At 40.6% G+C, this 72,089-nt stretch overlaps 3 protein-coding genes and 1 long non-coding RNA gene across 4 annotated transcripts; all 4 read right to left on the bottom strand.

The window, feature by feature from the left end:
- Window positions 1-22,330: 22,330 nt before the first annotated feature.
- Window positions 22,331-24,700, bottom strand: LOC116329011 (programmed cell death 1 ligand 1-like). Its single transcript, XM_031750915.2, has 3 exons — window positions 24,500-24,700; window positions 23,251-23,577; window positions 22,331-23,012 (listed from the first exon to the last, which is right to left on the bottom strand). The coding sequence occupies exons 1-3, from the start codon at window positions 24,567-24,569 to the stop codon at window positions 22,885-22,887; spliced, it is 525 nt and encodes a 174-aa protein (XP_031606775.2). The 5' UTR covers window positions 24,570-24,700; the 3' UTR covers window positions 22,331-22,884.
- Window positions 24,701-40,968: 16,268 nt separating this feature from the next.
- LOC120437641 lies at window positions 40,969-44,402 on the bottom strand. The gene is made up of 4 exons (XR_005611313.1): window positions 44,343-44,402; window positions 43,238-43,339; window positions 41,258-41,412; window positions 40,969-41,110 (listed from the first exon to the last, which is right to left on the bottom strand). It is a non-coding gene; the product is annotated as an uncharacterized LOC120437641 (long non-coding RNA).
- Window positions 44,403-52,389: 7,987 nt separating this feature from the next.
- Window positions 52,390-54,168, bottom strand: LOC120434121 (sodium channel subunit beta-3-like). Its single transcript, XM_039601648.1, has 3 exons — window positions 54,159-54,168; window positions 53,111-53,464; window positions 52,390-52,839 (listed from the first exon to the last, which is right to left on the bottom strand). The coding sequence occupies exons 1-3, from the start codon at window positions 54,166-54,168 to the stop codon at window positions 52,625-52,627; spliced, it is 579 nt and encodes a 192-aa protein (XP_039457582.1). The 3' UTR covers window positions 52,390-52,624.
- Window positions 54,169-59,160: 4,992 nt separating this feature from the next.
- Window positions 59,161-63,234, bottom strand: LOC120437065. The gene is made up of 3 exons (XM_039607788.1): window positions 63,083-63,234; window positions 61,861-62,214; window positions 59,161-61,760 (listed from the first exon to the last, which is right to left on the bottom strand). The coding sequence occupies exons 1-3, from the start codon at window positions 63,132-63,134 to the stop codon at window positions 61,519-61,521; spliced, it is 648 nt and encodes a 215-aa protein (XP_039463722.1). The 5' UTR covers window positions 63,135-63,234; the 3' UTR covers window positions 59,161-61,518.
- Window positions 63,235-72,089: the final 8,855 nt, after the last annotated feature.

The raw sequence follows: 72,089 nt of genomic DNA, 5'->3' as shown, positions 1-72,089 counted from the left end.
AACAGCAGCTGTATTCCAGAGGTTGGACTGGTGGACCACTTCAGTGATTAGATGACATTTGGCTCTGCCAAAAACAAAACAAGACACACACACACACACACACACACACACACACACACACACACACACACACACACACACACAGGAGGAGAATATGAGCACAAAGCCAAGCTTCGTTCTTCAGTTTATAAACAGCAAAGAATGAGGACATGTCAGTGAATGCATCACAGTTAAAATAATTTAACGTTCTGCTTTTGATCATGTAACGTATTTAACTTTTTTACATATTTTCTGGTGGTGTTTCAGATCACACAGCATCTGCATAGACATGCAGTGTTATTTTCATACATTTTAACCACAAGATAAAAATTAACTAATTAACATTCAATTAAATTGCACCATTTTAAGACAGTTTACAGTCACCAGAATATTTACTCACTGCAAAAACTCAAAATCTTACCAAGTATATTTGTCTCATTTCTAGTCAAAAATATCTCTTTACACTTAAAATAAGACACATTAGGCTAAATAGTAACATGTGGCATCAGCTCGAGGGTCGTCAGGTCCTGCGCGGACCAACTGTGTGGTGTGATGGAGCACCTCTTCAACCTGAGCCTGAGACTGGGGAGAGTCCCACAGCTCTGGAAAACCTCCTGTGTTGTTCCAGTGCCAAAGACTTCACGCCCCAAGGACCTCAACAGCTACAGGCCGGTGGCTCTGACATCCCACCTGATGAAGACCCTGGAGCGGCTGGTCCTGGCTCAGCTTCGGCGCCTTGTGAGCTCATCACTGGACCCACTTCAGTTTGCCTACCAGCCTGGCATTGGAGCGGATGATGCCGTCATTCACCTCCTACATCGTTCCCTCACTCACCTGGAGACTGCTGGGAGCACTGTGAGAATCATGTTCTTTGATTTCTCCAGTGCCTTCAACACTATTCTTCCCTCAGTTCTGAAAGACAAGCTGGAGAACTCAGGAGTGGACCATCACCTCACTACCTGGATTTTGGACTACCTCACCGACCGACCACAGTATGTGAGGACTCAGGGCTGTGTGTCGGACAGGGTCGTCTGCAGTACGGGGGCCCCACAGGGAACGGTTCTGGCTCCGTTCCTCTTCACCATCTACACTGCAGACTTCTCCCACAACTCCACCCAGTGCTTCCTGCAGAAGTTCTCTGATGACTCTGCAATAGTCGGCCTCATCACTGATGGGGACGACAAGGAGTACAGAGGACTGACTCAAGACTTTGTGGACTGGTGCCAGCTGAACTACCTCCAGATCAATGCCAGTAAAACCAAGGAGCTGGTGGTAGACTTCCGCAGGCACAAACATCCTCCACTGCAACCACTGAACATCCAAGGCATGGACATCGAGGCTGTGGACAGCTACAGGTACCTTGGTGTTCATCTGAACAACAAACTGGACTGGACTCATAACTCAGACGCCCTCTACAGGAAAGGGCAGAGCAGACTGTACCTGCTGCGGAGACTCAGGTCGTCAGGTCCTGAAGACCTTCTATGACTCTGTGGTGGCCTCAGCCATCTTCTATGGTGTGGTCTGCTGGGGTGGCAGCATCTCTGCTGGGGACAGGAAGAGACTGAACAGGCTGATCCGCAGGGCCAGCTCTGTTCTAGGCTGCCCTCTGGACCCAGTGGAGGTGGTGAGTGACAGGAGAATGGTGGCTAAGCTGTCATCCCTGTTGGACAACATCTCCCACCCCATGCATGAGACTCTGACAGCACTGAGCAGCTCCTTCAGTGGGAGACTGCGGCACCCACGGTGTGGGACGGAGAGATTTCGCAGGTCTTTCCTCCCCACTGCTGTCAGACTCCACAACAAAGACTTTAACTGATCAAACACACACATCCACACATGTGCAATAACACTAATGTGCAATAATCTTTTCTGGCATCGTTGTATTTTTACTCAGTTGTATATAGCATTTGTATTCTATTTTTATCTTATTTTATATTTTATTCTACTGTATATAGTATTTTATTTTATTCTGTACAGTTGTGTACTGTATTTATTCTTATTTTATTTTATTCCAATTTTTGCTTCATAACTTTTGCACTGTCCACTTCCTGCTGTGACAAAACAAATTTCCCACGTGTGGGACTAATAAAGGTTATCTTATCTTATCTTATTTCAGTAAGATACAGCGGGATGCAAACGTTTGGGCAGCCTTGTTAATAGTCATTATTTTCCTGTCTAAATCGTTGGTTGTTAAATATATCATATAGGAGACACACACGGTGATATTTGAGAAGTGAAATGAAGTTCATTGGATTTACAGAAAGTGTGCAATAATTGTTTAAACAAAATCAGGCAGGTGCATAAATTTGGGCACTGTTGTCATTTTATTGATTCCAAAACCTTTAGAATAATTATTGGAACTCAAATTGGCTTGGTAAGCTCAGTGACCCCTGACCTACATACACAGGTGAATCCAATCATGAGAAAGAGTATTTAAGGGGGTCAATTGTAAGTTTCCCTCCTCTTTTAATCTCCTCTGAAGAGTAGCAACATGGGGGTCTCAAAACAACTCTCAAATGAGCTGAAGACAAAGATTGTTCACCATCATGGTTTAGGGGAAGGATACAGAAAGCTGTCTCACAGATTTAAGCTGTCTGTTTCCACAGTTAGGAACATGTTGAGAAAATGGAAGACCACAGGCTCAGTTCAAGTTAAGGCTCGAAGTGGCAGACCAAGAAAAATCTCAGATAGACAGAAGCGACGAATGGTGAGAACAGTCAGAGTCAACCCACAGACCAGCACCAAAGACCTACAACATCATCTTGCAGCAGATGGAGTCACTGTGCATCGTTCAACCATTCGGCACACTTTACACAAGGAGATGCTGTATGCGAGAGTGATGCAGAGGAAGCCTTTTCTCCGCCCACAGCACAAACAGAGCTGCTAAAGCACATTTGGACAAGCCGGCTTCATTCTGGAATAAGGTGCTGTGGACTGATGAATCTAAAATTGAGTTATTTGGGCATAACAAGGGGTGTTATGCATGGAGGAAAAAGAACACAGCATTCCAAGAAAAACACCTGCTACCTACAGTAAAATATGGTGGTGGTTCCATCATGCTGTGGGGCTGTGTGGCCAGTGCAGGGACTGGGAATCTGGTCAAAGTTGAGGGACACATGGATTCCACTCAGTATCAGCAGATTCTGGAGACCAATGTCCAGGAATCAGTGACAAAGCTGAAGCTGCGCCGGGGCTGGATCTTTCAACAAGACAACGACCCGAAACACTGCTCAAAATCCACTAAGGCATTCATGCAGAGGAACAAGTACAACGTTCTGGAATGACCATCTCAGTCCCCAGACCTGAATATTATTGAATATCTGTGGTGTGAGTTATAGAGAGCTGTCCATGCTCGGAAGCCATCAAACCTGAATGAACTAGAGATGTTTTGTAAAGAGGAACGGTCCAAAATACCTTCAACCACAATCCAGACTCTCATTGGAACCTACAGGAAGCGTTTAGAGGCTGTAATTTCTGCAAAAGGGGAATCTACTAAATATTGATTTCATTTCTTTTTTTGTGGTGCCCAAATTTATGCACCTGCCTGATTTTGTTTAAACAATTATTGCACACTTTCTGTAAATCCAATAAACTTCATTTCACTTCTCAAATATCATTGTGTTTGTCTCTCCTATATGATGTATTTACCTGACATTTTCACTGTAACGCTCATTGATTTATACAGGAAAATAATGACTATTAACAAGGCTGCCCAAACGTTTGCATCCCACTGTATATTAACTTGTTTTAAGACAGTGAATCTAGTGAATTTCAACCTAAAATATCTTGTATTAAGTGAAAAAATCTGCCATGGAAACAAGTGAAAATTCTCTAGTTTCTCTCTAGTTTCAAGATTCACTGTCTTGAAACAAGTTTCTGTATCTTACAGAAATGTTGCTCTGTAGCTGATTGTGTCTTATTTTAAGTGTAATTAGATAATTTTGACTTGATTATTTTCAAGCTTCAAAATCCAGAAAAGAACTGTTCTGTTTCCTCTGGATGGCTAAAGGTTACTACAGAGCATTTTGTAAGAACTTCTGCTTTGAATGGCCTGTTATGGTCTATTTGTCTTAAGGTAGAGTATAATATGATAATTGTATGAACATCACAATGAAAATCATCCTCCAATCTCTAACATATAACATGCTGATACTTTTTTTCTTGAAAAATGCAAAGTATGTTTCAACAATTAGGGCCGGAGTGTAAGAGTGAGTTATTAATTCCTTTCTCTCTCTTTCCTTTTTAAAAAAAAAAACATTTGGATGCTAGGGGGCAGTTATTTTGTGACTCCATTTATACAGGAAGGCATTCTCAGGTGTGTCACTGGAAAAGTTTGTTGACCTTGTTATCTACAACACTTATGTCAGAAATAATCATGTGAGTAGGGCTGGAGTACTAATGCTGAAATATTAATGTGGGGAAGATGTCAGTTTAAACAGTAAAAAGAAGCAGTGGCAAAGTGATTACATGTTTTGCAGTTCAATCATCACCCCCAGTTTAAACTTTTTTGATTCACAGGCTTCCAGATAAAGGTTTATAAGTGTGAAGTGAGCTTTTATCTGGTATAGAGCATGAGTCATGCTGTGGTTTGATTAGCTTAGGTTAGCATGATGGCTGGAAACAGGGTGAGCAGCTTGCTTGTCTCTGTTCATAGTCAAAGATAAGGAGCTGAACCTGGGCCCTCTTGTTCTGATGGTTGTTTGTCCATAACCGATGCCTCCAGTTCTCACTGCTGAGTAGATCACAGCTGAATCACACTCTGAGAATGAAACATATTAGATTAATGCATTATTTGTTTACCATGATGCACTGTGAAGAGATTAAGTGAACATTTTTATAAACCACAGCAGCTTTTCAGTGTTCTTAACACCTCAACTGTGACACAGCTTAAACAATAGAGAAGTGGGGGTGTTTCTGTGGGAAAGAAAACTGGACGACCACAAAGCTGCCACCTGCTTTCAGTGCAGATTGACTCTCTTTACTATACAGCACATAGCAAACACGTGTCGCAGCCTGAACACTATTTTAAAATTAAAATTTACTTTGGCTGAATTTCTGTGTGCAGGATTTAGAGAAATGCTTTTCCAGATCATGTCTCCATGTCCTTGGAGATGTGTTTTTAAAATGAACAGCTCTGTGTTGAAACACCTGCAGCTGAAGTGTTTCTTTCTATCAGAAACAGGATGCTGGACGACTGCAGAGCTGTTAGCTTCAGTTAACCACAGACCACAAACACACAGTCCAGCTCACAGTGAACAACACTCAGTAAGCACAGAGTGAAAGACTAAGTTTGCACATTTTAGATAAGGTGAATTCATAACAAAAGTATAAAGTGAAATATGTGATTTCAGGTTTTAATTGCATCAAATGATGAAAGTATTTGTTTTACTGTAACAACAATCCACATTTTTGCACTTCTGATCATCCCTCACCTGCTTCACAATGTGCCCATAATGCATCACATCATTAAAGTCAGCAACAGCCATTGTGAACTTAGTATGAAGTTCCTATCACCATACTAATCTCAGTCTGAGACATTTGAAGAGGAAATATTCTCATCGATAAAACGATCCACATAATGTGTATTTCTATGAAAACATCTTCTCCTACCTTCCCTTTCAAAATTTTTTAGACATTTCTTATTTCCCTTTTTTATTATACAGTTAGAAAATATTCAAAATCCAAAATATTGCGATAGTTCTTGTTGTCTTTCAATCAGTGAATTGCCACCATACTGTGGTGTTTGTGTGTCCCAGTGATCCCACAGACTGTGTTGTCAAGGACTGTTAGGGTTTCCTAAGACTGACTGGACCAGAGTGTGTGTTCATACAAAGAGCGATTCAGATGACCCCTATAAGAAGCAATAAACCAAAGGACCAGTTTACCCTCTCTGGGATTGGTTTACTAGGGCCCACCCTGGAGCCAAGCCTGGGGAAGATGCTTGAGGGAGCACCTGGTGGCTGGGCCATAGGCCATGAGGGCCAGCTTCAAGATATGTGCCATTTTTCCTGTCAGTCCTCCACCCACAGGACCTGTCATATGGGCCAGGTCTAATGTGTGGTGCAGTGAAGTGTGGCTGTATACTCAGCTATTAAGTCTTGCAACTGGAACATGTAACTTCACCTCTTGGAATATTGTCCAGTGCTACAACCAATTCAGTCCATGTAAAACAGTTGGAATAGCTCAGTCTATTCATTCTCCATGGGTCTCTGGCCCTTTGTCACAGATGCTCTTCATGACTAACGGCTTCATCAGGTGGTGTACTCATGCTCATTTGGGAGCAGTTCACAGCCAAGAGGGAATAAGATTTAGCACCTCTAAGTCTGAGGCCATGGTCCTCAGGTAAGGAGGATGAGTTCCTACCCCAAATGGAAGAATTTAAGTCTTGTTTACGAGGGTTAACCTACTATTATGATATCCAAAAATGTCTTAGAATATTTACAAATATCCTGACATAATAAAGTTTGAAACACTGCATTACCTTGAGTTTTTTTGATTGGTTGTTGCTGACACTTGGATATGTTGATGACACTGCACGTGATGTCAGTGATGATGTCATCTTCTCCATCATCTTGATCCGATAAAAATTAAACATTAACATAGATTGTGTAAACAGAGATTACATGTAAGAAAGTTGTTACTGTGATCATAATGAATGTGAACTTTCTACTAAACAGATAAAAGATCAGGACATCTGAGTCTCACCTTCAGGTTTCCTGTGAACACATCGTCTCACCATCAGAACCAGTAACACGAGTAGAGCCACAACACACACTGATCCAACACATGACAACACAGAGAGAACAGGAGGAGAGAGTGATGGAGGAAGAGTGATGGAGGTGGAACCAGGAGGAGAGGTGGATGTAGGTGGAGGTGTGGATGTAGGTGGAGGTGTGGTGGTGTGTTTGTCTAAAATAAAGCAAACACAGTCATTAAGTTGTCGTCACATTGTGAATGTTGAAAGCTGCAGAAACACAGACAGGTGAGTGTGTCACCTGTGACAGTGATCCAGCTGGATGGAGACTCTCCATGACCGCTGATGTCACACTTGTAGAGGCCTTCATCAGACCTGGAAACATGCTGGATGGTCATGTGACCTGTAGGCTGCTTCCTGATGAGGGAGCCATCTTTATAGAAAGCAGCTGGGAGGTTGGAGGGAGTGGTCTTTGTTTTACAGAGCAGAGTGACGTCATCTCCCTCCATCACAGGGAGGACAGGACTCTGCAGGATCACTGATCCACCTCAACACAGAGACAAACTACAGCATTTCATCCATTTACACACAGCTTCATCAACACTAACTCCACACACTCAGCTTACCAGTGACTGTCAGGTTAACCATGTTACTGATGGGACCCTCTCTGGACTCACACCAGTAAACTCCATTGTCCCATGGATAAACATTGATGTCACAGGAAGAACCAACTGCCTCCCCCCACCCATCTCCACACAGACTCATCTGTTGTTTGCTTGTGCTTCTCCTCAGAGTCCATCCAGCAGAGCTGTCATCCTCCTCACAGTTCAGAGACACAAGGTCTCCTCTAAAGAACTGAGAGCTGCTGGGACTCACAGTCAGACGAGCTGTGAGGGTTAAAATGAAAAAACAATGATCTGTTTATTTTACTCAAATCTGACACAAGTGTTAACATGTTTTGCTAATCAGTTGTCTCATCAGTTTTATATCTTAGATCCATTCTGGAAGCATCAACTCAAGTTAAAAGCAATAAGAATATAAAAATTTTTTTTAAAAAGTTTGCAATACATAAAACCATTAATAACAGAGGATTACCAGCAGGTAAAATAAGTAAAAATAAGTAAAATAATTTCCTCAGTAAATTTTTTTCTAAAGGTGCTACTGACACCAGATGGAAGTGACAACCCATCCAATCCACACGCAAAGAAATCAAACCGTAGAAATCCATAAATTGTGTGAAATAATGAGAAATGACACAGGAAAGGGAGAGAGAGAGGTAGAAAGGCATGAACAGTCATGAAACCAGCTGAAATCTATGAATAATTAGAAAGCAATCCTGCCAGTTAGTGCAAATTAATATCAGCTGATTCATTTCCAATATGTGTCTCATTATCATTAATGAGACACATATTGATGAGACACATTATCATGTCTCATGATGATTAAAACCAATGAATAGTTCTTATGCAGTGTTAGTTTTTTTTTTTTTACTATTTCTGTATCGCTTGTTCTTAGGTTTTGGTCTCTATGCTCCTCATCTTACTCTGTCTGTACTCTGTCTGTACTTACTCTGTCTGTACTCTGTCTGTACTTACTCTGTCTGTCTCTGAGTTCTGTCAGTGTATTTCCTGTTTTACTTTGAAGATCTGTATCAGATGTTAGTGTCCAGTTTGCATCCTCCCTGTCTCATCATATTTGTTAAGTTCAGCTGTGTCTCCCTCCTGTGTGCAGCTTCCTAGTTTCCCTCTGTGTTTATTTATAGTGTGTGCTCTCTTGTGCTTATCACTGGTCCATCTGTGTTTCCTCTGCACGTCTTCTCGTGTTTCTCCATGCATGTCACCCCATGAGTTTAGGTTTCAGTTTAATTTGTTAGATTCTTCCCAGTTTATCTTTATCTTAGTTTCGGTCCTCCAACCTCTGCTCAGCCTGTTTTCTCACCATTTTGTAAATAAAGCTCACTCTCATCATCTGCGTTTGGCCACTTTCCCCTTCAACCCCACATGACTGCCGTCACAGCTGTGACAGGCACACTCGTGTAATTGAAGGAAGGATGAATGGAAAAATGTACAGAGCAATTCTTGATAAAAAAATAAAAATCTTTTGCCATCTACCAGAGTGATGAAGATGAAGCGAGGGTCAACAGATTCAAGCAAGACAATGATTGCAAAAACACACCCAAGGAAACTCAGCTGGTTTCACAAAAATGACATAAAGCTACTAGAATGGTTCAGCCAATCACCTGAATCCAACTGAAAAATGATGGAAAGACTCCCAAAAGGCTGATTTTGTTCATCTGGACATAATGTTTTCAGTGGGGGAAACTTTTTGTAACTCATTCAAGTGACTTCTTCAGTCTCAGCTGGCTGCAGGTTTATAAACACTACATTTGCATAATGAGTGAAACCAGCCCACTGAAGGAACAATGGGCTGGAAGGTTCCTTCACCATAATGATGCAAATTCTCATGACCATTGATCAAAGCCCACTGATCAATGGCCATGAGTACCATCCACAGAGAGTTGGAGAATGGCTGCAATAAGATGGTGACAGATGTACCCTTAGGCCCCCTCCTCGATTCAGAGATGGTCTTTCCCTTTTCACGTAAATGGCCTCCTTGACTCCGCCCTCAAACCAGCGTTCCTCCCTGTCCAGGACATCCTCATCATTGAAAGAGTGTCCACTGGCCTGTAGGTGTAAATAGACTGCAGAGTCCTGGCCTGACGAGGTAGCTCTTCTGTGTTGTGCCATCCGCTTCGCCAGAGGTTGTTTGGTTTCCCCGATGTATAAATCCTGGCAATCCTCCTGGCACTTAACAGCGTACACTATGTTACTCTGTTTGTGTCGGTGGACCCGATTTTTGGCTTCCCTTCATTGGCTTCCTGTTAAATCCAGAATTGAATTCAAAATCCTGCTCCTCACATACAAGGTCTTAAATAATCAGGCCCCATCTTATCTTAATGACCTTGTAGTACCATATCACCCTATTAGAGCACTTCACTCTCGCTCTGCGGGCACTTGCTGTCCCTAGAGTATTTAAAAGTCCAGCTTCCAGTTTGGATTCAGGAGACAGACACTATCTCTACTTTCAAGATTAGGCTTAAAACTTTCCTTTTTGCTAAAGCATATAGTTAGGGCTGGACCAGGTGACCCTGAATCCTCCCTTAGTTATGCTGCAATAGACGTAGGCTGCTGGGGATTCCCATGATGCATTGAGTTTTTCCTTTCTAGTCACCTTTCTCACTCACTAAGTGTTAATAGACCTCTCTGCATCGAATCATATCTGTTATTAATCTCTGTCTCTCTTCCACAGCATGTCTTTATCCTGTTTTCCTTCTTTCACCCCAACCGGTCGCAGCAGATGGCCCCGCCCCTCCCTGAGCCTGGTTCTGCCGGAGGTTTCTTTTTGTTAAAAGGGAGTTTTTCCTTCCCACTGTCGCCAAAGTGCTTGCTCATAGGGGGTCATATGATTGTTGGGGTTTTTCACTGTATTTATTATTGTGCGATCTATTGTACAATATAAAGCACCTTGAGGCGACTTTTGTTGTGTTTTGGCGCTATATAAATAAAATTGAATTGAATTGAATTGAATTGAATTGATCCTTGGGTGGACCAATTTTCGTGAAGTGTGTTTTAGGGTTTGTAAGCCACAGAGACCCGGTGTTTAGAGATAGGATATTGTTTACAAAGGGTTGAATTTAGGATGAGAAGTATCGTTTTTATATGCAGTTTCTTAAGTACAGGTGTTATAAAAGCTGATTTGAAAGGTGAAGGAAAACTGAATGATATCAGTTGAATTTTTGAATAAGGTTAGAAATTGTAGAAACAGCGAAAAGTTTCACATTTCAAAGTATGCAAGTGAACGGGCATGAGGGAAGTGGTTAAGGCAAATTGTAGCAGGTGTTAGTGGTTAGATGTTGGTGAAACTTGTCAACTTTAGTGTTTAAAATTTACACTGATATATTAAATGAGAAATAGAACAGGATTACAGATGATATGAGAGAAGAAGGTTACTGACCTTGGTTTGTTGTGCAGCTCAGCAGTGAGATCAGAACTAAAGAGAAATGACACTCAGGTTGATTTGAGGTGAACATAAAGAACAACTCCACACAAACAGCTGACAAACACACAAACATACTGGAGGATAAAATACTGGAAAAATGTGTAAAACAAAACCAAACAAAAAAAACAAACAGAACCATGTATCCATTCTGCTGCTTGTCCACTTTAGACTCTATCACAGCTGTTATAAGATGAGTACAGGTCATCAGTCCATTGCAGACATTCACACCTACAGCCACTTTAGATTCATCAGTTAATCTAACATGTCTTTGGACTGTGAGAGGAAACCTACATAGACACTAACCACTGCACATCTGTCACACCTGTACTTTTTAATTTACATATTTTTAAATTCTGTTTTTATTAACATGTCTTGAGGTTTATCTTTCAGTTATTGACAAGTAATGATGTAATTTTGTACTGTTCTCACAGTTTATATCTTGAAAGCAGCTTTTTTCTGTGCATTGGCTTTAACGTGAGTATAAATGATCAACTACTTTTAAAGTCATGTGTCCACTGTGCAGCTGTGTTGATATAATGAGTGAATGATTTGAGCTTTTCACTGCCTGCTGTGTTTCCTCGACTCCTGAGCGAAGATAAAGAGTCAGTTCAGACCTGCAGTTGGTCCTCGTGGTGTTTTGAACTTGAATTCAGCCTGATTTGTTTTTCATGTCTTCTCCTCCATCATCAGTTATCAGGAGAGCAGACAGTCAAAGTACAAGAATTCAAACAAACACAGAGATTCTACTTACAGAGCAGACACAGCACAGATGTTTCCTTCATCGTCCTTCTCACTCATTTGAGCTTTTTTTCATTTCTCTCACTGACACCAAGTAAAGCCGCCCTCTTCCTCTGAGCACCAGCTTTCTATTGGTTCAAACACATTGAGTGGGAGACTGACTTTCTTGTCTAAAGATAGAAGTGAATACAATTATTTAAATATACTGTTCACCAGTGAAAAACCTGAAGTGTATTTTTTTAAATACTTTGAATTAAAACACTAACTTAGATCTGACACACAAACACACAACACCAAGAGATGACGAGTTTATCATTAAACGTTAAAAACATGCAGAAGAAACAAGTGTTTAAAAATAATCTGATTGTGTTCAATAACTGCAACGTTACATTAATCCTCCGAAACGATTGTTTATGGCCACTAGAGGGCGATGTTTGACTTTAAATACTACATGAATACAATTAGATCATTGATTTTTTTACAGTTCGTTATAATAAGTGAATAAATAACACGCTCAGCATATCCTGCTCTTAATAACATAGCTTTATTTTCTTTAACTGTTGATACAGATTACATTCATTTGTACATGTGAATGGAGGTTGGTTGTATGTTTGTTCAGGACAATAATAAAAGAAGATCTCTGGACTATGTAGTGTAGAGATCAGACACCGAAATATTGTTGTTGAAAAAGATCAAAGTTAAATAGACCAAAACTCATCACAATGATATTGATGCTGTTTTGTCGTCACAAATACTGTATTTTGTCTAAAAGTGTGTGTTACTACCATGTGTATGATTTATATACATGCACATTATTGTTGTGCTCCAGTAAGAACTTATCCCTAATGATGACATCATCATCAAGAGATTACAGTTCAAGCTCAGCTGAACTCAGATTTATGGTTTGTAGTACTTGAGAAATAGGATATATGTACTCATCCTTTACTGCCATACTTTTAGTTAATGTATTTTGTTTTGCACTATGCATATTTTATATGTCACTAATGTGGAAATTCTCATGTACAAACTATTGTACTGTATGTTGCTTCCACTGGTGCACCTGAGGGAGATGCTCGCCCATGAGCTTTGCAAGCTAAAACAGGAGAGGCCAATTTAAGTCAAAGAAAGTTCCTAAAAGTATCAGTATCACGCCTCAAAGCATGGGTCAGCCAGCGAGGTATGTTTTATATATTACACAGATCATTTATCCCTTCATCTGCTTGACGTTCTTGAAGGTCACATGAACATTGTACAAAGAGAAGTAGCCAAGCTTAATGATATTTATGATGAATATGGATGAACCAACTCATATGTTCCAAGCAGCGCATGCTGCATCTGCCAAGTCACGTCCACGTCCAGTCCTCCCTACATCCATCAAGTCAGGGCCACGTCTGGGGCCTTCCAAGACAGCCCATCCACGGAAACCCACCAAACCACCCGAGGGTTCTCGTCCACATCCACACTGCCGTCAACCTCCTTCCAAGTCACCTGAGAGGTCACGTCTACATCCACACAACCGTCGACGGCCTGCCAACCCACCCGATGGTCTTCGTACTCGCCCATGCAAAGACCCTCAGACGGCTTGTTCGAGGGTCTTTGTACACGTCCACATCGCCACCGGCCACCAGCCAAGCCTGCATGATAGAAGCTAAACTTAACAATAACAAGCAACACATGAACACTTACAAGAGACAGCTGGGGCTCTAACCAAGATTAGCAAGGTAATAAATGAAACTTGGAGTCTATTAGATAACATCTGTACCAGAACTTTGAATGTGGGATTTTTTTTAAACCCTCGCCATGGACCCTCCTAATAAATTATTCAAACACAATAATGGTACCTCTAGACCTGTTAGATGGTTTGACTTTGAGGCTTTTAATCAGTGGTCTGAAGAAATAATAACCAAATGCAATATTTTGCACAGAAGACTTAATAGTGTGCGTGCCACACCATCTGATGCCGCGAATGCTGCTCCTACTGCTCCTGTTTCTGCTGCTGTTCCGACACACATCACAGCCTAGCCCCATTCCTCTAACATGAACAGTATTCCTCCTCATGGGCCCTCAAACACTGAAAATGTGTTATGTGTTAATCCTTCACAGACAACTGCTGCTGTAGTCAAATCTGTTGTTCAGTGCGGGTCTGGTAGACACAGTGAATGTAGCATTAGAGAGATACATAATTTTAATGTGCGAGAATTGCGTGAGCATATTGACTTTAGGGACATAAGTGTTGCTGATCCAGAAGGGTGAGAGATTGCTTAGCCAGTGTGATAGATAGGGTTGTGTCAGGGTCTCAGCCAAGCAGTGTTTTGAACATTGTTTTGAGAGGCCTATCCCTGGCTTCTGATGTTCAGGCTGTTTTAAATGCTCAGGATGAGTATAATGTAGATCTGTTTCTTGATCAAATAGCTCAAGTGATGCAGAGTAATGATGAATCTATCGGTGATGATAAGTTTATTGTCACAGCCAGAACAGTAGCGGCGGTGCTCGTTTAAGACTGGCCCGCATGGCACATAACAAGATTCTGTCAAAGAAATGTAAACATTTCTACATACAAAACAATACCCACAACAACTTGTGCTTCTCCCTTGGTATAGCGCATGCATTAAACTCAACATCGCCTGAGCATGAAAAACTAGCTATAGCTAAAGAGCTACACACAGAAGTAGGGCTGTGCGACACACAACAAGTAGCATTCTCTGATGTCAGCAGATTTGATAAACACTTAAACATCAAGATTGTAATCTATTACCATGCTGCAGGGGGTAAACGCCTGCATTGTTTTTTCCCACATGATGAGCCGAACCCAAACACACTTATGTTGTATCTGCACAATGAACATTACCATCTGATGGAAAAACCCACAGCTTTTCTCAGGGCAGGCTATGTGAGTAATTTCTGTTACAGTATATATGAAGCGCTGCTATATCACAGCTGTAAATACAGATGTAACATATGTTTCACACTCTGTCATCAGCACAGTGGACCCACCGTGAAATGCTCCGACTGTAACCGCATCTGCAAATCACAACACTGTTACCAACTAGGGATGGGCACCGGTTCTGACATAAACGGTAGTAACCAGACCGGAAAGCAGCGCACATTTCGGTGCTTTTTTTTCCTGAGATGTCATACACTTTGGATTCTAGCCAATCATTTTGCATTTCCAAGGATAGTAGGCGGGCCCAGGTATGTACGTTATTTTAGAGCAGAGCTACAGATTAAAAACGCCCAAGGCGAAGCGGTCAAAAGTCTGGCTGTACTTCACAGCAAAAGATGCAAACTCAGCAGCAAAAAGGCTAAAATGACCAAAGAAAAAGTGGAAAACAGCTAAACATGAGAGGTTTTTGGACAAAGTTTGTGTTTTTTCCATTGTTTAAGCACTGCTTCCAGCCAAGAGTGAGACCATATATGCCCTATAGCTGCAGAAAAGGCTAACATTGTTATCTTTTTACAAAAAAACAGCTAAACATGAGAGGTTTTTGGACAAAGTTTGTGTTCTCTATTCTTTAAGCACCGGTTCAAGCACCATTTAAGCACTGGCCCCGTTTCATGCTAAGTTCCAAGCTTAGCATCAGTGTGTAACCCACTAGGATTTGTGGCACCCTTTGTCCTAAGAGGGAAACAAATCCTGCAACAGTTATGTCAAGAGAAAGTAGGATGGGACAAACCACTCTCAGATCAACTCACACACAGGGAATCCTAGCTCCTAGATCTTCAAAACTTGTCAAAGGTGAAAGTTCAAAGACAGGTCTTACCTGCATACACAGACATTGCACAGTGTGAATTACACCATTTTCTCACACTAGTATGAGAGGCCACAGACAATTTAGTTATTTAAGAGCAGTCACATCCAAAGAGCATGTTCATTGTGCCCGTGTGATGGGAAAGACACATGCAGCTCCAACCAAAGTCACTACTGTCCCTAGACTTAAGTTAACGGCTGCAGTAGTTGCAGCAAGAACAAGTGTAATGTTAAGAAATGAACTGGAGATAAGTGATCTTGAAGAACACTTCTGGACAGATTCCAAGGTAGTGTTGGGATACGTGAATAATGATGCAAAAAGATTTCACGTGTTTATGGCAAATAGGATTCAAAGGATAAGGTCACTCACAAACCCACGACAGTGGCATCATGTACCATCTGAAATAAAACTGGAATATTCTCCCATGTTGCTTGTCTGTGTTTTATTGTGTTATGGTGTGTTGATATCTGTGCATTTCTGGATTATCCTTTTGTGTTGCTACCTAGCCTGACCTGTCTCCCCAATGTGATGTTTTGTATTGTATGTACGGTCGGCAAGGTCTGTCATCTCGGTTGTGGGCAACTGCAACCGACAAATAAAGGCTATCTCATCTCTCATCATCATTTAAACCCTACCACGAAATGGAGCAGCATCAAGGAAGAGGAAAAACTGTCAACGAGCTGGACTATGGATCATAGGATGCAGCAATGCAGGAGACATCCTTTTGGGCGATCGTGGCTCAAGAGTCGGGAGTTCGCCTTGTAATCGTGAAGGTTGCCGGTTCGAGCCCCGGCTTGGTCAGTCTCGGTCGTTGTGTCCTTGGGCAAGACACTTCACCCGTTGCCTACTGGTGGTGGTCAGAGGGCCCGGTGGCGCCAGTGTCCGGCAGCCTCACCTCTGTCAGTGCGCCCCAGGGTGGCTGTGGCTACAATGTAGCTTGCCATCACCAGTGTGTGAATGGGTGGATGACTGGATGTGTAAAGTGCTTTGGGGTCCTTAGGGACTAGAAAAGCGCTATACAAATACAGGCCATTTACCATTTTACATACTCAAGACCAACGGATGTCAGAGCTACCAGAGGATAGTCACGGTAAGTGACGGAAGTGACGGGGTAAGGTAAGCGATCCATGTTGTAGGTGACGTCAGACACCGGAGATTTGGCGGGAAAAAAGCGAACGGTAGCGTAGAATTTAACAAAGTTTATTTAGCTTCAGGATTACCAAATATACTAATCAATTGTCACATAACTAACAACATCTGTCCTATCATCTCTAACACCCTGGAGGACAACGGGGAGAGTTTAGACGCTCTCCAAGATTACATCGACCGCTGTTTCCAAGATTTAGTAATGAAGAAGGCCCAGAATGCATCTTCCCCGGCCAAAATTGAGACGCCGTCATCAAAGAGATGTTGCCCGGCAGACTCCCCCGGCACAACATCGCCTGCCGGCAAAGACATTGCAGACATCCTGGAGTCAATCGACAAGCGACTGTCGAGTTTCGATGCGAGGCTGTCCCTGGTGGAGATTTTACACCGGGAATTTAAATCTCTGCGAGAATCCCTGGAGTTCAGCCAGCAGCAGGTGGAAACGCTTGCCGCTGAAAATGCCATGCTACAGGAGTCGGTAAAATCTCTCACCGATAACGTGACCCAGCTAAACATAGAAAATAAAAAATAAAAGAGTCTGTTATCGATCTACAAGCACATAGCATGTGAGACAATCTTGTGTTTTCTGGTATTCCAGAATTTGCCGGAGAGGATGCGGAGGCAAATTCTGGCACCACTCCGTGGTTATATTGACTGCACTCCAGATAAGAACCCACTACACTCTTTTCTTATTCACTCACACGCTCTCCTTTGACATGTGTTTAACCTTGTAATATCAGTATGATGCCATAGCAGATATAACACCGTCACCCTCCGTCATTGCTTTAATTGGAATGTTTCCGTTTCTTTTCTTTTTTTTGTTGTCGCTCATAGTTCGTGTGGTTTCTTTCTTTCTCTTTTCTTCCACTGCTGTGATCACCTACTTCCCCACTCACCTACAAACAACACCCTCTATTTCTGCATATTCACACACCACGATCACGCAAACACATGCGCTCAACGGCAGCACATTTACAACAGCCTCACAGCGTGCACAGACTTACAGGACACATATGCAAGCCACGCTTGTTCATATTAGTGAATATTCACACACATAGTCAGACTTATGGAGCCTCTCACCACACTTTTTTTTCTCTTTCTATTTACAAACAAGTGATGTTTCCACATTCCCTCCACCCATCTAAACGAAACACCCAGCCTAGGCTACATCATTAGACATACACACACAATTATGGCCACACTGAGGTTTGTCACATGGAATGTAAATGGAGCTGGCACCAGAGGAAAGAGGTTAAAGATATTTAACCAGCTTAAAAAACTACAGGCAGATGTTGTTTTATTACAAGAAACTCACAGGCCTGTCACAGGTTTAAATGAACTTAAAACACCTGAGTTTCCTACTGTGTTTGCAGCCTGTTATAATTCTAGACAAAGGGGAGTAGCAATTTTAATACATAAAAATGTTAATTTTACAGTACTCGATACAGTTATAGATCCAGAGGTTAGATTTCTAATTATTAAACTATCAATATTGAACAAAAAGCTATCTATTGTAAGTATATATGGTCAAAATGTTGATGATCCCTCTTTCTTTCACGGTTTTTTCAGTGCACTCTCTGAACACCTTGGTTGCACACTTATTCTTGGAGGCGACCTCAACCTTGGACTAAATGAAGAAATGGATAGGCTCAACACAGCAGGAACTCAGCGCAATTGTCAGTCCACAAATATAATCAAACAGTATATGAGCGACTATGGCCTTTGCAATGCATGGCGCTCCCTCCACCCCACCAGTAAGGAATATTCTTTCTTCTCACATGTGCATCGCTCCTACTCTCGTCTGGATTATTTTTTGGTCAGCAGCTCACTGCTGAGGGACATTTCAGACACTGTGATTTACCCTATAGCTGTCAGCGATCATGCTCCTGTAGCTTTAACACTAATGGACAAGAATAATACTACGCCAAGTAAAAACTGGAGATTCAATACACCGCTGCCCAAAGATGAAGAATTTATTAAATATTTTTAAAAAGAGTGGACTTCATATTTAGACTTCAATGACACTCCCGGAGCATCTGCTTCTGTTCTATGGGAAGTAGGGAAAGCTGTGATGAGAGGTAAAAATAATTTATTTTTCATCACACACACAAAAAAAAAAAAATATTCAGGAACTAGAAAAAAACATCAAATCCTTAGAAGAAGCCTACGCGTCCCTCCAAGATCAGGAAATAATGAACAAAATATGCAAAACAAAACTAGAATTAAATTAAATTATTAATTAAAAAAAACAGAATTCCTAGTACAAAGACTTCGCTTGCAGAATTTTGAACACAGTAACAAATCCGGTCGATTTCTAGCTAACCAGTTAAAAATAAATAAAGAAAAAACAACTATATGTGCTGTTCAAGATTTATCGGGGAACACAATATATGACCCTGGAAGAATAAACAACATTTTCAGGGATTTCTATGAAACTTTATATTCATCACAAATAAACCCGTCTAAAAACGAAATTGATCAGTTTCTTGACAATGTAACTCTTCCTAAATTACTAGACAGTCAAGCAATGGCAATGGATTCGCCACTGATGCCACGTGAACTCCAGGAAGGCCTGATAAGTTTGCCCAATAATAAGGCTCCAGGTCCAGACGGCTTTCCTGCAGAATTCTACAAAGAATTCTGGACAATTTTGGCACCAGTATTCCACGGAATGTTGCAGGAAATGAAGGAAAATGGCAGACTACCACCAAATATGAATTCTGCCAACATTAGTCTCCTACTAAAACCAGGCAAAGACCCTTTATTTCCCTCAAGCTATCGTCCAATATCTCTTATAAATGTAGACCTCAAAATAATCTGCAAAGCTCTCTCAAAGAGATTAGAGAAAATAACCCCCCTTTTAATTCATCCTGACCAAACTGGTTTCATAAAAGGTAGGCACTCATCAACAAATACATGTAGATTACTTAATTTAATAGACTACTCATACAATAAAACATTGAAACCACAATATTATCTCTAGATGCAGAAAAAGCATTTGACAGCGTTAACTGGAAATTTTTATTTGCAACTCTACACAAATTTAGTTTTGGAAATTCTTTCATAAACTCACTAAGAATATTATATAATTCCCCAACAGCTTGTGTCAGAACAAATGACCAGACATCCTCCAGCTTCTGTCTCCTGAGGGGCACCAGGCAGGGATGCCCACTCTCCCCTTCACTGTTTGCAATTTTTATTGAGTCACTAGCAGCAGCATTTAAACAGGCTACAACAATTAAGGGCATAAAATGTAAGAACGTAGAACATAAAATCAGTCTCTATGCGGATGATGTGTTGCGTTTTCTGCAAAACTCACAAACCAACCTTTCTGAGGTAATTACTCTAATAAACTGGTTTTCAAGAGTTTCAGATTATTCAATTAACTGGCCAAAATCTACAGTTCTTCGCATTAACTGCTCCTTCCATAATTCTTCTTCTGCCCCACTACAATCTGGAAATATTAAATATTTAGGTATTAATGTTTCTCCTAAGCTTTCAGACTTAACTAAATTAAACCACAACCCACTTCTTAAGAAAGTAGAAGGTGATCTGACTAGATGGAAATCTCTACCCATATCACTCATGGGAAGGGTCGCCGCTATAAAAATGATGATCTTGCCAAAAATAAATTACTTATTTTTAATGATCCCTAACAAACCATCACAAGATTGGTTCAGATCTCTGGATTCATATATTTCTAAATTCCTTTGGAAAGATAAACCCCCGCGTATCAGCTTAAAAACGCTACAAAGAACCAAGGATAGAGGAGGATTAGATCTGCCTAATTTTCAACAATACTTCTTAGCCAACAGGCTTCAGTTCATCTCAGAATGGTTAAAACATACCTTCTTAGATGAGCCCTGGCTAGATGTTGTCATGGTCCTGGGTCGGTGACCCAGCGCTTTAGTTTATTATCATTTTCTAGTTTATTATGATGATGATTATTATTGTTTGAGTTCTATGTGTTATATTTGGTCTGCCTCTGAGTCTGCGTCTGTGTCTCTGTCTGTCTATGGTGTCACCCCGTCTGTTTGTGAATCTGTCTGTTTAGTTCTGCGTCTTGTTTGATTCCCCGTGTCTGTGTTTCCTGTTTTATTGTGAAGGTCTCTGTCTGATGTGAGTGTGTTCAGTTTACGTTTCCCCTGTCCCGTCAGCTCTGATTTCTCCCAGCTGTGTTGCCCTCCTGTCTCTCATCCCCTGATTACTGGTGTGTGTATTTAAGCCCTGTGTGTTCTCCTACCTGTTGCCGGTTCGTCTGTGTTCCACAGTGTCCTGGCTCTCACCCGTGTCTCTCTGCCGCTCACCCCGTTCGGGTACCATCTCAGGTTTGTCATTAGCTTTCCCAGTTTAGGTCTTTAGTTTTGTCTCCCCTCTTTGCCTGTTTTGCCATCTCTCCACTGTGTAAATAAACTTCACTAGCATTATCATCTACTGCCTGCGTTTTGGGTCCTTTCTCCCTTAAACACCACAAGGCTCGCCTCGGCAGCCGTGACAGATGTTGAACAGGCACTATGCAATGATCTAGAGATTTCAGACCTACCATTTATCAGCTCAAACATCAAAAGACATGAATGCATTAAAAGCATCAACATCAGCTTTTCTCTGACAGCATGGTGGGAGTTTCTAAAAACACACTGTTTTACTTGTAAGCTTAAATTTTGAAACTTACATTTTAACTCCGGATTTTATCTACTGATCCTTTTTTTCATTTTAAATCATCCTTTTTATTTGTTTTTTTTTATGTCTCTGTAAAGCACTTTGAATATCCTTGCTGTTGAATTGTGCTATATAAATAAACTTGCATTGCTTTTTTATATAAAAGAGGGTAGAAAGGAACTTAAAAGGCACGGTCTTCTTTTTACATGTATTTGTTCATGCTGAAATGTTGGATGACCTTACAACTTACCTTACAACCGATGCTGTTATGAATGCATTACGTTGTTTTATTTCTATTTGTGGACATGTAAGACAAGTCAGGTCTGACCAAGGTACTAATTTTGTTGGTGCTTCATCAGAGACAAATCTGGCAAAAAATATAAAAGGAGTGCAAAGGTGAATGACATTGTTATTCTTCAAGAGAACAATTCTCCAAGGAACAGGTAGAAACTAGCAAGAGTAACAGAGGTATATCCAAGCACAAATGGAAGAATTATAAAGGTTCAGCTTTTCCTCAGTGATTCAACCTTGGACAAGGATAAGACTGTCAAACCAGTGTTTGACAGGCCAGTACACAAAACTGTGTTATTGCTAGAAGCAGAATGAATGCTAAAATGTAAACATGTGGAGGAGTTTTACTGCCATACTTTTAGTGAATGTATTTTGCTTTGCACTATGCATATTTTTTTGTCATTAGGTCATTTATTGTGGAAATTTTCATGTACAAACATTTGTACTGCATGTTGGTTCTTCTGGTGCACCTGAGGGAGATGCACGCCCACGTTGATGTATGAGCATGGCATGTTAAAGCAGGAGAGGCCAATTTAAGTCAGTGGAAGTTCAAATGTTCTTAAAAGTATCTGCTCAAGTTCTCATTTCTACCTCAAAGCATGTTTTGTATGTTATAAAGTTCGTTTTATGTCTCTATTTTACCCGTCTTACTTTTTCATTGAATTTTATGTTGTGCTTTAGTTCGTGGCGTAGTTTGTGATCAAGGTGATGCTGTAACAATATCAACCCTAAGATTTTACAACACACATTAAAGCCAACTTGAGAAGAGATGCAGTGATACTCAGAGAGCAGGTTTGCGATCAGGTTTAATTTGAGTGGGTTTTTTCACTTCCACCTGTTCTTCATATCTGCTCAGTGATTTGGATTTGCATGAAATGGCCAGAAAGGTTTGTTGCAGCCACTGAAAATAAATGAGTAAAGACTGAATTAAAGACAAAAATTAAAGAAAAACTACTAATGTTTTCAAGACTTTATTAGCAATGAACAAAAAAAGTCACAGCATAAAAAAAAAATGAATGAATCAATAATATGCAACCTTGGACTTGAAATGCTAAAACTGCAGTAACAGACTCAAGAGTTTCCTTCATGAATGGAAAGGGTCACAGTTTCAAAATTGTGCAGCCCTACACTGAATTTAGAAAAGCATAACAAGACTCACAGTTCAGCTACATGCTTTGGAACCTTCTTGCATTTTCGGTAGATCAAAACAGCAACAATAAAAAGCACAACAGGAACTAACAGACCGACAATGAGTGAAGAACAGAACAGAATCCATTTCCTCTTCAAACTGCTGTCAGACATTATCAAGCAGTTATGCTGTTTTCTGCAGAGGATGATGATGAAACGGTTCATTGTCAAATATTAGAGTGAAATCGTGGATCCTTCTGAAGAGTTGGTGACAGGCGTCTGTTTTCAGATCATTTGTCTTTGTGTTCAGCAGCAGAAGATTCAGACTTCAGACATTTCAGTCTTTGGTTCTGCATTGGAACAATGTGAATCCTGACTCTGTTATTTACGTTCTCTGCAGTTCACAACAACAACAATAACAACAGCAATGACAACAAAAACAACAACTATCAGACCAACTATCAGTCCACCATGTCCACTCTTCTTCCCTGTGTGTCCTCCTGTCTGACCTGCAGGTGAGAAACAGGTGTGAGGTGTCAGCTGTCAGGTAGGTGATGAGTGAAGAACAGAACAGAATCCATTTCCTCTTCAAACTGCTGTCAGACATTATCTACTGCACTCTGATCACATCACTCAGACCAGCTGCTTTCTACAAAGTCTCATCAACAACATCTTTAGAAACAAACATCAACAACCAGGAAGCAGCTTCACCTCTGATCACACACACACTCAACTCTACTCACTCACCTGGAAGATCAACAACACTCAGGTTGATGTTGCTGATGAGCTTCAAACTGTCTCCGTCTTTCTGGACATGACACTCGTATGTCCCATTATCAGCAGTCGTCACATTCTTCAGAATCAAAGACACGTTTCCATTCTTCATCTGTCTGTCCTGCAGATCCACCCGGTTCTTAAAAGATGGATGCTGGTGCTCTGGATCCGACTGCTCATCCCGGTACAGAAGGACACATTGGTCAGCTCTGCTCCATTTTACAACTGTGATGTTGTTGTTTGGTGCTTGACATGGCAGAGTGACGTTTTGTCCAGGCTCAGCTGTGATGGTTTCCGGGTCTGAAAGAGGAAACAAAACAGAGCAGAAAGGTTAAGGGTCAAAGTCCAACTGTTCACTTCCAAAGCAGCCAATCAGAGTGAGGAGCTACAGAGACGGAGATCATTGAGCTCACACATACTACAGTTTAATTCAGTTTTATTTACATAGCACCAAGTCATAACTTCCTATTAAAAAACACCTGAACAGCCTTGCAGGGCGGGGCCTAACAGACACTGTGGCTCAGAGGAAATAAATATTGAAGTTAAGACAAACTGATAGTTTAGATGTAAATTAGTAGATAATGAGTCATATAGAATTCATTCAGGTTATTGAGGGAGTGTTGAAAGATGATGTTGTGATTTGTTGCTATAGAAATAAAACTGAATTGAATCCAAAAAAAATGAAGATTTTCAAACTTATTCAACACAATTTCAGTTTAGAATTTATCTGATTGAAAATACAACTTTGCGAGTTAAACTCTCTGACTTGATCCTTTCCTTTTTTTAGAATAGCCACAGTATCCAGAGTTGTTGCAGTGAGGATGTAACACTGTTAACAAGATACCATGTTGGCACATGAAGAAGATAACAGTGGAGGAATTATATCATTAAACTTAGTTACAACAGGTTCAAAAATACATCTACTGTCATTAAATGTATTGCCCGCTGTTGTGTAAGTTATTATTTTACATTTAAATGTTATTTGGAAATGAAAAGAGAAAAAAAGGGTTTTCAGGAAGTTAAAAACACATGTTACACTTCTTTGTCTCTGTGAGATCTGATCACACCGACATGTTACATCCACACAGACTCCACCCAGCCTCGTGTCTCCATCACAAACACGGAAAAACTGAATCAATATGAAAATAATTCTTCAGGAAATATTGTTAAAATGTAAAGCAGACTGATGCTTTTTCTTTCTGTCCCACAGAGTGAATCTTACCTGTAGAGACAAACACGAAGAGGCTGAAAAACAGCAAAGTCGAGCAGAGCGATGCAGTCACAGCAGACATTTCCGTCTTCTTCAACTCCGACGCTTTGATTGTTCTAAATGTCTCAGGATGGTAGTGATGTGACGTTCTGTATCGAGGCTTCAAAGCTTGTGTAGCTTGAGGGGGCGTTTCCGCGATGCGCGTAACGAGGCTTGCTTCATTTATGAGAGGAGCTGAAAATGATGACGTCCGAAGCCTCGCTGCCCGGCTGTACCACGCGACTGGTTCATGAAGCGGTTCGAACTTTGCCGCGAGCTATGACAGCGATATAAACCCCTCAGACTTCATTCAAAATGTGGGTGTTTGATGGAGAGCTGCGGTTAGTGAGTTTGGAGACAGTTTGGAGATTTATGAGAGTGAGGAGAGAAAGTCAGGAGAGAATGGAGCCAGCTAAGAAGAGGAGGATGTCCTCCCCTGTGTGGGAACATTTTGATCTTATTCCTCCGAACAAGGTATGTAAATTTCTACAGAAGATGTATTTTCATAATACTTATGGTGCAATACAATTTATGTCAAGCGGCTTTACTTTTGTACAAGGTGAAGTGTTTGCTATGTGCCAGGGAGCTGGGATATAACAACACCTCATCCATGCTTAGGCACTACAGAGCTTTGCATGAGAATAAGGGGAACACCGATTGTGGAGCAAGACCAGGTGAGCCATCAAATGCCATGATAATATAGCATGCAGTAATGTTACTAAATGATAGAACAATATTATACAACTGTAATAAGTTAAGTGTGTGATATTTATATTTGTACTTTGTTTTTATTGTCTTTCCTCAGGAGAACAATCTCAAATAGATGAAGACCTGGTTAGCATGGTGATTGAGGACTCCCAGCCATGTGAATGTGAACAGGCAGACAGTGTGTAGCTGTCCATACCTCAACGTTACAAAAGCACAACCACTGTCCATACCCCAACCACACCTCACCTCACAGTAAATGATCATTTCCATTTCAAGCATTTCCAAATAATCATGTTCCACACTGCCAGTATAAATATACACAACATAATCCCATCACTACAATATACATGTTTTACAGACTCCTTTCGTTGTTGACATTTACAGGCTGTGTGCAAAATGCCACACTCTTCAAATTCACGCCAACTAATATTTTTACATCCAGTAGATGTCCTACTAGAGCAAATGAAGCTTCAAGAAGCTTTGCGCTGGGGTGAACCAATTGGATGAAAAGCTTCAGTGCTTCATGAAGGTTCATCTGCCCATCACTACAGGATGGTTTTATTGAATAAATTTTATTGAAATAACTGAACCTGAGTTTAAATCCTGACTACATGAGATTAAATTTAAGGTTTAAATGATCCTGAAAGTCTCTGACTGTGAGAACAGATCTGACTTTTTAGACACTCGTTCAAACTGAATACGTCCAATTCATCGTCTCTGAAGGAAGTAACGTCAGAGTCACGTGTGTTTACGCTGCGCTGTAGGGTGACGATAAATAAGTGCGTCATAACTAAAGCGGTGAAATCTAAAGCAGGTCTGAGTGTTTAACAGGTTTAGTTCTTGAATGATCTCCACAGAACAACACAAACATCTCATCATCAATCATCAGCTACATACTAAAGACCATCATCAGCCAAAGGACTTCAAAATGACGTCACTGTATAAAATGTATATTGTACTATGGAGGAGGCAGCATTTAGCTGTAGCCTCCATCAAACCACAGAGAACTTTGTCCACCTTTAACTGTCTTTAAGTTGTGTTGGAGCCACAGAGAGCAAATCTTTGTTCTTTATGGAGAACCAGTGAGGCTGTTTGGACTTTCCTATGAAACATCAGTGCAGGAGTCTCTCAGTACATCTGTTTACAGTGAGGATGAAGAAGCAGCACAAACACAGAAAATATACATGACTGTAATCAGAGTATGGGAGAGTAACTGAGTACACTTCCTGTTTGTGATTGAGGTAATTTTCTTCTTTATATTGTGTCAGATAAAGTCTGACAGCTTTTGGTTCTTCAGCTGATGAAACACATCGAATTCATTTAATTCGATGTGTTTTCACAGATGAAATCGGCCAACAGTGAATCAAATGTTTTACACTAATGTGACATGACGTTCATCTAACCAGCTGAACCAGTTAGTGGTTACAGTAACGGGTTAATCCACTAATGCTCACAGGCTTCAGTCAGCCTGTCAAATTACCTATAAAACTGAATGACGTCTTTTAAACACTTACTGTTTTTCTGAAGGATCTCTGAAACACTCAAACACTCTTCTGATCATCAGAGTGGAAAAAATAAAATTATCTACTGACAGATGAAAACCTGTGAGGTCAGTGTGTCCCATCGGTTTTTCAGCAGGTGAAATACAAGAAACTGAAGTTTTGTTACAAAGAAGTAAAAAGTTACTTAGGTGTAAATATTTGACAAATAAAAAAATCAAAAATCGATTTCCGCCAGGGGCATCTGTATCCAGTAAGGGTCCTAAGGCTAGACCCCCTATGCTAAGCGAGCCTACCGCAGATATGAGCGAGACAGATAAATATGAAGGCATGGCGGCTCGGACGTCACCCGGACCAACAAGGTCCACGTCAGGTGTTAAGGAACCAGCGCACCCTGACGAGAAGTGGGCTACTGGAACAAGAAGGCATCGGTGGGCAAGAGACAAAAACAGGGCGTTGTTGGAATGCTACTACCAAGTAACCCTGGCGGAAGGGATTACATGAATAGGATGAGGGACGTATGGATTCATTGATACCCAACATCCACATTGATGGCGAAGCAACTAGTAGCTCAGTGTTCCAACATTTGAAAGAAGGGACTGCTCTCACGGCTAGAGATTGACGAGGTACAACATAAATGATACAGCAAGGGGAGCCAGGACGCCAGGTCAGGGGGGAGATATCATCACCCCCACCCGAGATTGGGTACCAAGCCCCAAGTGCGATAGGAGAAGGATCGTTGAGTGCGAGAGGAACTGACCTGAAAGATAGGATCATGGCCAAGCTTGAAACCTGGACCCCCCGTAGCCGGTTACCAAGATTATGTGAAGTACTCTCAGAAAGTCTGCTAGATGATGTTAATGCAGCACTACGGAAGATACCTACAACCACGATTACCGAGACTAACAAGCTGATCTACAATATGGCAGCAGTGATCAGTGAGATGCTTGGCTACAAGTTGAATAGCCACAAGGGGCAGTAACCTCCATGGAGAAGGAGGCTAGAGGCTAAAATCAAGGTAGCACGGAGGGAGGTTAGCCAACTAATGGAATTGCAGAGAGGTGCGACAAAGAAGGTGCATAAACAATACAGCAAGCTGTCCATACCTGAGGCCTTGGAAACTGCCAAGTAAAGACTCACAGCCTTGGCCAGCCACTTGAGGAGGTACACCAGAGAGATAGAAGGCAGGAGAATAAACCAGCTGTTCTCCACAGAACCAGCAAAGGTGTACTCTCTGGCAAGGGAACAATAAGAGAACAGCACCACCAAGGCTGGAGATGGAGCAATACTTGAGGAGCATATGGGAGAAGGACGCAACCCATAATGGCAATGCTCAGTGGTTAGTGGATCTCAGGGCAGACCATAGCAACCTCCCTGAACAGGGTCCGGTAACCATCACAGTGGCAGATATCCAAGAAAGGGTCTCCGGCATGAAGAGTTGGACAGCACCAGGCCCCGACATGGTTCACGCCTACTGGCTGAAGAAGCTGACTGCACTCCACGAGCATCTGGCAGCACAAATGAACCAGCTGCTAGTTAACGAGAGACACCCAGAATGGCTAACCGAAGGTCGGACGGTCCTGATCCCCAAGGACCCCAAGAAGGGACCGGTCCCATCCAACTACCGACCAATAACCTGCCTCAGTACTACATGGAAGCTCCTGTCAGGCATCATATCGGCTAAGATGAACAGGCACATGGGTCTATACATGAGCGGGGCACAGAAAGGCATTGGCAAGAATACCAGAGGCACAAAATACCACCTACTGGTAGACAGAACAGTCAGCCAAGACTGCAAGACCAGACTGACCAACCTGTGCACTGCCTGGATTGATTACAAGAAGGCCTATGACTCAATGCCCCACTGCTGGATACTGGAATGCCTAGAATTGTACAAGATCAACAGGACCCTAAGAGCCTTCATCAGGAACTCAATGGGGATGTGGCGTACAACACTAGAGGCCAACTTCACGCCCACAGCACAAGTCACCATCAAGTGCGGGATCTACCAAGGAGATGCTCTGTCCCCACTACTGTTCTGCATAGGCCTGAACCCCCTCAGTGAGATCATTAAAATTACTGGCTATGGATACCGACTACGAAACGGAGCAGTTGTCAGCCACCTCCTGTACATGGATGACATCAAGCTGTATGCCAAGAGTGAACGAGACATCGATTCACTGATACACACCACCAGGATATACAGCAATGACATCGGGATGTCATTCGGGCTGGAGAAGTGTAGTCGGATGATAACAAAGAGAGGGAAGGTAGTCAGAACTGAGGGGATTGAACTACCACAGGGCAACATTGCAGACATAGAGGACAGTTACAAGTACTTGGGGATCCCGCAGGCGAATGGGAACCATGAAGAGGCCGCTAGGAAAGCTGCAACCACCAAGTACCTGCAGAGGGTCAGGCAAGTCCTGAGGAGTCAGCTGAACGGTAAGAACAAGAGCTGGTATAATAAGTTGGCCAAAGGAGGCGATAGAAGTCACTGACATAAAGACAAGAAAGCTCCTGAAATACAGACAATTTATCTCTTTACTCTTAAAGTTAACAAATATGTTTTTATATTTATCAATAAAAAATAAACATTTAGTCTGATTTGATGTTACAATTTAAAAAGTGTTTGTGTTTTTATCTGAAGAATTTGTAAATATCTGGTTTCCACTGTATATTTGATGATTGTCAGCACAAAGAGGGAGAGAGAGGAGAATGAGGACAGAACAGAGATGGAACAAAAGCAGGTGAGACACACATGTTAGGGAAATGGTTGTTTACTAAAAGTATCACCGTATCATAGGTACTCATGTATCTCGTACCTATTGTTTCTTTTTAGGTTTGTTATTTATAATTTATGGCTATAGTGAATAGCCGGCCATTAACAGTAGAGATCCTAAATGATCCAAATTTAGAGCATCCTACACCAAATCATATTCTCATGATGACGTCCAGTCTTATTCTACCTCCTCCTGGTGAATTTGTGAGCATGAACCTGTACTTAAGAAGGAGAAGGCGCCAAGTTCAATTTTTAGCAACTGAATTCTGGACAAGGTGGAAGAAAGGAATACCTTCTCAATCTTCAACAGAGACAAATTTGGCAAAAAGATAAAAGGAGTGCAAAGGTAAATGACATTATTCTTCAAGAGAACAATTCTCCAAGGAACAAGTAGAAACTAGCAAGAGTAACAGAGGTATATCCAAGCACAAATGGAAGACTCTTGTTAAATCCCACTCATGCTGAATTTCTGACCATTACTGCCCACTCTCACTGTCCATCTCTGTCACTCCTGTCTGTTCCCCAAACCTACCTCCACCCTCAGACTCATTGATATCCATGGTTTTATTGTGATGTCAGAACTACCAGTATGAACCTTCCAGATCTCTCAGGTCATCTGGATCCGGTCTTTTATCAGTTCCCAGAGTCAGAACCAGACACGGAGAAGCTGCATTCAGCTTTTATGCTCCATATATCTGGAACAAACTCCCAGAAAGCCTCAGATCAGCTGAAACACTCAGTTTATTTAAATCCAGGTTGAAGACTCACCTGTTCTCTGCTGCTTTTGAATAAATCACCAAATCCACACTTTTAAGCTTAAATTCCAAAACTTACATTTTAACTACTGATTTTATCTACTGTTTTGTTTGTTTGTTTGTTTGTTTGTTTGTTTGCTTGTCTTAATCAATTTTAAATCATGCTTTTTATCTATTTTGTTTTTAATGTCTCTGTAAAGCACTTTGAATCACCTTGTTGTTGAATTGTGCTATATAAATAAATTTGCCTTGCCTTGCCTTACTGCCACCACCATGCTTCACTGTGGGGATGCTGGTCTCAAACAAAGAGCAAGTGGGACACGCCCATGTCTTTGAGTTTAACTCAACCAAAAGGACAGATAGTTGCTTTGCTATCAGCATTTATTTAGCGCTGTCAGAAGGGCGTAGAGTAGGACACCCACATGTGAGCAAACCTCTCCTAACCCTCCTGTATTTGGCATGATGCCATCTCAGATTTATTGAAGCCGGTGTTATTAATGATTCTTATTGCTCTTTGTTGGAATATATATATTGGTTGGAAATGCTCTTCATTAAGGACGACACCTGTCACTGGTTTAATATCATGCAGTTCCTCACTGTGACAACCTGAGTGCAGTAGGCTGTCATCAGTCAGTATCTCTCTGCTGACAGTGTCAGTGTTTCTATCAGTTTAATAATATCAATGTTCACATGTAGAGTGTCATTATCACACTGATGAACATTAGTGCTGAAATGCTGCAGTGAATGTGTCCTAATGTCATTATTATTGTATGTGGAGAGTTGTAGTTACTGACAGTGACTACTGGAGGAAATAGAAATCGCTCCACAGAAACAGTCTGATGAGTCAGTCATAGCCCCAAGCACCAGGTATAACATTTGCTAAACATCCACCTTTGTTGTAGTGTTCGTGTCGCACACAATGAACTAATCCGAGTAGGGAAAAGAGTTATTAGTGACTGATGACATCCCAAAATCTCTGTTCTAAAATAAAGGGTGTCCCAGTTTGAATACAAATACAAAACAAAACATTGTAACACACATATGACACACAATAATACTTCAATAATTTCCATGGTCCAATAATTTTATCAGCTGCCTTCTCTAAAGCAAGCCTTTATCTTCACCTTCAGCACCATCAGCATCCAGACTCTGTGGGAGTCTAATCATCAAATAGCTTCACGAATTTGTGTATCCCAACAAATCAGGTTTAGTTTTTCCCACACCATCTCTCCTTATTGAATTATTTCACAGATTGTTTCAATAAGTATATAAAAATATTCATGAGGGGAAACATTAAGATGATCATTACATTTGAATGAAAAACACACATTTACTGACAAAAAAGCAAGTTCTACATCACTGATATGCAGTTATTAACAAAGACTACCAAAGAAAAGCCCAAAGCCTTAAACTGAAAAGAAGGTATCTGCTTAATACCTGAAGCATTAAATGAAATTATTAACACCAAGTATTACAGACACAAATCAAGGCTGTGACATGTCACTGAGGATATCAACATATTTGAAAATGCTTCAAAAATCGGGCTTGTGAATGATTCCAACAGTTTCATGCGTCTGTTAAACTTAGCTGAAAAACAAAACATTGAACAGGTTTGACAGAAATACAATAATAGAAGCTACAGTAGTTAAAGACAAGCATTTTAGCAATGTGGTGGTGGATTATATAGGGGCCAGAAGCCACAGGAAAGATGATCCCTGAACTTCCCAAACCGTAGAATGGATTTGGTCTCCATGGTATCAGCTCGTATCAGTTTGCGCTGCACAAGCTCCGCCCTCATAGAGGCAGACTTGTCTCAGTGTGCGGGCTTATGGTTCATTTGTCAAGCTTCAATAAACTGCTTCTGGAGGAGGAATAAGTGTGCTCCCTTAAAAGAGCACCACTTATGGTCCATTCATTGTTTTGACACAAACAGAGAAAATGAGCACCGTCACAGCAATTTTAATAGCTTGACTTAAAAAAAAACTGCATTAAAAACTGTTGAGCCAATCTATTTTCAGCTTATATGGCTAAAACATTTTCAAATGACGAGCTTCCAACAATGAGTGAAACAGTAAGAGCATGTGGAGAGTTTGGAAAAATCTCATTAAGAAAGATAAATCAAACATTTGGATTCATTTCAATGAGCTCAGACTTGTTGAAAATGCAGAGGAGCTGGTTGTGAACTGAGCTTCAGAGAAACACAACATACTGATATTCACTGTGAAGCTTTGAGTGGAAAAAGACAGAAAAACAACATGTGGATCCTGAAAATAATGGGAGCTTCCATCTTTAAAGGACTGAAGAGGAAGAAGTTTACAAGGAATCATTTAGAACAGTTTAAAGCATCAACTGATTGAATCCATGAATCTGAAAACGTGTTTCTGAGTGAAAGAGACACATGTACAGACTGAACTATCTGTTCAACACTCAACTCAGCACAGGGACACTGAGGAACCAGGAGACAAGACACCAAACCCAGGATAAAGAGTTTCAGTAAATGTGGTGTTGAAGGTGTGGAGGTGGGTCAGAGTGTCAGAGGAGACTCTGTAGAAGGACAGAGTGCCAGCAGGACAGTCCACATACACTGCTACTCTGTTAGAGACAGAGGAGGAGATGCATGTTACTCTCTTATTGTGCCAGACAGATGGAGGACCATCACCAGAGCAGATCAGACTCCAGGACTGATCATTCCATCCAAACAAACAGTCACCACTGCCTCCTTTCCTTCTGATTCTTCCGTAACTCACTGATATAAAAACTCTTCCTTTCCACTCGACCTCGCAGTAACAGCGACCAGTCAGACCATTTCTACACAGCAGCTGTTTACAAACATCAAATCTGTCTGGATGATCAGGATATGACTGAACCTCCTTCACATGTGTCACCTTCCTGTTGTTGTCAGACAGTTGGAGCTTTGTGTGTACTGTGTTTCTGTCGATTGTGAGTTGACAGCAATCTGATGGAGAGAACAAACACAATCCAGCTGCAGTTATTGATCCATCATCTGTTCATTGATTGACACTTTGATGATGACTCCTGACATCAGAGATGTGAATGAGTGATGTGACAGTTTGAAGATGGTTGAATGTGTGCCGCTTTGTTTTCATGAATCACATAAAAACACACTTACACTTCCTCAGACCTGGTCTCAAACATCGGACTCCAGCAGGCTCCACCCTGAAAGGAGGAGGGGGGTCAGACCAGCACAGTCTCTTTCAGCATGAACACATGGACATTACAAGACTCTCATACACAGACTGTTAGAAACTGATAAAGGAACAGTACAACATTTTCACATTCAGTGTGATTACTGTACATGACCTCTGACTGAGTGCAGCCTTGTTTTCGTGTGTTTTAATGCCACCTGAAACCTGCTCATGTTCTGATTTAACAGCAGATTTCTCCACATGCACACAGAGAAATTTCTGCCTCTGTCACACAAACAGTGGACCAGATATATATATATATTTTTTTTAATTTCATGTTGAAACAATTAAGGGACCACTGTATTTCTACAGTGCTACAGATTATGTCCTTTACCCAGTTCCCTGTATTTGATGTTTGATTTAATGAATGTTGCACAACCTCCACCATTAGCTTCAAGCCTATCATATCTAACTGCAGTGTACCCATGGAAAACTAACTCTAACCTCAGCTTAAGCCATGTTTCCTGTAAACAGATAACATGTGAAAACTGCCTCTGCCAGTTTCTTCTGCCCAGTCTTTGATGTTTTCTTCACTTTCTTAGTTAGGTGTTTAGACGCATTGTCCAGAAGAAACAAACACTTTCTGCACCCTGCTATTTCTCACATCTTGTTCCAGCAGGTCACAAGCGCCGGCTGCTTTCTTTGTCAGGACCTTCCAGAAACAGGCAACAATACCGGTCCAGACCTATACAAGCTGTCGGTCAGCACCCCTACCACTGTTCCTTCACAAGTCCGAAGTTTGTAATCCTGTGCTTTGCTCCCACCCGTCTCTTGTTTGCAGGTAGCTCCCAGTGTATATACTGTCCTCTTTTCCTGTGTCTGCCCTGGATTTCTGTTTTATATACTTTGTGTTTCCTCATTTTTTAGTTTTGCATTTGGGCCAATAAACGCTCTTTTTGGTCACTTCCTTCCTGTCTCTGTATCTTCCACCTGGGTCATCTCTAAATGTATTTATTATTCTTTTTTTTCCTTAGTTCCATTATTTTATAGATTATATTGGCTTTTCAAAGCACATTGTGACTTTTGTCTATGAAAAGCAATAAAATACATAAATACATTTCAGCAGGGCTGAACTGTTAACTATACTGAGATATCTACAAATTTTTCCTGGAGAAGCTCTCCCTGTCCAGGTGGTCATACCACGGCGGGCCTCGTTTGCCCACCCCGCAAAGACGACGGGGCCCTGTCTGGCAAGCACGGTTTGTCAAACTCTCACCCCGGTCTACATCTGCGTCCGGAAAGCCTCGCCCTGGTCGACAGGGCATGCATACATGCATACATAATAAATAAAATAAAAGCATGTATGTGGAAATATGTGTATGTATGTATGTATGGATGGATGGATGGATGGATGGATGGATGGGTGTATCCGCATGTCTGCAGGTGTATGTATAACTTGTAAATGTCTTTCTTGTGTAAATGTAAAATTGTCTGTTATTGTATAAATACTTACGCTATTGTATATTTCACACACAAGGAGAGATGATAAAATGCCTTTCACTGTTCTTGTAACAGTGACAATAAAGAGCTATTCATACTTGAGAGTGTCCAGTCTCCAGCGTGGATCGTTCAGTCCAGCCGACAGCAGCTTTATTCCTGAGTCTCCTGGATGATTGTAACTCAGGTCCAGCTCTCTCAGATATGAAGGGTTTGAGGTCAGAGCTGAGGCCAGAGGAGGACAGCCTTCCTCTGTGATCAGACAGCCTGACAGACTGCAAAAACACAAAACAACAATTCATCTGTGAACAATAATTGTCTGTTTGTCAGACACAATAACATCCATCTTCTTCCGCTTATCTGGGGGGCAGCAGCCTAAGCAGAGAAGCCCAGACCTCCCTCTCCCCAGCCACCTCCTCCAGCTTGTCCGGGGGAACACCAAGGCTTTCCCAGGCCAGCTGAGAGATATAATGTCTCCAGCGTGTCTTGGGTCTGCCCTGGGGCCTCCTTCCGGTGGGACGTGCCCGGAACACCTCACCAAGGAGGGCGCCCAAGAGACATCCTTGTCAGATGCTCGAACCATCTCAACTGGCTCCTTTCGATGTGGAGGAGCAGCGGCTCTACTCTGAGCCCCTCCCATATGGCTGAACTTCTCAACCTGTATCTAAGGGAGAGGCCAGCCACCCTTCGGAGGAAGCCCATTTCTGCTGCTTGTATCCGCGATCTTGTCAGTCACTACCGACAGCTCACTGCAGCCGCACCACCAATCTGTCTGTCAATCTCCCACTCCCTTCTCCCGTCACTCATGAACAAGACCCCAAGATACTTAAACTCCCTGACTCGGAGTGGGCACTCCACCCTTATCCGGCTGAGGACCATGGCCTCAGATTTGGAGGTGTTGATTCTCATTCCCACCGCTGGCGAACCGATCTCCCGTTACCAAGACTGGCATTTCCATCCATTCAATTTAATTTAACTTTATTTATACATGACAATTACCAACAGACAACAGCAGTCACCTAAAGTTATTTAACAGTGTAAGGCAGTAATTGACAAAGTGTGTGGCACACCCCATTGGTGGGGTGAAAGTTACCTGGCAGAAAAGTCATGCGGAGCTAATGTTTAACATTGAAATCACTTTTACTGCAAATAAGCCTCATAAGAAGCTCATACTCCCCACAGATTTAGATACGGTGTCAACCATGCTCAGTGAGATGAGTGCTGAAAAATTAAGGCTGTCCCCATCTCAAATGACACAGTTTCAAGACACACATGTGATATTTCATTTGACATTGAAGAACAAGTCATTGACGCGCTGAAGGACAAACTTTTTGCCTTACAAGTAGACGAGGCTACAGACAACAATAAAGACTGTCTGTTAATTGCTTATGTGCACTGTGTCATGTCAGAGTCTGTGTGAGGATTTGCTGTTTTGCAAGTATGTCTCAAATAGAGCCAGAGCTGATGAGCTCTTCAAGCTACTTGACTGCGATCTTACAGAACATGACCCTAAATGGGAGAAATGTGTGAGAATTTGCATTGAGTGCACAAACTATGGCAGGGAAAAAGAAGGGGTTGCAGGCACTTCTCAAGAGTGTCTCACCAATGGATGCACTGCCTCATACACAGAGAAGTGCTCACATCGAAGCGACGTTGTGGCCTTGGTGAACTTCATTAAAACAAGACCCCTTAAAGCCTGACTGTTTACCGCACTTTGTGAAGAGATGTAGCTGTTTTGTTTCACAGTGAGGCAAGGTGGCTTTAGCAAGGTAAAATGCTGACACGAGTCTTTGAGCTCAGAGAAGAAATTCAGATGAGAGCTGTGGGCATTCAATTTCTGTTTGCTGAGTCCCATCTATGTGAGGTGGGTTTTTCTGATGTTGCTTCATTGAAAACCAAGTTGAACATTGAACATGACTTGAGAGTGGCAGTATCAAGCCTGCAGCCACGTTTTGAAAAGCTCTGCAGTCAAAAACAGGCTCACTGCAGCCTCTAAGAGTGAAAAGTATTAAGCTCTCACTAAATGTTTTTTTCCCCATCTCTGTTCACAAGGTTCTGGATTTCTGTTCTTATAAAACTAAGACTAAACTTTATTTTTGCATTTCTGGCAAAGTTCACATCCTGTTTAACTTATTGCTTTTTTGAATATGTGGTGCAGACTAATGAAGCAGTCTAGTGACATAAGTCACAAATAGTTGTTTGAAAAGAAACAAAAAGTATAAAAGAGGTCACTTAACAACTTTGTTAAGGTTAGATATTTGTGCAATATTAAAAAATCACATTTTAAATGATCATTTAAAATCCTGACCTGAGAGTTTCAAGTTTACAGTGTGGACTCTCAACTAAAGCAGACAGAAGCTTCACTCCTGAATCCTGCAGGTCGTTGTTACTCAGGTCCAGCTCTCTCAGACTAAAGGACTGCAAGGTGAGAACTGCGGACAGAGCTTCACAGCTTCTCTTTGAGAGGTTACAGTAGGTCAGTCTAAGGGAAACAAAAAACAAAAGTGAAAAACGTATCTGTGATCAGTTGAAATCGCCTTGATGGTTAAATAATCACCAGTGATGCATTATATCACCATTGGTCACTTTCCTAACACTGTTGTTAACCAAAAATAAATCTAGATTAACAACAGTGCTGTTATTTAAAGAGGACCCGTTAATTTTATTTATTTTTATTTTTTATTTTAGGTAGTTACACAATTTATTATGCTTCTGTTTACTCTCCTATAAAACACAATTTTCTTTTCTGATGGGTCACTTTCAGGATGCACAGCACTGAATAACATCATTTATGGTTCCTGATTAGAAATGGAAACTTCTCACATTCATCGATCCATGTTGGTGACTGAATCCAATCTGGGAAATGACAGTGGACAGCAGAAACCTTCACAGCAACGTAGATTACAGCAACAAATTCAGATCAATCAATTCCAAAACCAGCAGGTTAAAAACAGTTTACTCCCACTGACAGTGAAGAATACACCTCCTCCCCTCTCCCTATAGCTGTCTCCAGGCTGGAAGTGATTCACAAGCTAAAAAAAACCTTAATGATATCTGATGACTTCAATTAAATACAGACAAAATAACTTCTGGTGATGTTAAGCAGGTGTTAAACCTTAAGGTACGCTACTGAAGAGACAACCAATGAGAGCAAAGAATATCGTCAGTTGACATATGACCTGCTGGTAAATACATTAGCTGGTCACCTAGGCAACAGGAGCTTGGAATATCTGCATGTAACCAGCTGGCAGCATCAAAGCATCAAAGGAGATATTTCGGAGCTTTTATGGAGATGTCTATATGTTTGTGAGCCAGATTTTACATGTTTTAGTATAGATTTGATTTGGATGAGGAAAAAGGAAAAAGTTGCTATGAATGAATCCATAGATTTGATTCTGAGCTGATAATCAATCCACCATGTCCAGTAGTTGTCTTTGTTCTTACATGAATGGCAGATTATTAAAGCTGTCATATTACATATAAAAACAGTGAATGAAACAAACTGGCTCTGCTCTGAACTTTGATAACCACTTTATGAATGAGGACATAAAAGCGAGCGTCAAACGACTGATTGAGGTGCAGCTGGAGGGGAGAAGTCAAAACTAAGAGTTTGTTGAGGAAAACCCGCTAGCGAGCATGTCAACTTCACAGAGTCTGTTAGCAAGTTTAACTTAACTCTTGTGGAACAAAAAGCCTGGACTTTGTCTCACCTGAGGTTTTACAAAATCAGAGTTTGTAGCTAATACTGCTTTCTGGCCCTGAAAAGGGAAACCTAAAAGGAATGTATGTGTTTGAATTTGCCAGAAACTGAAGAGCATCTGTGATACGGTACTCTCCTGAGAACTGAGGAAACAACTATCTTTCAGTTCAGTTTCTTTTGGTAATGTACTGCCTCTTTGGAGCTAAAAGAGGCCACTCAAACACATGCGATATCACTGGAAATGCCAGGATGTCCTCTCTTGAGTAAAACAGGAATCGATGGGATAGCTGAAAAAAGAAAAAAGACATATACCAAAAACAATTGTCCATTAAAGAGGACATAAATGAGTAGGCTTGTTCTCAGGAGGATATACATTCACTGTATACGTGATGTACCCATAATTGAATTATATCTTCAGCTGAGATTTTATTGAGCTCAGAGGGAGATGAGTAACACTGACAGCCGTGGCTCAGAGGTTAAAACTTGGAGCTTTTCTGCCTGACGATGCACTGGGTTCTCCTCACTTAAAAATGTTAAATGCTGCCTGCTGTGCCAAGGACACACTCACAAAAAAATATCATGTTTCATTTTCTAATAAATAAAAAACATTAAACAATTGTGTAGAAAGGTAATCCAGGTTAGGGTCACCTAGATAAACTGTAAATTATGTAAATCTAAATTTTTGAGCACACGTTTACTTACAGAGCTTTGTTGGAGGCTTTGACCACTGGCAGCAGCCTCAGAAGAGCCTTCTCTGAAGCAGAGTATTTCTTCAGGTCAAACACATCCAGATCTTTTTCTGATGACAGTAAGATGAAGACCAGAGCTGACCACTGAGCAGGAGAAAATTCATCTGTGGGGAGACTTCTTAATCTCATGTACCACTGAATATCCTCCACTAGAGAACAATCATTCAGTTCATTCAGACAGTGGAACAGATTGATGCTTTTCTCTGTAGACAGATTCTCACTGAGCTTCTCCTTGATGTACTGGACAGTTTCCTGGTTGGTCTGTGAGTTACTTCCTGTCTGTGTCAGCAGGCCTCGTAGGAGAGTCTGATTGGTCTGCAGTGAAAGACCCAGGAGGAAGCGGAGGAACAAGTCCAGGTGTCCATTTGGACTCTGTAAGGCCTTGTCCACAGCACACTGGTGGAAGTGAATCTCTGTAGATTCTCTTGTTTCAGATTTCTGGGATGTTGTTTGTTGTTCTTCCAGCAAATTGAGTCCAGAGTTGATGAAGGTCAGATGGACATGAAGAGCAGCCAGAAACTCCTGAACACTCAGATGGATGAAGCAGTAGACCTTCTCCTGGTACAGTCCTCTATCCTCTTTAAAGATCTGTGTGAACACTCCTGAGTACACTGAGGCTGCTCTGATATCGATGCCACACTCTGTCAGGTCTGATTCATAGAAGATCAGGTGTCCTTTCTGCAGCTGATCAAAAGCCAGTTTCCCCAGAGACTCAATCATCTTCCTGCTCTCTGGACTCCAGTGTGGATCTGTCTCAACTCCTTCATCATACTTGACCTTCTTCACTTTGGCCTGAACCACCAGGAAGTGGATGTACATCTCAGTCAGGGTCTTGGGCAGCTGTCCTCCCTCTCTGGTTTTCAGCACATCCTCCAGAACTGTAGCAGTGATCCAGCAGAAGACTGGGATGTGGCACATGATGTGGAGGCTTCGTGATGTCTTGATGTGGGAGATGATCCTGCTGGCCTGCTCCTCATCTCTGAATCTCTTCCTGAAGTATTCCTCCTTCTGTGGGTCAGTGAACCCTCTGACCTCAGTCACGATATCAACACACTGTGGAGGGATCTGATTGGCTGCTGCAGGTCGTGTGGTTATCCAGAGACGAGCAGAGGGAAGCAGTTTCCCCCTGATGAGGTTTATCAGCAGCACATCCACTGAGGTGGACTTTCTAGGGTCAGTCACGATTGTGGTTTTGTGGAAGTCCAGAGGAAGTCGACACTCATCCAGACCATCAAAGATGAACACAACCTGGAAGTTTTCAAAGCTGCAGATTCCTGCTTCTTTGGTTTCAGTAAAGAAGTGATGAACAAGTTCCACCAAGCTAAACTTTTCCCCTTTCAGCACATTCAGCTCTCTGAAAGTGAATGGAAACATGAACTGGATGTCCTGGTTGGCTTTGTCTTCAGCCCAGTCCAGGGTGTATTTCTGTGTTAAGACTGTTTTCCACATGCCAGCCACTCCCTTTGTCAGCACTGTTCTGATTGGTTCATCTCTTCCAGGTGAGGCTTTAAAGATGTCTTCTTGTCTGATGGTTGTTTCTGCTCTGTCTGGTTTCCTGGACGCTGTTTCAATCTGTCTGACCTCATGTTCATCATTGACCTCTGCAGTCCCTCCCTCTGTGATGTGGAGCTCTGTGTAGATCTGATTCAGAAGGGTTGGGTTTCCTGCTTTAGCGATCCCCTCAAACACACACTGGAACTTCTTCTTCAGAGTAGATTTAAGGTTACGTTGACAAACTGCAGGGTTTTCTAAATAAATGTAGAATATCACTTAAGTGGAAATAAAGACTTAACTTCTAAAATAATGAATCTTTAAAACATGTTGCTCCATCTCTTGAGACATTAGTAAATGTTTCATGCATCCGGCAGTTTAAATCTTTAGAGGATTCCTCTTACTGCTCTGCAGACGCTCAGCCAGCTCCTCCTGCTTCATTTTCTTCCACTGTGATCTTCACAAATGCCTCTCTGCTGCTCCTCTCCTCATCATCCTCTCTCCGACTCTCAAAGCATTCTGGGTAATCTGGACTCAGAACCTTCTGGATCTTCTTCAGCTGTAAACAGATAAATAAAAGTAATTGTTGTACATGTAGAGACCATAAATATGGAGTCCAGGTGTGTTTGATGCTGCAGGGCAGACTGACCACTGGGAACCTCTTCTAGATGCTTCTAGTGTGTAGTTTATCCCGTCAGTATAATTTATTATGTATATATATACACACATATATATACATACATCCGTTCATCTGAGTGCGAATGTGTGTAAATGTTTATTAGTGGCACTTGAGTTTAGAAGTGCTTGTATGAGTGGGTGTGAATGAGGCATGTTGTATAGAGTGCTTTGAGTACTTTGAAAAGTGCTATATAAGAATCAGTCCTATTACCATTCAGAAACACTAAGTCAACAACAACATCGACACACACATCACCTCTCTGCAGGACAGTCTTTAAACTCATTTTCTTGAATTTTAATACAGAACAAAGCTTTGTTTATAAAATGTGATTTTTTTTCCCTGTCAGGATTTTATGTAGTGTTAATATTTGTGATATATCTCTTAAATAACTGGCAAATCAGATATTTTCTATTCCACATAAACAGCTACTTCATGGGACAACATAGAAGAGCCACCTCAACGGGACAAGACTCGGCCGTCCATCTGCATCTAAAGGTCAAAGGTCACTCTTTCAGGACGCCTATGTTCACATTTTGGACAGAGAAGACAGATGATTTGAAAGAGGAGTGAAAGAAGCCATCTATGTCCACTGTGAGCGACCATCTTTGAACAGAGGCGGTGGTTTACGACACCAACTTTCTGCCATCTATAATCCAGTTTGGAGATCCTTCCCAGATGCCTTAACACCCACTCACATCCTGGGCCTTTGACCTCAATAAATCACATGATAGGGTGGGGCTAGTTCTCACAGCGGGTCCACCTGAAACCTCTGCTTATAATGACCCACACCACTGTTAACTCCTTGGGTCATGATTGATAGTGGTTCAACTCCCACTAGGACGTAAAATCTGAGACTCAAAGAAATACTGCAGAGTGGTGTGTTGTTTATTTTTTTATATCTTTACTTAGTGCATTGAAGTGGACATTAAACACACATCCACTTACACATACGTTCTAAATACTGTTAGAGATTTAATGCTGTGTGTGTGTTTAGCACCATCTTGTGCCTGTACAGAACCTGTCACTAGGTCAGTGGTGCTAACAGACTTACATTCATTTATGTTAGCTAAATACTAACAGAGCTGATAGCTCAGTAAAACACAAGGATACTAAAAAAGCAGTCTCAGGGCATCACTGTTGTACTGGGCATGGCTGCAGCAATGAGTTTATGTTGAAAACAATGATATACTGTTCACTTTCATTCCGCCCTTTTAGCATTAAGTGTTTTTTTCTTTGTTTGGCAGCTGAGCTGAAGCAGAAAAAAATCCACCCATTATCTGACATTTGTGTAGCCTGTAAATCACTTTATGAATGACGACAGTGTGAAATTGGCTGGCAGAGCAGATCACTACAGGATATGTTCAGTGCCATTTTGTCAAATGAAACTCACACACAAATAATTTATACCATGAAATGGCTTCTATGTGCATCACACTAAAAAGAGGATTCCTGACATCCTCCAGCATCTCTGAGGAATAATAGAACCATGTGTGCAAAGGAAAAACCGAGGAAGCTTCCGAGGAAGAGATGCCACACTTTTTGGACACCTCATTTATTTATGTCAATTTAGAAATTCTAATCATGTTTCATGGTGTGTTGGCGTGTTTCATGTGCACTTTAAGAGACAGTTTAAATTGGATTGAGAGAATGAGGGACAACATCAAGCAGTCAAATCAGCTCTCAAATCCTGTTACTAACAGCTCACCTCTCTGCAGCAGACGCCTGCTGGACTTTAAAATTAATGATTGCATCTTTAGACGCATCACTCTTTAAGGACACGCAGCTGGGTGGAGGTCCAGGTTGGTTCCTGTGAATAATGATGGAGCAGTGATGTGAGTGCTGAGCTGTGACATGGAGAAGAGTCACACACGATGCATTCACTGACACACACTGATTCACTGATTAGAAGAAGTTTCCTCCATCCAGCCATGCTCTGTTTCTGTGAGTCCGACTAAAAATACTGGGATATACTTTACTGCTGCTAGCGAAGACCATCAGATGGGGACTTGTGTGGCAGCCAAGTTTCCCAGAATGCATTTCACATGAAGCTCAAAAGCATCAATGGTGCACAGTTAAAACTGTGAGTAAATTTATTAAATTATTCTGTTTCTGTGTCACTAAATAAAGTTTTAACATGTTTTTGAACATGTAGAAACTTCAAATACCTGTTTGATTTACACAGAAATAACAGTGAACAGCACCTCTAGATTTAGAGCACACGTGTGTTGCTGCTGATTATTTAATATTTATTTCAGTACAGTTATTTGTCAACTTCTCAGATTACTCCAGAGTAAATTAATAAACACATTAGTCCAGTACTTACTGCAGTTTGTCCTAATTTTTCATTGATGCCCGTTTTTATATTAACAGGACTTTTATTTTCTGTTATTTTTCTGCTTTTTAGCTTAAATGCTTGAAAATACGAATTTTAAAACAACTTTTTTCACCCTTGTTTTTAAGAGCTGTGACAGGTGTGTAAATATTAATCACAGTGACAGTAAAAGAGGTAAAGGCTATAAAACATAAATAAAATAAATAATAAAATATAAAAAATAAAAATAAAATAAAGTAAAAATAAATAAAACATAATAAAAATACTGCAGCTGAGCTGTTGCGTCATCACGTACGCTGCGTCCTCTGTGGACTCTGAGTGAACTCACAAAGTACATTAGCCAGGAAAACATTACACACTGACTTTAATGGAGAGAACGGAAATAAAAACACACACACTTTGTTGTGTGAAGAAATCAAACATGAGCTGAACAAACAGTAAAGTTCCTAAAGACAAACTGTTAAAGGAGGAAACTTACAGTTTCTTCACACACACCAACAACAAGCTCCACTCCACACCTGGACACTAAACACGGACATACAGGTGAGCTGCTTCCAGGAAGTAGGCGGGACTTCATCTAAAGCAGGACAGGTGGGGAGGGGGGAGGAGGCATATTTTCACAATAAGAGCACTTTGTCTTTGAATGAATGTAGCGTCACACTGATGGTTTGTGAATGTGATTTTGTCAGAAACCATCAGTAACGTGGTCTCATTTCACCAGGTTTCAGATTCAGGCATTATTAAAATAACAAAATGAATATATTTATCAACAAAATGATTAAAGTGTTTATCATTTGTACAGGACTGTAATGGAACATAAATAAAGTTTTTACAGCTGAAAGAAACATTTAGAGGATTTTAAAAGTTTCTTCAGCTGTTTTCTCCTCCCACCTTTTCAACAGACTCAAGGTAATCACACATTTCTATCACAGCTGTTTCACAGACAGATGTAGGACACTTCTTTATATAAATGAAGCTCATTAAGAGGCGTGGAGATGATTTAAAGTGTGTTGTTGTGCAATTAAAGCTGTTTGTGTGACGCCCTGACCTCCTGTGAAAGCAGCTCTGAATGAAACAGCCAATCAGATCCATCATAGAGAGAGCAGGAACATCAGGAGAGGACACGTCTACAGTTTGGTCCATTCACAGAAGAAAAGACCAGAGAAAGTCCTGGACGTCCACAGAAGACACGTGTGGATGATCCAGGATCCTTTCATGGTAAAGAAAAAGCCTTCATCACAACATCAGTCAGGTGAGGAAGACTCTCCAGGAGGAAGACAATCATTACCCAAGTCTTTTATAAAGAGAAGACTTGTTAGGAGAGGTTCAGGAACGTAATCAGAGCAGCTCTGAGGTACAACTGTGACCTCAGTGAGGAGGTTTGCTCCATCATGTTGGAGGTGTAATGCTTTCTTTCTAAAGCTGTTATTGGCCTATTAAACACCAGGAAATGAATCAGTCGTAGTATTTTAGTGTATGTACATGCTTCCATCTTCAGTGAGCTCCTCTCTCCTGTCTGTGCACCTCCTCGCTCTTTCATGCATCTCCTCCTTACATTTCTTGTTCACAGGTTGGTTTCTGGCTGCCCAAAGCACATCCACCATAAACAGCGGGAACCACTGTGTTCCTGTAATCTGTCCAGCTGCCTCCACTCTCTGAAGGAGGGTGGATGGTTTCCAGCACAGTTACAGCACCAACATCCTCAGTCTGACCTTGTATGAACTCATGGTTCTCTCCACATTTACCACACGTTCTGTTTCCTGCACACTGGTGCTACATGTCCAAAGCACTTACACTTACATATACCAGCCTATCAATCAACCAAAGATCCAAACAGACTTTTAATTCATTTGAAAGCCTGATGCTTAGCCTCGTCCACCCCAGCTGTAAAACTCAGAAACCAGTCTTACTTGTTATCATCTATCGTCCACCTGGGCCTTACACAGAGTTTCTCTCTGATTTCTCAGACTTTTTATCTGATTTAGTGCTCAGCTCAGATAAAATAATTATTGTGGGTGATTTTAACATCCATGTAGATGCTAAAAATGACAGCCTCAACATCGCATTTAATCTGTTATTAGACTCAATTGGCTTCTCTCAAAGTGTAAAAGAACCCACCCACCACTTTAATCACACTCTAGATCTTGTTTTAACATATGGCATAGAAACTGAACATTTAACAGTGTTTCCTGAAAACCCTCTGCTGTCTGATCATTTCCTGATAACATTTACATTTACAATAATTGATTACACAGCAGTGGGGAGTAGACTTCATCACAGTAGATGCCTTTCTGAAACTGGATACCCTTCTGTCACATCAGGCAAACATGAACTCTGATCCTTCAAAAAACAACTTCAGAGTCAAGCTGGAGTCCAGCATCTGAAGCAGGTTCTCATATCAAGACTCCAGTTTGATGGTTTGACTGTCAGCCTGTTCAGAGTCCCCATGAACACTGAGTGTGACTAAACATCACAGCACAGTCACACTTCCTCTGTTAAAGAGGATCAAACAGTGGCAGATGTGTGAGGAACGTTTCATGATGTTGGTACCGACCTGCAGCACAGTCTGATGAAGACGGCCACAAAGACTGTTAGTCTGATGTGATGTGAGGAGAACAAATCTACACACTCTGTTTGAAAGGCTCTGAGCTGGATGTTGGAGACTTTTGTTGTTGCTTTGGAGTCTCCTACCCCTACGTGTTTCATCAAGTAGGGGCGGGACTTGAATAAAAAAAAAAAAAAAATCAAAGGCGGTCCAAACCTCTTCTCACTCTTCCCTTGCAAAACACCTTAAGTACTTAAAGCGTGAGTCAAACATAGTAGGTACACTGCCTGGCCAAAAAAAAAAAATTGCCACCAAATTTGTCACAACAAACCGCTGTGCAGAGCCTTCTCCAGCACATCCCAAAGATTCTCAGAGGGGTTCAGGTCTGCACTCTCTGGTGGCCAATCCATGTGTGAAAATGATGTCTCATGCTCCTAGAACCACTCTTTCACAATTTGAGCCCGATGAATCCTATTGTCATCTTGGAATATGCCCTTGCCATCAGAAAAAAAACATTCATGGACAAACCTGGTTATTCATAATATCCAGGTAGTCAGATGAACTCATTCTTAGAGCATATACTGTTGCTGAACCTAGACCTGACCAACTGCAGCAACCCCTGATCATAGCACTGCCCCCACAGGCTTGTACAGTAGGCACTAGGCATGATGGGTGCATCACTTCTCTGCCTCTCTTCTTACCCTGGTGCACCCATCACTCTGGAACAGAGTAAATCTGGACTCATCAGACCACATGACCTTCTTCCATTGCTCCAGAGTCCTTTATGCTTCTTTATTATTTTATTACTTCTAGAATAAGACCTTCTAAAAAAAAAAGAATAAAAACTTCTAGTATTCTAGAATACTTCTTTATTCTTTTTTAATCTTTATGCTCCCTAGCAAATTGAAGCGTTTTTTTCTGGTTTCCCTCATTGATTAGTGGTTTTCTTATGGCTACTCAGCTGTTCAGTTACTACCATGTGTAGTGATCATCATCAGGTGGAAGTGATAGTCGAACAACGACCTGAGTGATTCCCACCCCCTGGTGGTGATATTGCGTCATTACACCAAGGACCAAGCTGCTGCAAATGTTAATGGACACACAGGTTCGCCAGTTGCTTCTTCATAAAGACGTCCAGAAGCCAGAAATTAAAGTTCATGTTTGGAAAAGTGACACAAGGAGGGAAGAAACAATAAGGAACTGTGTAAAACCTGACAACAACAGCACCACAGCTTAGCAAGAAGGGAATGATTGCAGTAATGTTCATAATTCATTACTCAAGTCAAGTTAAAAGAAGATTTTGCATGAAGTAATAAGTGCATTTCAAGAAAGCAAAATGTCAGAATAAATGAAACAGAAATTGAAGTTCCCAGTGCAGAACAAGCTGAAAGGCAAGTGGATATAACCTGTTTGGAGAGAGTGCAAGTAGAGCAACACAGAAGTGAAAGACCTCGCATGCTCACAGAAAAGAGAAAAGAATTCCATAAAGAAAGATTACAGGGGCTGCAACATTGATTTGACACTATTTATGACAGATGGAAAGCAATAATCAGGGTTGCAAAAATATCAGTTATAAAAGGAGATCCGCTTGACATTCTTGAAGGTAACATGAACATTGTACAAAGACAAGTAGCTGAGCTTAATGATATTTATGATGAAGTTAGAGCAATAGATGGACCACCTCATGATATGAGTTCCAAGCTAGACAAATGCACATCAGTGACTACAGTAGTTTTGCAAAACATCCAATCTCAAAGGAGAAAATCAAGAGATTGTATGGCCTGATGCCAGCTCTGTATTTACTGCACATCCTCTACTTCCTCCACTGTACTCTTTTAGTGTCTCAGTTCATAGTCTGATTAAGGTCAATACGGTAATCTCTAATGGCTCATCTGCCAAAAGACAAGAAGCTGCAGCAGAGTATGAAGCCACAAAGGCTGTGCTTCAAATAATGATGGAACAAGAGAAATACTGAGAAAGAATGCAAATGCCTGAAGAAGAAGACAAACGCATTTCCGCAGAGCAAGAAACTGCGGCAATGTCACAACGTCTCCTAGAGGAAAAGGAGGAAACTGAGCACAAGCTACAAAGAGAAAAAGAGAAAGCAGCTGTGATGAAGAGACAACAAGAGGAAAGTGCTGCAAAGAGAAAGTCAGCTGAGGACTTAAGAAGAGAAAATGAAAGATTGGAAAATTTGAAAGGATTCAAGGCAACAAAGGCAAAACTACAAGTTTATGAGGAAGACTACGTTTCAGTGAAGCAAGAAAGAGTCACTCCAAACCATGCAAACTTACAGGTAACAGAGTCCAAGAATACTGCTTATCAACCCTCACAACCACGAAGAGAGTTAAACATCACTTACGAGAGCACAGCACAGGTGGTCTTGTAGAGGTTGTGGCAGAAGGTATTTAGTGGGGATTCACTTAAGTTTAAGCACTGGAAGGCATCTTTTCAGACTCTAATAGTCAGAAATAATATTCCCACTGCAGAAAATATATTTTTCCTACAGAAGTATGTTGGTGGTTCTATTTTCTGATTGGCTCTGAAGATTCAAATGAGGCAGCATAGAATATGCTCAGTGAATGTTATGGAGAGCCTTTTGTCATTGCTAAGGCCTTTGGAGACAAGTTACACACCTGCCAAAGGTCACAGGAAAGGATAGTGCAGAGCTAAGAAAGTTTGTGAATTTTTCACAAAGCTGCCAATCTGCAATGACTAATAACAAGAATCTGAACGTTGTCTATGATGGTGATGAGAATCAAAGACTTGCTGCTAAACTACCAGACTGGTTAAATAAGAGGTGGAACCAAAAGGCTACAGAGTACCAGCTGGAGCACAACAGGTTCCCACGTTTCAGTTTCTTTGTAATGTTCCTATTAATGGAGGCAAGTATTCCATGTAATCCGATTACATCATACCAAGCCATAAGACAAAGTAACTTTGACAAACAGAAGACAAAACTTCAACCTACACCCATTCATAAGAGACAAGATACAGTGAAAATCTTCACAACTATCTCTACTGAAAGACGCATGGTCTCTTGTGTGTTTTGTAAAAGAGCAGGACACGGCTTACACAAGTGTCGTAAGCTCACTGAGAAACAACTCGCTGAGAGAGTGAAATTCATTCAAGGTGAAAAATTATGTTTTGGTTCTTTAAATAGTGGCCATCTGTCCAGGAACTGCAGCAACAAACATCTGCAATAATCCCAGTTTATGTATCCACAGAAAATGAGCCAAGTAAAGAAGTACTGATCTATGCTCTGCTGGACACGCAGAGTGATTCTTCATTTATTCTTAATGAAGTATAAATGAAGTTTGAGCTTAACCCAGGTTAAGCTCAAACTATCTACACTGTCATCCAAGAAAACCACTGAACCATGCACCAAACTTGAAGCTCTACAAATAAGAGGAATGTTTTCCAAGAAGAAACTCACTCTACCAGTAGTTTACACACGGGACTTTATACCTGCTAATCGCAATCATATACCTACTCTAGACACTGCAAGGGCATGGCCACATTTTTAATATCCACATGGATATTGAAATCACTGACAACTATCACTTTATGTGAACTGAGCTCTAAATCAGATAAGAGTCTGAGAAATCAGACACAAACTGTGAGTAAGGCCCAGATGGACGAGCAGCCTCTCATTATAAGACACTGTGAGTCTCTGCATGCTGCCTTTCTGTAGCTACAGCTGTTTGTATACACTGAACAAAAAGCTTTGTAGCTGTATTCTGACTCCTGAAACTACAACACATCACACTGAAATACACATTACACTTTGTCTCTGTGAGATCTGATCACACCGACATGTTACATCCACACAGACTCCTCGTGTCTCCATCACCAGGCTGGGTGAGCAAATCTTTGTTCTTTATGGAGAACCAGTGAGGCTGTTTGGATTTTCCTACGAAACATCAGGGCTGAAAGACGTCATTTTAAACACTTACTGTTGTTCTGAAGGATCCCTGAAACCTTCAAACACTCTTCTGATCATCAGGATGGAAAAATGAAATTATCCAATGAAAGATTGAAAAATTAAACTGTAAGATCCATGTGCACTGTTGATTTTTTAACATGTTAAAAGGAGCATCCTTAAGTTGTATTCCACAGAAGTAAAACATTTTTTTAAGTAAAGGGTTCAAAAAAATAAAAAGATGAAATGTAACAAGTTAAAGCTCTAAAAGTAAAGAGACCACTGTACCAAACAGTGGCGATAAAGAAGATTTCCCCACCTTTCTTTGTTAAACTGATTTACCTGACAAATCTTAAGAGTCATGTGACAGAAGCATCACCATTGCAAATCCTTTCTGCTCCCACCACTTGGCATTACTTGTTCGACACACAAGTCACAGAGATTATTATTAATCTCTGTATCTCTTCCACAGCATGTCTTTATCCTGTCTTCCTTCTCTCACCCCAACCGGTCGCAGCAGATGGCCCCGCCCCTCCCTGAGCCTGGTTCTGGGTTTGTCTCTGTATGTATTATTGTAGGGTCTACCTTATAGTATAAAGCGCCTTGAGGCAACTGTTGTTATGATTTGGTGCTACATACATAAAATTGAGAGAGAGATATTTGTATGACCTTTATCTGATCCCAAACAAAAAACCTCAAAACAACAACAAAGCATGTTATTATATTCTTATTGTCAGCAGTGAAGATTTAAACCTGTTTCAATTGTATTAACAACACCAATCTGTTAATTCATTAATGGGCGCTTGTCTCTGAGTGTGGATTTCCATGGAGATTACCCCAAGTATGCTAGTTTGCTTCATAATAATCAGTTCTCACATGTAAATTGTGCAATCATTTTCAAAATTAAACATTTTGTGTTCAGTTTTTCAGTCACTACAGATCATTTGTCACCTCTGATTACAGATTATTCCAACAATCTATTTGATTGATTTAGTCAAACTGGATCATTAGACTCACAGCTTTTCAGGGACACACTGATTGTTTCATACATGACCACTAGAGGGAGAAAATTGTCTTCAAGTACTACTTGAATACAAGCAGGTCATCAGTGATGCTTCCATAGTTTATTACAATAAATGAGAGGCTGAGGTTGTGCTGTTCCTATTAAAAAGGATGTATTTCATTCATCTGTCAGTAAATAGTACCTTCACTTTAACATGTACTATGAATGTGGGTGTTGAAGAGTGTCGAGAGTGTCCAACGATGCACAAAGGAATCCACACACTAACATGCAAGGTAATGAGGGAAGCTACAAACTGGCATGCAAACAATGCAGCTGAACCTAATTAAACATGAGGCAACAGGGAGGAAGCAAAACAGAATACATGGGCATAATGCTCATTTATGTTGGAAGTGATAGCAGAGCTGTATGTTTGAATTTTTTCTGAAATCTCTCAGTCAGATAATGCTATATCATGTTTAGGTGAAGACTAGCGAGCTAACTCCCTGCTAACTTCTAACTCTGTTAAATTTAATAAATTCTGTTTTCATAGATGCCTGGATGTTAAACTCAATTGTTACACCTGGTAAAGCAGCAACACTGATCATTTTATTAAAGATGAAAGAATTTAGACAGTTTTTAACTCACAAGGATGCTGCAGTGTTCGTTTGACTTTGGGACCTGAAGCAGAGTTTGGACCCTTAAACAGCTAATGACATCAGACTTACACCAGGTCTGTATGGTTTACAGAAGATACATAAACAGGGCATACTTTTATGTAGGTGTCTGTATGATCAACTCCATCACATCTTTCTGCCTCGATCCTCAACCTGTTGTCCGAACACCACACGTTGGATTTTGTTGAGAAGGTGAGAGATGTCATTATGAAGGCAGATGAAACCGTGGTCTTGTGCGATGTTACATTCGTCTTCAGTTGCATCCCAGTCACTGAAGCTTTGGAGGTAGTTTTTAAGAGATGTAGGTACAGCAGCTCTCAACAGACAAACATTGCGGAGTGATCATTTAACCAAATGATCTACAACATGTAATGCGTTAATATTGAGGTATTAAATCATGTTATTTGTACTTCACAGTGAAACAGACAGCTGTATAAAGCTTACAGGCAAACACTGAGTCCTGAGGTCAAGTTTTTTTTGTTCTTTGTACTTTACCAACTCACATTTTCTGTCAGTCCAACCGACAGAACCACAAAAGCAAAAGAAGACCCAGTGAGACAAAGGTTATTGATCCTGCAGAGACACCAGATCGCTGCTGTGGTGATAACAGAAGGTTTCACACCTCTGACTGGTTGTCCGCCTCAGTGAGGTGACTCTTGCTTCTTTTAAATCTCCAAAGTGCCGCAAAACCAAGTACAGCGGCACCGACAGCAGCAGCAACAGCGACTTTCAGGGTGGTTGAAGTTCCCACCTCTAATGTGTCATCCACATCTCTCTGTGCCTCTTCTTCTTTCACACCATCCAGCTCCCTCACGCTTTCATGTGTTTCACCTGCAGAGAAAACAGCAGCTGTCAGAGCAAAGTCCTTCACACACCAGCACAGCAGGAAACTAACAGGTGTGTGTTCTGCAAGTGAACAGCTTCAGTTTCTGAACAGTTTCAGCTTAGACACAGAAAACATCTAAACATCAAGGCGGCTGTGGGTGAAGCGTTTTTGCTCAGCACCTATTGGATGTTCATGTGTTAAATCACAAGTGCAGCAAACTCTAGCAGAGCTGTAAACATGGGCGGTGCTGCAGTTTCTCAGAAGTGACAAACTCACCTGTGACTGTGAGGTTGATGAAATGACTGATCTCAGTGTGAGCTCTTTTACTTCTCCCAGATTTCCTCACAGCTACGTGACACTCATAAATCCCAGTGTCATTAAACGTAACGTTCTTCAGGATCAGAGAAACGTCTCCATCCTTCATCTCCGGGTCCCTCAGCTTCACTCGGCCATGAAAAGATTGATGTTGGTAGTTTTCATAGGAGCGTTTGTTCCTGTAGAAGTAGACGTAGCCGTCTGTGTTCAGGTCAGCTCTGCTCCACTTCAGCACTGAGATTATTTCCTCTGTGGTAATCTGACACTGGAGAGTGACGTTATCTCCAAGCTTCACCTGAACATCCTGCTGTAGAGCTGAAGCAAAAAGAAGAAGTGATATTTTTTTATATTTAACACACCTCAGTGACCTTAGCTAACAGGAACATTTAACATAAACCACGTGGTCTCAGGTGTGAAAACACCAGAAACTTTTTTAGTGAGTCAAACAAACGTGCTTCTTTTAATCCGCCCACACTGGTGAAAAACAAAGTTCATTATGTTAGGTAAGCACACTCATGATTCAGTGTCTTGTAGAACTGCTTATGATAGGAATGCCCTATATTTTTCTGTATGACATCATCGTCTCTGTGGAGGAATTTTGGGCCACTCTTCTTTACAATGTTACTTCACTTCATTGAAATGTTTACACAACAACTCTGCAACTACAGCATCTTAGTCTGGTTAATTCTTTTGTTTTTCCAGCGTCTCTGCTGTAGATTTGCTCTGCCTGGAAACACAAAAACACTTTTTTCTGATGTTAAAGTGATATTTGACTCTTGGAAACAAAAGTCTGGTCCTTCAGATCAGGTAAACATTTGCATTAAACATGATCAAATTCCCTGAAGGTGTTCATGACATATCAAGTTTTGAGTTTCCTTCACCAGCTTCCCAAGTTAGATTTAAAACACCTGGAATGATCTCCGCCCAGATAATGAATCAGTGTTGCTCTCTGACACCAGACCCGAGCAGATGTGATCACAGCTGTATCCAGCTGTCAGATGGACTTCACCTGAACACATGTCTCCTTTGAATTATCTCCTGGCTGTCAGACAGTGACTTCAGACTGATGTTAACGACGTTCACATAACAGTCAGTGATTGATCCTTCATGGAAATGCTTCTCGATTCCTATGTCATATATTTTTAATTTCTAGGTAAACGCATGTGTACACACAAGTCCAACATGTTAAATATGATTTATTCCACATTTAGATTGAACAGATATGGTTACAGACTCTCTCCACCTCCCTTCGTGTGAGGTTTGAGTTTCCTGCATTTGTGTAATTATTCGACTAATGTTGTAAAACCTTTTGGTCACACTAGCTCAGCCTAATGTGTTGGCAGTCCAACTCATCACATAATGCTCGGTAATGAGCAGTGTTGGGTAAGTTACTTTAAATTAGTAACTTAGTTACATTACTAGTTACTTCTATCAAAAGTAACTCAGTTACTTCAAGTTACTCGTTACTTTCAGCGTAACTAGTTACTAGGGAAAGTAACTTTGGTTTTACTCAGACTTCTCTTGTTAATGTGTTGCTTCCGTAACTGGATACCCAGCAAGATTGTCAGTCTTCTAGCTTGCTTACTTGCCACAAGTGCACTGTGCCACCTACCAACAGAAAGGAAAAATAATGTGCACATTTCCACGAGAAAATCCCGCCTGGACCGTCGTTGACCGCCGCATGATTCTAGCCTGCTTTTTACATCCAACACAAAAACTGCAGTCGTGGTGCTTTCGATTGTCCTCAGAACTCGGAAATTCTGCCTTCTGAATAGGAAGATGTAGGTAACACCAGACTGCAGATGAGCTGCATACAGGGCTGGACTGGGACAAAACAATCGTCCCGGGGAATTTGACTAGAGACCGGCCCACCATTATAGGAAAAATCATAAAGCCTTTGAATGAAAATAAACACTGTTGTGACAGTGATGTACACTGTTCTGATGGTATATATGTATCAATCTATCAATTGTTGTAAGACTCAGATAATTATTTTTTTAAAAGCGAGACATTTTAAATGAAAATAATAATGAAAAGTATTTCTTGGTGCCCCCCTTTCCCTGTTAATGCCCTACCTGGCCCCCTGGCAACACTTTGCTAGATCCGCCCCTGCACAGTTACCAGCTGTCAGCTACGTAGAAAAGGATCCTGGTGTTATTTGTCTCTCAGAAACAGTTCATAACTTCCCTTCAACTCATTCATGTCACCTAAAAGGTAAACCTGTTTCTCCATCACCTGTTCAGCTCTGATGATTCAGTAAGGACATCTCCTGGTTTCATCTGCATGTTTCCCTCTCACCAGATAACCAAACCGATATCATGACCAGCAGCTTTACAGCTGTGGCTCCAGCAAACATCAGCTGATACTAGAAATTAATATTAAATAAATTCTAACAACAGCTGATCAAGCTTAAACGTGCTGCTGTTGTTTAGCGCGACATCCGCTGGTTTCCTCTTTCTGGCGCAAAGTGGGCGATAAATAAACAAGAGAGAAAAGCCGATCAGCTGATCATTGATCAGTTTTATGATTGAAGTAGAAACAGGAGAGGGAGGGGAGAGAATGAGAGAGGAGGCAGCTGTACAGTGTAAAGACAGAATAAATCCAGCTTTGTGTCTTTTTCATTGTAGCTGAAGCTGTGTTCCTTTTCAGCTCAATACGAAACGCGCAATATTTTCTCTGAAAACGAGACGATTCTGTTTTTTACAGGACGGTTGGAAACTCTAATAATTAACCTTATGAACAAAATAAAGTTCAACATCAGTAACATAGCACCCACCCAGCATGCTAGCTAGTACGCAGTACGAAAAAGTCAGCATAACGAAACTAAACTCCACCTAAACTTGGTGCAGGTCATAACTTCTTACCTGAAGTTCAGTTCACCTGACACGCGGACCGGCGGCCGCTTCGGGTCTCTCCTCTTGCCTCCCTTTTCCCTCATCCACCTGCTGGCCTCCACCACTTGCTAATGTTATTGAATCTGTGGAAGCTCCGCGATAGCCACCACACGAAGTAACGAGTAACGAGCCTATCTAAATCCCAGTAACGAGTAACACGTTCCTGGTTTTGGCATAATAACTAGTTACCGTGCTCGTTACCACAATAATAACGTAGTTACTGTAACGCGTTACTTAATAACGCGTTAGTCCCAACACTGGTAATGAGCCCCTTCTTCTCAAGTGGTCTCACATTAGAGTCATTCAGACAGGCAGGATTTCATTTAAAAAATCCCCCTTAAAGGCAGGTGGGCCTGTGGAGGGAAAGTTGAGACCACTTCAAAGCAGAGGACAGTTTTTGAGTTGTGTCTGGGCATTTCATCTTTGACTTGAACTTTTGTTTCTCTTAAAGCTCTGTGGTTGTAACAGTCAGAGTTTTCTGCATCTCGTGATGTTCGCTTCAGATGCTGGGGAGCTTCTATTGAACTATATCAAACTGTCGGAAGTCCTGACTCAGTCTGAAAATGGGTTAGACTGTAACAAGTTATAACATTCAGCATGTGACACGTCAAGGCAATTGATGTGTTGCTGCAAAGTTGCTGCAAAGATTAGTTTAATAATACAGCAGCGAGAAACTTTTGATAACATTTTTTTGTTTTATTTTGTTTTTTAAATGGGGAATATAATTCTGCCTGGTGACTACTTCTACTTTAATTTTATTTTGGATGATCAGGCAGTAGTCCTTGAAAAGTGTGAATGGCTCAGACAGAGTTTGAAAGCGCTATACCTACTGTGCAAAGTGATGTCTTTTATAAGTCATTTTGGATGTACAGTTTCAGTCCACTGAAAACATTGTTTTGTAACACCTGGTGACATCTCTTTTTTTCTATTATTTCGACTAATCGTCTAGCCTTGACGTCCATGTACAGGAAATTTATTGTCCAAGTGGTTTCATGATGCTTCTACATGTATAGGCTCTGTAGTCCCATGTTTCCAGAGAGTAGAGATCCTGTTTTCTGTACAGAAACAGTTATGTGTGAAGAAATGCAGAGTAATCAGCAGACATCTCCAAGATACACACTGGTTGTGGCCATTTTTGTTGAATCTTTATTAATTGTAATTTGTATTCATTTTATGTCTGTGAAGGTTCTCAGTCGTCCAGGTCATCGTAGTCTAAGGAGCTTGGAAAGAAAAGCACACCCAGTGGGAGTTTCCCCCCAAAGAGGGACAAAGGACCCCCTGATGATCCTCTACCTAATCACATGAGCCAAGGTGTGAAAGTGGGTGTGGGTCCCAATCAGCCAGGGTTTCGGGTGAGCTCATTGTGAAACCTGGCCCCACCTTGTCATGTGATTTCCTGAGGTCAGATGGTCCAGGGTGTGAGTGAGCGTTAAGGCGTCTGGGGAGGGAACTCAAAACTGGATTATAGATGGCAGACAGTTGGTGTCGTAAACCACCGCCTCTGTTCAAAGATGGTCGCTCACAGTGGACATAGATGGCTTCTTTCACTCCTCTTTCAAACCATCTGTCCTCTCTGTCCAAAATGTGAACATTGGCATCGTCAAAAGAGTGACCTTTATCCTTAAGATGCAGATGGACTGCTGAGTCTTGTCCCGTGGAGGTGGCTCTTCTATGTTGTGCCATGCGCTTGTGAAGTGGCTGTTTGGTCTCTCCAATGTAGAGGTCTGGGCATTCCTCGCTGCACTGTAAAGCATACACCACGTTGTTAAGTTTGTGTTTAGGAGTTTTGTCTTTCGGGTGGACCAGTGTAGTGGATCATCAGGATCATCAGGGGGTCCCTCTTTGGGGGATCCTCCCATGGGGTTTAAATCTGGGACTCTCCACCATTTTACCCTAGAACTGAAGAAGCTTCTCGGATGAGAGGTGAAACATCTTCAAGTAACCAAAAGAAGTCCAGACGCTTTTCTTTCCAAGCTCCTTAGACTGTATTCATTTTGGTTTTTTCTTTAAAATTGTAAGAATATGCTTACCTAGTTTTGTTATGTAAATCTGTAACTAATTTTACTTTTGCAAAAGTTTTTGGAAAAGTGATTGGTTTGTTAACATCTGGACCCTCTCATTAATTAAGGGGTTAATAGCACCATGGAGGGGTGTGGTGAAAATGTCTTTTGTTTGCCAAATGTCAGATGGGACGACAGGAGTGTTTAAAATGATTTTAAAACTTTTACAAACTTCTCAAAATTTCCCAGCAACTTTCTTTCAGTCCTGATACTGATTACAACCACTTTTACTTCCTCTTACACAGCTCTTCACAATAAATCAGGTGACCATCCTTACTAAAATAAAAACCATATGTAAATACAAAAGCTCTTTTAAACTTATTAAACATTTTGTACTCCTTTTAAAATGTTTTTCTAAATCCTCTAAACATTAATATTTTACATTTTAGCATAGATTTCAACAATTTTATTATTTCAACACATTTTAATAAATGACCGTTTTAAAATTAAGATTAATTTAAATAAATACACCAAAACAGGAAAATGTAAAATAAGGGGAGGAAAGCCTCATGTACTGAATAAATCAGTAGCTTGTCACATAATAAATTGTCTTTGTTTATAGATTATCCATATTTATACATATCAAGTTAGCAATGTTAATATTTATAAATAACAAAAATATTACATTTATTAATCATATAAATATAAATTTACTGCACCTGTGATAGACGTCTGCATGACATCCCCAAAAAATTGCCAAGTCTAAAGTTTAAATTTTGAACGTCACGTTGACGTCCAGGTTGGGTCACGTTTGGACATTCCAAGTTCAGACCAAATTCAGACGTTAGATGTTCAGAATGTGTCGTCATCTACACGATGTGATCTGATTTTAGTGCGTAAGAATGAGACTATTCATCACTTATCAACAAGGGCTTAATGTGAGACTTTTCTGATCAAATATCTCCACTCCTTTAAAACAAATCCTCAAAATAGCCTCTGAACAGAGACAACCCCACTCCACAGTTTGTACTATTGCCAACATCCACTATCTCATTGTTAAGTGTTGTATAATAATAACAGATGAGTCTCCATCAAGGTGATTAAACAGTGATTTTAAGACAGGAAATGTTATATTTTGCACAATTTGACTGCAACATTTGCTGCTCAAAAAAAAAAAAAAACCTGAAATGATCTTTCAACACGTTTTAAAGAAATTACTCAGAATGATACAGATTCAACATTACTTACAATTTGTAATAATCCATTTATTTTCAGTTCTGGGTTTAACTCACCGGTAGATGCAGAAATCAAACAAAATGACAAGAGCACGTTGAGAGAAGCCATCCATGACAGCATGGTAGAGACTGAGAGATGACAATGATTTAAAGGAAAGTTCAAAGTTCAAAGGAAATCACACCTCTGTCGCTCACAAGTACCCAGTAAATAAGTATATTAAATAGGTATATTGAAATAAATTAGTTTCTATGGGTTCTCTGGGAAACTTCACTGAACAAAGTCAATGAATGACTTAAATTCAGAGATTGAAGTCTGACCTGGTTCATGGGTTTTACTGTAAAATGTCAAAGTGAAATAACAAATTTTACCGTATAGTTAAATTCATAGGTTAAAAAAAAATCCCTTTACACAGTTAGATAAGTCTGTCTCTGAATCATATAAAGGTCGGATTTGTGTATTTGTTCTATTTATTCACGCGTGACATTCTCACATTTAGTTTGTAAGACACAATAAAACTTAAAAGAAACAAAACTGAGAATGAGTCAAGGTGCAGCAGCACAGACAGAAACCACAGACACACTTTGGAGCCGCCCCCGTGTTTCACTGCATGTTGTAGGACTTATTTATTCCTTTGTTGGTAGTTTGTGTTGTTACACATTTGGAAACTTCAAGGGCTGTTACTTCCTGATTTATACACAGGGTCATAAGTAACGACCAAATAGGAGATCCGGCCTGAGATGGGTGCGGACATTTGTACTGAAGATGGTGCGTCGACTGTAAAGACAGCTGGAAAACTTGGCTCGGCAGCATCAGCACGGATCAAAGCAGAAACTGAGAGAGCTGCTCCGATGGAGAAGTGTGAGTGACAGGAACAGGATCAACGACTGAGGAAAAGTGAGTAGGCTGTGTTTTTTAGACTGAAATAACTGCATCATTGGCCACAGAGCATGAGTGAGTCCTTGGACGATGGCATAAATTACTACCTTTAAAGGAAGCAACCTGCAGTTTCTAACACCCTTCAGCATGACAAAGGAATAGGAATGTTGATGCAAAAAAGCGTTTAACTTCCTGGTTTGCACTTCTGTGACGCTGCCATAAGCACATCCAGAAAGTTCTCATTTTAAAGTCATTTATTGAACCAGATCAGAGATATTCGCTATTAGTTTCATAAGTTATTTTAGCCAGTGCACAATATATGTCTTTGATTGCTTATTTAAGTTGATCGGTGTTAATTAAAAGTGCAGTTTTTCATGCCTTTGTCCTCAAGCTTTGAGACATCTCAGTGTTACAGCAGCTAAATTTGAACAGCCTTTAAAAGACATGTTGTAAGAAATAAAACCTTGAACCGATCACTATAATCAGTATCAATACTACACAGCCAAAGAAAGGCACATGCTAACATTTTACTAGACTGCCTTTAGCTTTGACGAAGGCAAACATTTTCTGTGGTGATTGTTTAACTGAGTAAATGTAAAGCAAAACATTTATTTCAATCTGCAGTTGCATTAAAAGTGTATTCTCCCACAGATTCTCATTTAAGAATAAAGGTCTGGACTCTGTGGTGGGCAGTCTGTGTGTGACAACCATGAATCCAAGCTAAACCTTTTTAACTAAAGGTCAGGGCTGCACTTAATTCTGGTCATCTGTAAGTTTTTCAACAAACTTTTGCCATCTGGGTTTTTCCTCAAAATTTTGTGAATCCAAAAAAACACAAACAGAAGGGAAGAATAAGAAAAACATTGATAAAAAATCATTTCACTCAAACCAAAAAAAGACTAAAAGTGAAGTAGACTGGAGATGGTGGCCTGCAGTGTGTGAATGCATTTACGGTCATTCCCAGTATTAAATGTGAGTGTTCTGGACGTGCATTCAGTGACTGTGGTCCTATTCCTGTATTTGTACACAGCTTAACAAACGTATTAGAATTTAGTCATGGTGAATACAAAATCATTTATTTTATGCTTCTGTCCACCAGAAACAGACTGGTGGCTTTCTCCACCAGCATGAGCAAGTTCTTTATTCAAAATTATATTATATATATTATATTAGTCAAGAACTCACTGAAGAGCCCGTATTAAAGCAGTTTGTGATGCTGGGTGGTCTTTCTCGGTTTATCATGATGATCTAATAATTTGTTAAAAGTTGTATAAAAATAAACGTAATCAAATGTGTTCATGCTGTAACATGTCAGTGCTTTAGTTTTCATCAACAGAGCTTATGCATTTCTGTAGTAGCTTCATTACACTTCACCTGAATCCTCAGTAGGAAGCTTGACTGGACGTTCCTTCCTATGTTGACAAGTTCGTCGGTGTATCACAAAACCAACGGCAACAACAACAACAGCAGCAACAACAACAACAACAACAACAGGAATAATGGCCTGCTGAGTCGGAGCTCCGACCCTTTCAGCATCATGCATGTTTCCATCTCCATCTCCTTTTTCCATCACTTGTTTCTCCAACACACTTTCATGTGTTTCAGCTGCAGAGTAAACAGAAGTCACAGGTGGAGAGAATTCTAACTGGATCATAAAGCTGGGAGGAAGTTTTTAGTTTACATTTGATGAGCTCCACAAACTCACCTGTAACTGTGAGGTTGATGAAGTGACTGATCTCAGTGTGAACTCTTTTACTTCTCCCAGGGTTCCTCACAGCTACGTGACACTCATAAATCCCAGTGTCATTAAACGTAACGTTCTTCAGGATCAGAGAAACGTCTCCGTCCTTCATCTCCGGGTCCCTCAGCTTCACTCGGCCATGAAAAGATGGATGTTGGTAGTTTTCATAGGAGCGTTTGTTCCTGTAGAAGTAGACGTAGCCGTCTGTGTTCAGGTCAGCTCTGCTCCACTTCAGCACTGAGATTATTTCATCTGTGGAAATCTGACACTGGAGAGTGACGTCATCTGCAACTCTCACCTGAAGATCCTGCTGAAGAGCTGAAGACATGAAAATAATATTTTTTCTCTCTTTTTTTATTTCATTTGATAAAACTTTTTATTAATTATTAATCCTGAAGGAAATTAATTTATAATGGTTACCAGCAGCTCCCACTCACAATAAAATAAAACATTTAATCAGAAAGAATAAGGCAATCAAATACAAATATAAAAATAAATTAGATTCTGAATGACCACGGCAGATCCGATGCCATATTAAAGCTTTTCAACATATTTATTCCAAACTTTAGGGTTGCTGTCTACACATTTGGCTGCAGCTCTCCTGATGCCAGACACACATCTCCACAACACCACACCTTCTCAGGACCCAGTACAATATTTAAGTTGGCAGGGCATGACTGCAGATGCTGCGCAGGTGCATCCGTCTTCCCTGTATGGCGCTGCAGACCACGCCCCGCCACGACATTGTATATTTAATATTTTCTCCATATATATTTTACAGATAGAAGCATGATCACAGTCAACCACTGAAACATTGTCTGTAGAGATTTTTGCAAAAATCCACAGGAAGGAAATGCTCCCTGCATAGAACTGCATAGTCCACTCATGCTCCCACATGTTTTTTATCATCCAGTAGGAGCCCTAGATATTTATAGTTAGTGACTCAACCCACCCACTGTATACACACACACACACACACACACATATATATTCTTTTGTGTATATATACATATGTATATGTATATATATATATATATATATATATATATATATATATATATATATATATATATATATATATATATACAAATATATATATATATATATATATATATATTTGTATACATAGATATATATATATAGAGAGAGACAACTTTGAGGAGTTAAAATTTAAACATGTACTCACCTGTTAACTCAGAAATTAGAAACAAAAACAGAATGTTTTTAAAATAAGCCATGTTTAACAGGAGGATGAAGGCCACAGAGCAGTTCAGACTGAAGCAGAAAGAGACTTCCAGTGAAATTAAACCAGCTTGCAGTACCTGAACCTGTGGGTGGGGGATTTAAAGTGAAACGAAACCATGCTGCTAATCTTTCTCTATAAATAACAACAGAAATGAAACAACAGAAACATACGAACTGCCGCAGACTTAATGGAGACAAATGATAAGAGATATATGATATATGCAGCACAGGAACTTTATGCTAAGGTGACTTTTGCATAAAGTGACCTTACTACATGATAAGAACATGTTCTGCTTAACCTGTTTTGAGTTTTGGTTTCGTTTTCTATGTGTATCTGTTGAGTTTCGTGTTACTGACACCAGCAAAAAAAACAAACAAAAAAAACCCAGTGGAGTATCGGAGAGTACCTGTCATCCAGTGGCGTCGTTAGGCCTATTTTAGGGGTGCTGAAGCCTCCCTAAAATGTTCTTAAGCCCCCCTAAATAATTTGGTGGGGGTTTTGGGGGTTTTTTTTAGTTTTTTTTTTTTAACTCGGTTGGTCCCTTTCACTTTACACTGTTAAGGTAGCGTCAGTGCTTCGTTATCCAATCCGTCCCAGTTGTTCACAGGGGACATCCACATTACTGAAAATCCAGTCCTCGTTTTCACTGCTACTTTACACTCCGCTCGTATACACCTGCGGACACACAGCAAGAAATCATGGATATACGCAAGTTTTTCAAGGAAGTAAGTCTTCATCACTGGCTGGTAGTAACAATTAGTTAGCTCCAGCTAACAGCAGAGAGTCCCATGTAATTAATGAACCAGGTGCTCCCCGTTTTGATAAATAAAAACCTGGCTAGCGCACTAAGTTAAATTGTTAGCATAATGTTAATTTCTGTCACTCGTTTTAGCTCTGAAAAATCGAGCTGAGCTCATTCAGGTATGGTTATCATCAGTGGAAATAATAATAATCACTCCTCCATCCCCATTAACCTGTAGGAGTCAGACCAGAGGAGCACAGAGAGTGAGAGGGGAGAGACCTCTGCTGGAGAGGTGAGTCAAAGATTTCACAGGATGGAGTCATTTGTGATGCAGACAGTCTGATTAGAATTTTATGGAACTCAATATGGATATGAAATATGAAACATTTCAGTCATGGTACAACATATAAGACCTGTTTAACTTGAACTTTTATTTAGGAGAGCTAAGGTTAGAAAGTAGAGAGAGCAAAGATATCTCTCTCTCTCTCTCTCTCTCTATATATATATATATATATACACACATATATATATATATATATATATATATATATATATATATATATATATATATATATATATATATATATATATATATATATATATATATATATATATAAGTCCAATTAGCCTGACTCACAGATTTTTGAGGGTTCTATTTTAATATTACTTCAATTCAAGTAATTTAGTAATATTTTCCAGGGCTTTAAATTGCAACCATTTTAGTCACATGCGTGCTCAAAATGTAATGTTTGTAACTTCAAAATATTTGGGAGCAACAAATTACTGTGGCATGTGAGCAGAAGTCATGATATTAGCAATTTACATTACAATTCAGTATGTTTTAATGTATCTTGAAGGGTGAGGCACAAGGAGAGGCTGAGGGAGAAAAAGGTCAACAGGCAAGTTCAAGTCAGAGAGAGCAAGGAGAGACAGAGGAGCTGCAGCAAATGGATCGAGAGGCAGAGGAAGATCAAGTTATTACAGAGAGAGGAGAGCAAACAGGCCAAGAGAGGGAAAATGATGAAGCAGCTGCAGCAACTCATTCTACTACAGGGTTTGATTTAGGTGACAAAGACACAGGGCCCAGACAGGTGAAGCTGAAGAGCTATCCACATGATACTTTTGGTACACAGAAGCGAGCATTTAACCACAGCTGGTTTGAAAAGCACAACTGGTTAGAATATTCTGTCAACCAGAATGCAGCTTTCTGCTTCCCATGTAGACTGTTTGGCAAAAACATCAAACATGATAGTTTGGTCAGTTGCAAGAACTGGAAGAAAGCTTTAGTCATTTTGGCAAGCGTGAGATGGCTCAAACACATAAGGACAAGTGTTGTTACATGGAAAAGCTACCAGGGAACTAGCAAACAGGGAAACGTTGCACAGATGATAGCAACTGCAAATGTGAGTGAGATAGTCGAAAGAAGAGAGTATCTCAGACGAATTGTTGCAGTCACCTCTATGTTAGGGAGACAGGGACTCCCTTTTCGTGGCCATGATGAAGGTGAAGACAGCCCGAACAGAGGGAATTTTCTTGCGTGCATAGAGCTTTTGAAGGAGTTTGATCCTTTTCTTCAAAAACATAATCCCCCATCAAATGCACAGTGTGTCTCACCAACATCCCAGAATAACATGATTGACTGTTGTGCCCAGGAAGTTACTAGTGTCATTGTATCTGAAATGACAAAGTCTAAAGTCTATGCCATCATGGCAGATGAGGCAAGGGATGAAAAGGCAGAGCAGTTAGCTGTTTGTGTCAGGTACGTGTCAGAGGGGGCAGTGAAGGTTTCCTTGCACTTGCAGAGATAAAATCATTTGATGCCCAGTCCATTACAAATGAGATTCAGCAGCAGATCCAAAACTATGGTCTTGCAGAGCTTAAGTGTGTAGCACAAACATATGATGGTGCAGCCGTTATGAGTGGCTCCACCGAAGGTGTGCAAGCACATTTTAGAAGGCTCCATCCTGAGGCTGTCTATGTGCATTGTTATGCTTATCAACTCAACCTGGTTTTGTGCAATACTTGCAAGGCTGTCCCAGAGGCTGTGGAGCTTTTCAGCTTGTTGGAGTGTGTGTATTCTTTCTTCAGCACCTCCCTAGACAATCATCATAAGTTCATGGAGACTCAGGCAAAGCTTGGATTGACAAAAACTGAGCTTGTGCAACTTTCAAACACTCGCTGGGCATGTCAGTTGCGATCAATCAGTGCAGTTCTAGAGACATTGCCTGCCATTTTGGAGTGCCTTTCTGCAATTGGATCCCCCATAGCTGTTGGTCTCAGAGCAAAGCTCTACAAGTTCTCAGCAGTCTATGCACTACTGATGTTTCAGTTGATTCTGTCTGTAACCGAAGGACTCCACAAATTCCTGCAAAAAGAGACTTTAGACCTGGCAGAAGCTTTTATCTGTAAACAAGCTGTGTGTGACACACTTAAGGGCAAACACTCAGATGCATTTGCTACAGAGTTGTGTGAGAAAACCAAGCCTGTGTAACACCCACAGTATCCCTGAACCAGGTGTCAAGACAAGGCACAAACAGAGGAAAATGGAGGATTTTGTCCTGGAGGCAACTGTGGGTTCACGCACTGAATTGAACAACTCAGACACATTGAAAAGAGAGTTACTTTTCCCTTGTGTGGATCGGATGGTTGGCGAGCTTGATCAAAGATTTTGCAGTGTAGATGTAGGGCTGCTAAAAGGCATCCAGGCATGCAGTCCTAAATCTGAGAACTTCTTGAGTGAACCACACTTGAATGAACTTGAAAGCACTACAGAGTTGACCTGAAAAAAGAGGAGGTTCTGGTGGCCAGAAACTTTCTTACCCGGAAAACAGAGGCTGGATGTCCACCCAAAAACATGTTGTCTGTGTACAACCTCCTTGATTCAGACATGTTTCCCTCTCTGAAGGCAACCATCCAAGTTGCCCTAACAGTGCCTGTCAGCAGCTGCTTGTGCGAAAGGTCCTTTAGTGCACTGCGTCGGCTGCACTCCTGGCTGTGTCAAACAATGGGTCAGAAAAGATTCACAGTCTTGCAGTCATGTCTATTGAAAGTGGCCTAGGATGTTTTATCTGTCCAAAAAAGTAGGAAAACTATTTCTCAGTCTTTGTTTTCTGTTTGTGAAATTTTGTGCTCATTCACTACGTTCGTTCATATCGTGTGCATCTCTTGGGGGCTAAGCCCCCCCTGTCCTTAAAACCTAGTGACGCCCCTGGTTTCAAGCATATTTTTGAATCTATGACATGAAGAACTGAGGCAATTTTGAAGGTGGTCTAACTAGATACTGCCGAGATGTACCTAAAGTGGTACAAATAAAGCTTATCTTATCTTACATGTGAGCTTTTAATGAAACCACAAAAGAGTTCAATGAGAAGATTCATTTTTACCAGTTCTCAGGAGGATGTGTGAATTAAGGAAATGGAAAAAAGACCATTCTGACCAGGTGGAGACCAGCAAAAAAAATAAAAAATAAACAATAAACAATACAAGGTATGTGGTTATCCGATGTTCCTCAGCAACAGCAACACAATTTTTTTTTTTAAGTGAAATAAATAAACTTAACTTACTTTAAAAATAAATTTAATTAAGGTGTGTGGCTGGCAAAGGAAGTAGCAGAGAGTTATTTTACAGTACTAAAATAGTTTTGGTTTTTTTTAATTAAAAAATTACTCTCATTTATCATCATCATGTACAGGGGTTTAGACTTTTTAGTTCTTAGGGTTTGGATTCTGTGCTCCTTCTGTTTAGTGTCTGCCCGTGTGTTTCCTCTGTTCTCCGTCTGTACCGTGTCTTTAAATCCAGTCTATGTATGTCCTGTTTTACTCTGAAGGTCCGTGTCTGATGTCAGTGTGTTCCGTGCACCCTCCCTGTCTCGTCATGTTATTTACGTTCAGCCGTGTCTCCCTCCTGTCTGCTATTTCCTAGTTTCCTTCTGTGGCTATTTGTGCTCGTCCCTGGTCCGTCTGTGTTCCTCCGTGCTGTGTTACGTCCCTGAGTTTCTCCAACCGTGTCTTCTTGCAGATTCAGGCTTCAGTTCTGTTTGATTAGTTTTCTACGGAAGCGTAGAGCTGCCACCCAGGCAAAAGAAAAATAGAAGTATATCACGTTATAACGTGAAAAGTTTATTGTTCTAACAAGATACTTTTCATGTTTGTACAATAAACTTTTCACGTTTGAACAATATAATATCACGTTATTACAATATACATAATTATCACGTTCGTACAATATAAATATTATATTGTACGAACATGAAAAGTATCTTGTTAGAACAATAAACTTTTCACGTTATAACGTGATATACTTCTATTTTTCTTTTGCCTGGGTGGCAGCTCTACGCTTCCGTAGTTTTCCCAGTTTCGAGTCTTTCTTAGTTCTGTTTCTTGCCACTCTCGCTTTTGGTCTTATGTCACCCTCCTGCAATAAAGCTCACTCACATCTGCCTGCGTTTTGGGTCCTTATCTGTCCTTCACACGGCTTGCCCAGCAAACCGTGACAGTGGGCGGAGCCATCTTTCAATTTTATCAAGAATGCTTTGTTAACACGCTGCACTCAAACACAGGACTGAGACCGACTGTGATGACATGGCCAGAGCAGATAGACTCAAACAAACAGAGACACAGAAACAGTTCATTTCTTAAAAAGACGAAAACAAAAAAGCACATAAGGAATGTGTGATGTGTGTGTTTCCTTCATCTGAACCGAGATCTCTGAGAGATGTTTCAAGCATATTTTTGAATATATGACATGAAGAACTGAGGCAATTTTGAAGGTGGTCTAACTAGATGCTACGGAGATGTACCTAAAGTGGCGAAAAGGGTCCATAACCATAGACGTGAACACATATTTGTGATTATATATTTTGTGAAAACATGTGTGACAGAGTTGGGTTTTGTTTTTGTTTTTTTTTAAAGAAAGAAAGAAATAACTGAGCCTGTATGATGTCAGAAAATGAGTAGATTGGACCAGGTTGGTGTCTGGATGTGAGACCACCTGGAATTAGCAGATGTAAACTAATCTGTAAAAAGAATTTAAAGAAGACAATTTGTGAAGTTTCCTCCATATCAGATACGAAAAGGCTGCTGTACATTCACAAAGTGAAGATTTTAAACTTTCAGTGGTGCAGACTGAGTTTTAGACCCTGTTGTTGCTCTTTAATGTCAGTAGATGGCAGCACCGGAGCACCAGAGCAGAGGTTTAATCCCGGAAAGGTTGTACAACTAAGATTCATTTTCTCGTTTAATAAGCTTCTAAAATAATGAAACTTAAAAAACGTAAATAAAAATACCACCTAAACTATCATCTGCTCACAGGTGACGTCACACCTGCTACTGATCATACTATAATATTTTTGATCTGGTGGAAACAACCTGCTGACAGGACACCTCCAGATATAAACAATATCAATAAATACACTTATTATAGTCTCACGAATTTAAGTCCATGGAGGTTTGTAGTGCAGCCCATCCTGTATTAAAATCTGTGGGTCAGTGAAGAGAAACACTGAGCATGCGCAGTGGGCCACATATTCTAGAAACAGAAGCACTGTTGAATCCATTATCGAGGTTTGAACAGTGTTTATAGTCCAGCTCCACCAGAGGGCGCTTTCACACAATCAGATTTGTCTGTGATGCATTTACTGAGTTTTCTTTTGAAGACAATTTCATAATTATGCTTAGAAGAAACTCCAACATATTGTACATAAAGGCAGTTTATCAATAAAGTTTCGTCCAGATCACCAAATCTTGATATGGATCTATTAAAATAAGAGTTTGACTTTGTTATGATCTATTCTGAGTCTCTTTATAAAGTTGCATCCTATGTTTTTTCTCTTACTTTATGGAAAGTTGTTGTTAAGCATTTTAGTCATAAAATAGTGTTAAAAATGATATTTTATAATGAGTTATGATCCATCATGTAAATGCACATGAAGGTCTTTCTGGGCTTTAAACCATTTTAGAGTTTAGCCCTGTCCATAAAATGAGTTAGCATAAAATCTGTAATGTTTGATAAGCAGATGACTCTCAGCTTTACTTGTCTGAAGTTATTTAACCATCAGTGTTTGGAAGTGGTCATTTGTTTCCAGATTCCCTCAGACTGGATAAGGACAGATGTCAAAGATGCTCTCTTTATGACCCCTGAAAGATGATCAGATATCAAACTGCACAGTAACTAAGTTCCATGTCTGCTTTTGATCTGTGGCTGAGATTTAGAATAGAATAGAATAGAATAGAATAGCTTTTTATTGTCACTGTTACAAGAACAGTGAAAGGCAGTTTGACATCTCTCCATGTGTGTGAAGTACACAATAGCGTAAGTATTTACACAATAACAGACAAATTTACATTTACACAAGAAAGATATGTACAAGTTATACATACACCTGCAAACATACACGCACATACATACATATGTATACATACATATTTGCATCCGTACATGCATACACACACATATTTCCACATACACGCTTACATCTATATACATACACATACATGCCATCTAAGTAGCAGGTGCATTGAGAGGTGCAGTGTGATCAGTGACATTGCACATTGGGGGTGGGGGTGGGGGGGTGCTGTTGGAACTATACTGAATAATGTTATAATAAATACAGTTTAAAGAGGTAAGGGTGTTGGTTGCATTGAAGTATAAACAGAAATACGATTTATAAATAAGGTGTAATGTCCATGAGTGTTGGCAGTGCAGTTATCCTCCTAATTGAGCCTGACGTAGTTTCCTGAGGAAGTACAGCCTTTGTTGTGCTTTCCCTACCTGGTGGGAGATGTTTGTGGACCAGGTAAGGTTGGCCGAGATGTGGACTCCGAGGAACTTAAAGCTTTCTACCTCATCCCCATCAATGTAGAGGGTAGAGTGCTCAGATCGCTTTGTTCTTCTGAAGTCAATTACCATCTCCTTGGTCTTGGCTGTGTTCAGATGCAGGTTGTTGTCGTCACACCATTGCTTCAGACGCTGAACTTCAGACGATTTAGTTTGTTATTTGCACTGAAGAGGACTGAAGTGTGTTTGGGTTCACCACAACAACTCAATGTTTTCATCAGACATCTTGGTGAAACCCACAGAACCACACGAGAAGATCAGGTCAGACCAAAGTTTATTGAACCTGCAGAGAAACCAGATCACTGCTGTGGAGACGACAGCACACTTAGAAAGTGGTGGTGAAGTTACCATAAAAAAACTTTATGGTGCCATTCTTTTTATGCATCTTTATATAAAATAAAAACCTCTCCATTTGAATGTTCTGCCCCTCAGTGAGGGTAACTTTATGAGGAGAACAAAGACAATATAAACTATTGTGTTTTACAGTGAATTTGTGGACCAGTTAGAGAACAGCAGCTGTATTCCAGAGGTTGGACTGGTGGACCACATCAGTGATTAGATGACATTTGGCTCTGCAAAAAAAAAAAAAAAAAACACAGGAGGAGAATATGAGCACAAAGCCAAGCTTCGTTCTTCTGTTTATAAACAGCAAAGAATGAGGACATGTCAGTGAATGCATCACAATCAAAATAATTTAACGTTCTGCTTTTGATCATGTAACGTATTTAACTTTTTTACACATTTTCTGCTGGTGTGTCATATCACACAGCATCTGCATAGACATGCAGTGTTATTTTCATACATTTTAACCACAAGATAAAAATAAACAAATTAACATTCAATTAAATTGCACCATTTTAAGACAGTTTACAGTCACCAGAATATTTACTCACTGCAAAAACTCAAAATCTTACCAAGTATATTTGTCTCATTTCTAGTCAAAAATATTTCTTTACACTTAAAATAAGACACATTAGGCTAAAGAGTAAAATTCAGTAAGATACAGCGGTATGCAAAAGTTTGGGCAGCCTTGTTAATAGTTATTATTTTCCTGTATAAATCGTTGGTTGTTACAATAAAAAATGTCAGTTAAATATATCATATAGGAGACACACACACGGTGATATTTGAGAAGTGAAATGAAGTTTATTGGATTTACAGAAAGTGCGCAATAATTGTTTAAATAATTGCATCCCACTGTATATTAACTTGTTTTAAGACAGTGAATCTAGTGAATTTCAACCTAAAATATCTTGTATTAAGTGAAAAAATTTGCCATGGAAACAAGTGAAAATTCTCTAGTTTCTCTCTAGTTTCAAGATTCACTGTCTTCAAACAAGTTTCTGTATCTTACAGAAATGTTGCTCTGTA

This window comes from Oreochromis aureus, linkage group 3 (genome assembly GCF_013358895.1).
Source record: "Oreochromis aureus strain Israel breed Guangdong linkage group 3, ZZ_aureus, whole genome shotgun sequence".
NCBI lineage: Eukaryota > Metazoa > Chordata > Actinopteri > Cichliformes > Cichlidae > Oreochromis > Oreochromis aureus.
Note: the sequence above shows the minus strand (reverse complement) of the source record. Positions and strands in the feature narration are given on the sequence as shown.

Excerpts from the sequence above, each read along its gene's own strand:
- LOC116329011 (XM_031750915.2), bottom strand. The coding sequence starts at position 24,569 with ATGTCTGCTGTGACTGCATCGCTCTGCTCGACTTTGCTGTTTTTCAGC. Across the intron at positions 23,578-24,499 it reads CTTCGTGTTTGTCTCTACAG|ACCCGGAAACCATCACAGCT; the intron begins GTAAGATTCACT and ends TTCCTCTTTCAG. Across the intron at positions 23,013-23,250 it reads GAGTGTTGTTGATCTTCCAG|GTCAGACAGGAGGACACACA; the intron begins GTGAGTGAGTAG and ends TCTCACCTGCAG.
- LOC120434121 (XM_039601648.1), bottom strand. Across the intron at positions 52,840-53,110 it reads CATCAACCTCACAGTCACAG|GTGAAACACATGAAAGCGTG; the intron begins GTGAGTTTGTCA and ends TTTTCTCTGCAG.
- LOC120437065 (XM_039607788.1), bottom strand. The coding sequence starts at position 63,134 with ATGGCTTATTTTAAAAACATTCTGTTTTTGTTTCTAATTTCTGAGTTA. Across the intron at positions 62,215-63,082 it reads TCTAATTTCTGAGTTAACAG|CTCTTCAGCAGGATCTTCAG; the intron begins GTGAGTACATGT and ends TCATGTCTTCAG. Across the intron at positions 61,761-61,860 it reads CATCAACCTCACAGTTACAG|CTGAAACACATGAAAGTGTG; the intron begins GTGAGTTTGTGG and ends TTTACTCTGCAG.